The sequence below is a fragment of the Anabrus simplex genome, chromosome 5, assembly GCF_040414725.1.
Source record: "Anabrus simplex isolate iqAnaSimp1 chromosome 5, ASM4041472v1, whole genome shotgun sequence".
Lineage (NCBI taxonomy): Eukaryota > Metazoa > Arthropoda > Insecta > Orthoptera > Tettigoniidae > Anabrus > Anabrus simplex.
In genome coordinates this window covers 434,841,256-434,913,344 of record NC_090269.1, presented here as the reverse complement: position 1 = coordinate 434,913,344, position 72,089 = coordinate 434,841,256, and the positions used below count along the sequence as shown (strand labels likewise).

Below are 72,089 nucleotides of genomic sequence, written 5' to 3'. Positions count from 1 at the left end.
CCACTTTTGCTGGCAACAGATGCCAGCAAAACCGGTCTTGGCGCAGTGCTGTAACACCGGCTCAGCAACGGACACGAACGACCTATCGCATAAGCTAGTCGGTCAATGTCCGCAACGGAACAGAGGTACCTCCAGATTGATAAGGAAGCGCTCACCATCGTATGGGTAGTAGAGAAGTTTTTCAACTATCTGTATGCCCGCCACTTCACGCTGATCCCATATCACAAACCCGTGACACAGATCAAGCACCCAGAGAAGTCACTACCAGTCCTGTCCATTAGTCGCATGGTCAACTACCTCGCACACAAAAACTAGACTGTGTCTTTTAAAACGTCGAAGCGAAACACTAGCGCTGACTACTGCTCCAGAGCGCCGTTACCATCGACTGTCAACAAGATCCAAAACTCAATCCCGCACCAGAAGGAAGAGACAGAGGATTACGAGGATTTTGATGTTTTTACAGTTCACAAGACGCAGCACTTACCCGTCAAAGCCGAAGCTATCGTACGAGAGACGATGAAGGACCCTCATCTTGGCAGAATTGTCAAACATCTGGAAGGAGGCCAAGATCTAACTCGCTATGACTTCAAGGCACCCGAGCTGAAATACACACTCGCCGCCAACTGCTTGATGATTGAGCACGGAGTAGTAGTCCGACCTTACCGAGCTCGATAGCTGCAGCCGCTTAAGTGCTACTAGTATCCAGTATTCGGGAGATAGTGGATTTGAATCCAAATGTCGGCAGCCCTGAAGATGGTTTTCCGTGGTTTCCCATTTTCACACCTGGCAAATGCTGGTGCTGTACCTTAATTAAGGCCACGGCTGCTTCCTTCTGTGCCGAACCAAGCCTGCCTTGGTGGTGCACTTCCTTTATTCCTACTTCTCCCTGACTGTCGTTGTCGCCATTAGCGATAACATTACCCGAATGTGACGTGAAACTTATAGTTTCTCATTGAAGATGGCGCTCTTGCCATCTGTGTTTATACACAGTCTCTTTGACACAGTATGTCTCTCGCTCTCCGAGTGTTAAGTTGGTCTGCTCGCGATGCCAACAATGGTCGGATCAAACGTGATAAGCAGACTGGGTTTTAATATGTGCTTCTTGATCTGCGAATTGCTATTATCGTGGATTTACTTGTTTCAAGGCTCGGTTCTCTGCTTGAAGTTATTATTTTGATTGAGGTATATATTTCGAACTCCTGATTGCTGCTCCCAGGTATTCATTCATTTTATTTCATTTTCATGCCAGTTACAAAAACTGTTCTGTGTGATTGTATTTCGGTAGTCTTTTATCACCTGTCTTTGCAGGCTCTTAATTACTTCATTTTATGTGTGTGTTTTAATTTTTTCTTTCTTTGTGTGCACACGCGTGGGAACGGAGAGTGGTATTTACTTATCTGTTTGTTTGGGCCTGCGTGTGTTTGTGGGTTTTGAGACTATGTATTTTTATTTACTCATCATTTGAAATCATGGCTGAGTATTGGTGTATTGTGTGATTTGATGCTACGGGGTTTAATCCATGTTTGTCCACGTGAGGCAATTTGGATGTCCCGTGTAGCGGGTCGACGAGTGTTGTGATTGCTACGATTATATTTGGATCAGCCTTGCCTATATTTCGGTGTTCGAACCATGCTCGTGAGCCCATGATATCCTTCGCTATCCTGTGCGATAGTATACGTCGCGTGCCTTTACACTCCGGCTTGATCTGGGTCGATTTTATATTGGGTCTCTCTTCTTGTTCATACGTGTGTGAGTGTGTGTGCGAGCCTGTGCTGTCTGCTTGTGTACGGTCTATAGTACTGTCCGTATCTCTTAATTTCAGTTTTAATTTTTCTTTATTTTATTTTACTTTTTGTTTCAGTTGGCCGATTTGGACCATGTGTAGTGTGCTATTTTATATTTCTAGGCCGTTATTTGGTCCATTGTCGGCGATTAGTTTTTGTTTCTGTAACTGTGGCAACATCTTCTTCTCCTTCGCTTCTGCTCCTTTTTGGGAGGCTGTGCTTTGCTTTTGTTGGGACGCGATGGCATCGAATGGACGCTCGCTTGGAGCGCGGTTGCGAACTATGATATGTGCACGGCCCGGATTACCGCAACTGTATTATTCCTTTAGTGGTTCCATTTTCTGATTTCTTCGATAATGTGTTTCACGTCACATTATTTTTCTCAAACGATGTTGTAAATTCTATGTAGTCATACGTAGGTGAGTTGTGCGATCGTGTGTACTGTCGGCGTGTTACACGAAACTTACTGTCATTGAACGGGATACTACTTGATGTTTCAATTTCCTACAGTTATGTAAGTAACTTTTAATGCAGCCTCACATTTCTGTTTTCATTCTAATATTATGTGTGTTTATAATAAACCCCACTTTCCTTGATCCATTCTTTTATTCATGGGGGTTACGGGTTCATGCCTTTTTGTCCTTTCGCTTCCCTCTGTCTACGCACGGATCCAGCTCCGAGCTGTTTTAGCTCGTTCCAGTCCATCCACGGCAATTTACGAAGAGAGGTAAGCGAGGTAAGTATCTGCGCGTATATGTCGTGTACTGCGTTGATGTGTAATGGTAGCAGGGTATGGGGGTGGTGGACTTCCCAGTCCTAGCCCTTTCCTCTCCCATCGTCTCCGTAAGACGTATCTGTGTCGGTGCGACGTAAAGCCAATAGCACAAAAGTAGTCCCACCTGCACTACGAGATGTCATCCTCAATGACCTGCACGCAGCTCACCTCAGAATCGTCAAAATGAAGAAAATGCCACGTTCATTCGAGTTTTGGCTACGCAACGACTCCGATATTGAGAATATCGTGAAATCCTGCAACAGATGCGCAACACATGCACACGCTCTACCCACGTTCCGTGAGCATCACTGGGAGTACCCGAAGGCACCGCGGAAAACCATCCACATCGACTAAGCAGGCCCTGTAGCCGACACCATGCATCTGATTGCCGTAGACGCCTACAGCAAATGGCTCGAGGTCAAACCGAGTCCCCCACGACAGCAGCAGCAACAATTGCCCGGATGGACGACTTGTTTACAGCACACGGCACTCCGGTCACCGTCGTCTCGGACAACGGTAGGCAGTTCATCGCAGAAGAATTCAAGGCCTTCCTGCACAAGAGTGGTGTGACGTACAGCGCCGTAGCATCCATCAACTATTGGCCAAGCAGAACGGTATGTCCAAACAGTGAAGGGCGCCCTCTACGCGATGAAGACCACCAAGAGAACTCTGCAGACCAATCTGAACGAGTTCCTTCGGCAATTCCGAAAAGCGCTGCACTCTACCACGGGACGATCTCCATCTCAACTATTTCTGGAACGAGAAATTCGGACACGTCTCAACCTGGCAAGACACGAAGATGTTCGCATTAGAGCCTGCGAAAAACAGAAGGCAGAAATGGACTCGACGTTCCGCACACTCGAAGGGGGACAGTCTGTTTACTTCCTCTCCGGCAAGCCGAACCTGGACAAGTGGCTTTCCGGTACCATTGCAGCTCGCATTGGAGATCTATATTGTGAGGTCAATCACCAGGGAAAACAAATAAAGCGCCACATCGACCAAATTAGGCAATTTCCAGGAACACAGAGGAACAGAGAGAACCCGAAACTGACCTGTGACGGACCTGTCAAAATTCTTATTGGGCCACGTCGTGTTCGGTTCTTCCAAGCACCAGCTACTGCAGCACCAGTCGAGAGGATGCCACAAGTGATCCGTGGAAACCACACACCAACACCAGCTACACGAGCTACTCGAGTTATACCGCGCAGATCTATACGCACACGTCGCAGACCAGTGACATTCTCACCATAGACATAACTAGTACAATTTAAAAGAGGGAGGGAATGATGTGTATTCAAACTTTGTGTAACAAATGTGATTTGACACTCGACAGTTGGTAGTATGGTGGAAACAGAGAAACTTGCAACTACTAACTATGAGTTTTTTTTTTTTGCAACTTGCTTTACGTCGCACCGACACAGGTAGGTCTTATGGTGACGATGGGATATGAAGTGGCTAGGAGTGTTAAGGAAGTGCCTGTGGCATTAATTAAAGTACAGCCCCAGCATTTGCCTAGTGTGAAAATGAGAAACAACGGAAACCATCTACAGGCCTGCCGACAGTGGGATTCGAACCCACTATCTCCCGATTACTGAATATTGGTCGCACATGCAATAATAATAATAATAATAATAATAATAATAATAATAATAATAATAATAATAATAATAATAATAATAATAATAACTGTACCAATTAATTTCTCTTATACAAAGAATTGGATAGTAAAATTCAGTTAGCTCATCTCTTCTTGCATATCTACCCAAATACATCATGACTTTTGAACCTGCAGTAGTTTTCTTTTTTGTCCCCTGATGCAACTGTTGTCCAATTTGTTTATTCCCATCTGTTCATCATCGGAGTGGTTCCTTCTCTCTTGTAAATCCTCTTTGAGCCAGACATATTGGGACATTGTACCTACCTACGCACTTTTAATAAGTGTCCGCATTCCCTCAGTGCCCTTTCCCCTTTACTTCATGTTGAAAAGCTTACCAACTGGTATATTCAAAATATTCGAAAAATAATTTTCGATTTAGAAATGAGTGATGTCAAAGTAATAATATTTTTGTGGGTTCCAAGTCATATAGAAAATATGGGCAATATACAAGCTGATCAACTTGTCAATGAAGCTGCTAATGGATTTGGCTTAGCCTATCATTTAGCAGTACCAGTACCTTATTTAGATTTATGCGGAGAAGTGGTGGAACAGTTATGGAAGCTCTGGATTGAAAACTGGAAACGTGACTCTCATTATAAAGGCAAACGTCTATTATTGATATTTTGCAGACTATCCTCAAACAGCCATGGTTTTCCAGAGGCTCCTACCCAAGACGATATGTAACCTCGATAGTAAGATAAAGACCCAATCACGGCTGTGCCCCTGAACATTTATTTAGGATAAAGGTGACCGATACGAATATCTGCGAGTGTGGTAAAAAAAGGTCACTAGGGTACACCAATCATATTTTGTTCTAATGTGAGATATTCAAGCATCAACGGAACAATTTTCTTCAGGAAATAACGAAATTGGGTTTTCATTTGCCTTTTCAATTTCACTTGTAGTGTACTGCAGTATACGATTAATATATACTAGAAATTAGCGTGCTAAATCTATTATTGTACAATTTTTGTGTAGTAGGCCTATTGTAGAGGTTATTCTTATAAATTCTCTCTTTGGAATTCTGTTGTTGTAATTACTATAGGCTTAACTGCAGTTTATAATTGTGTAATTCTTGTGTATTCATTTCGGTATTCAGTAATTAACGGCAGATTTTATCCTGTTGTGGTGTTGCAGGATAAAAATATGGTACGACTAAGTATTATTATAGTGTGGTTTTTATACCCAAACTATATTAATTACCGTATTGCCGTGTGATCTTTGTGTACTAACCTAGACAAAATTTCCTTCCTGTCATCTTACTGAACATAATAATTATTATATTTTTCGTTTTTATTTCATTTTCCCGTAATGAATGGGTAAGGAGTACAACTGTAAGAACTGCGGGCGTGGCCAGGCATTAAGGAGTATGAGGGAGGAGGTGGAGAGTTTGAGGGAGATAATTAGAATTCTCTCAGAAGACAGGAAGGAAGGTAGGCCCCTCAAACAATGTACACGATACAGTAGGTGTTAAGATGGATGGGAAGGAAAGGGGGAAATTCAGAAGACCGGTGGTCTAATGTTCTAACGGGGAGGAAATTTCTGGCTAAGGGCTATATTCAGAATCAGAATTCTTGACAGGTGTCTGTGAAAAATCGGTACGAGTCACTGCATGTAGAAGAGACGGAAGATTAGGAACAGGGAAATATTGTCAGAAGTGTGGAAGTTGCAGGAAGAGAAAAGGTAGGAAAGGGAAAAATAGAGCAGAGGATATAAAAGGCCAGGTGGAACAGGGTCATGGGAGGGAGGAAAGGGAGGACGAAGTAGATTCTGCGGCTGTCAGTAAAGATAGGGTTGACCAGAAAGGGAGGGGATCAGATGAGGTGGGTAGGGATGAGGCTCTCGTCATGGGAGATTCCATTGTTAGATATGTGGGGGAAGTGTGTCAGGAAAAGGAACCAGGGTGGAGCGTTATCCAGGAATTTTGTTGAGGCAGATGTTAAAGAAAGAAGAAGAAAAGGAGGAGGCGAAGGAGAAGGTTATAGTGCGTCACACTGGTACCGACAACGTAAGGCGAGCTGGTACAAATACTGGTACCAAAATAGTTGGGGATGTGTGGGATCTGGTAAATGCATCATGGGTGAAGTTTACGGAAGCGGAGATTTTTATCAGTGGAATACTCTGTAGGAGGGATACTGACCGGAGGGTAACTGAGGATCTAAATGATAATATAGAGTTGGTGTATGGGATATTGGGAGTGAGATTTCTGGATCCTAATGGGTGGATAGGAGATAGGAATCTGCGCTCAGATGGTCTTCACTTAAAGCGCAGTGGTACGTAAAAGTTAGGAAAATTGTTTGGAAGTGTTATAAGGAGGCACACTCAGGGAAATTGGGTGGTCTAGTGAGCGGTGGTAAGGGTACAGTGACCTGGAAGTTAAGTAGGGATGACATGAAAATGTTGGTGTTGAGCTGTAGAATCATTGTGAAGGAAGGAATAGAATTAAGGAGTTTAATAGATATATACTTACTATATATTGTAATAGGAGTTGAATCATGGCTGAGAAATGATATAATGGATCCAGAAATCTTCCCACAGAACTGGAGTGTGTATCGTAGAGGTAGGATATGAATGGTAGGAGGGGGAGTATTCAATCTGGTGAAGGAAGAATTTGTAAGCTATGAAAAAGTTAAAGATGAGAAACATGAAATTCTATTTGTAAGGCTGGTTTCTAAAGATAATAGGCAACTTGATGTCTTTGGAGTGTACAGACCGGGAAAGTGTAGCACCAATGCTGATTCAGAATTATTTGATACGGTAATCAGCTATGTTGGAAAGGGCATGGAAAGGAATGTGGTTGTAGCGGGAGACCTGAATTTAACAAATTTCAACTGGGAAGGTAATACAAATGACAGGAAGTATGACCAAGAAATGGCAAATAAGTTAATATGGGAAGAAAAGCTGATTCAGAAAGTGTTGGAACCAACATGAGGGAAGAATATCCTGGACCTGGTGGTGGTAAAAGCAGATGAGCTCTATAAAGGAAATGAAGTAATATGTGGTATCAATGATCACAAAGCTGTTTTTGTCGTAGTTAAAATAAATGTGATAGAATTGTAGGTTTTGAAAGTAGGACTATTAGGCAGTACCATATGGCTGATAAATCAGGCATGAGGTTTTTTTTTACAAAAGTAGCTATGATCGGAAGAAAACGGTAAATAAAAATGTGAGGAGACTCTGGGATGTGTTCAAAGCAATTGTTGAGGAATGTGAAAACAGGTTTGTACCTTTAAAAGTGGTAAATAATGGTAAAGACCCACATTATTATCCCTTTCCACCCTGAGATATTTTCTTTGAAATTAGATTTTTTCTTAATTCAATGTACATAATTTTGAGCCTAGATTTCAGGAAAAATAGTAAAAAAATGTCTTTGCCATTCTCGTTGAAAACCACCCTCACGATCGTGCTAGTTAGGGTTTATTTGAGCACATTTCTTTGCTGAATGACACATTTTGAGCGTACGGAATTCTGGAAGTGGATGATTTTATTTTCAGTGAATCAAATATATGAAGTAATAGGTTATAAGACATCAAGATAGGATTTACATAAAAATATTCTTTGAAAAGTAGTCTTCAGTTCGATGATCGTTGGGGACTCGGTGATTGACCCGTGAGTAAATGATTAGTTGTAGTATGGGAATTATTATCAGTAGAATCATTATCTCCTGTGTATTCTTGCTCTTCATCAATATCGTCACCGTGATGAGAATCATTAGAAACATTGCCTACGTGTGAAGATATAGGTCCAGGTACCCACACATCATCATCATGTCCGACTCGTTGGCTGAATGGTCAGCGTACTGGCCTTCGGTTCAGAGGGTCCCAGGTTCGATTCCCGGGCGGGTCGGGGATTTTAACCTTCATTGGTTAATTCCAATGGCCCGGGGGCTGGGTGCTTGTGCTGTCCACAACATCCCTGCAACTCACACACCACACATAACACTATCCTCCACCACAATAACACGCAGTTACCTACACGAGGCAGATGCCGCACACCCTCATCGGAGGGTCTGCCTTACAAGGACTGCACTCGGCTAGAAATAGCCACACGAAATTATTATTATCATCATCATCATCATCACCATCTTCATTGAGTAGGTCCTCATAATCAGATGCATAGGTTAAGCTCGCTAATTCTTCAACTGATATCCCTAAAATTGATATCAATACATGTATTTTGTATTCAAGCAAGTACTAAGGCAAAATTAGAGAAATATTCCCAGAATACTAATGATCACTTTTCATGTTAGAAACACATCATTAACTTAAATTAAACCCTCACCCGCAACAGACTGACAGTTTATTATAACCGCTAGGTTCAAAAAGTAGCATTGTTAAGGATATGTGTATCTTCTATGATGAATCTAGGATGTTTTAAAAAGTTTCATAACGAAATCGATATGTAGAAGATCGAAAAAGTAACAACTTACGTTGAGGCTGCATGGTACGTTTTGTTTACAAAATTTTAAACACAAATGCTGCCTCCTTGCGCCCGACCATCGAAATAAAAACAACCGCAATACGAAGCACAGAACCCGCACGATCATTGCAGTCCGGAAAGGGAATAGTTTTCTTCAAATAAAATAAAAACACAACCCGCACGATCGTGTTGTCGAAAGGAATGTGATTGTAGCGGGAGATCTGAATTTACCAAATTTCAACCGGGAAGGTAATCAAAATTACAGGAAGCATGGGCAACAAATGGCAAATAAGTTAATATGGGAAGGAGAGCTGATTCTGAAAGTAATGGAACCAACTTGAGAGAAGAATATCCTGGACATGGTGATGGAAAAATCAGAAGAGCTCTGCAAAGAAACTGAAGTAATATATTCTATTAGTGATCAGGAAGCTGTTTGTGTTGTAGTTAAAGATAAATGTGACAGAATTGAAGGTTTTAAAAATAGGACTGTTATACAGTACCATATGGCAGATAAAGCAAGCATGAGGGAGTTTTGAAAAGAAGCAGTGATCGGAGGAAAACGGCAAATAAAAATGTAAACAGACACTGGGATGCGTTTAATGCAATTGTTGGGGAATGTGAAAACAGGTTTGTACCTTTAAAAGTGGTAACTAATGGCAAAGACCCACATTATTATAATAGAGAAGTAAAGAGGAAGGAGGTGAAGACTAGAAGGAAATGGATTTAGAAATGGCTGTTGAAGTCAGGAGAAACTGAAGAAATTTACTAGATAAACTGAATTTAGCAAAGATGTAGCTGAGGATAACATGATGACAAGAATAATTGACGGTCACACAAATTATAATAAAAATGGAAGGGTATGTACAGGTACTTTAAGGTAGAAACAGGTTCCAAGAAGGACATTCCAGGAATAATTTTGAACAAGGGGAGTGTGTATGCGAGGATCTTCAAAAGGCAGAATTATTCAGTCAGCAGTATGTAAAGATTGCTGGTTACAGGGATAATGTCCAGATAGAGGAGGTGGATAAAGCTAAAGAAGTATTAAAATTTACATACGATAACAATGACATTTACAGTAAGATACAAAAGTGGAAACTAGAAAAGCAGCCGGAATTGATCAGGTTTCGGGGGAAATACTAAAGCTAATGAGTTGTGATATAATACCATAAGTGGTTACTTATTTTATTATTGTTTGCATGTTGGAGCTATATCAAATGAGGGGAGAGTTGCTATAGTAGCCCCTGTGTATAAAGGGAGGGGTGATAGACATAAACCTGAATATTACAGGACAGTAAGTTTGTCATGCATTGCATGTAAGCTTTGGGAACGCATTCTTTCTGATCATATTAGACATGTTTGCGAAATTCATGACTTGTTCGATAGAAGGCAGTTCGAGTTTAGGAAAGGTTACTCCTCTGAAGCTCAACTTGTAGGATTCCAGCAAGGTATAGCAGATATCTTGGATTCAGGAGATCAACTGGACTGCATTGCGATGGACCTGCCTAAAGCCTTTGATAGGGTTGATCATGGGAGACTTCTGGCAAAAATGAGTGCAGTTGGACTAAAGAAAGAAGTGACTGAATGAGTTGCTATATTTCTAGATAATAGCTCGCAGAAAATTAGAGTAGTCGAGGCTCTATCTGACCTTGTAATAATAAAGAGGGGAATTTCTCATGGGAGTATTATTGGACCTTTATATTTTCTTATATATGTATAAATGATATGAGTAAAAGAATGGAATCACAGAGATAAGGCTTTCTGCAGATGATGTTATTCTGTATAGAGTAATAAAGAAATTAGAAGACTGTGAGCATCTACCAAATGACATCGATAATGTTGTGAGATGGACAGCAGGCAATGCTATGATGATAAACGGGGTTAAAAGTCAGGTTGTGAGTTTCACAAATATGAAAAGTCCTCTCGGTGTTAATTACTGCGTTCGTGTGATGAAAGTTCCTTATGGGGATCACTGTAAGTACCCAGGTGTTAACATAACGAAAGAGCTTCATTGGGGTAATCACATGAATGAGATTGTAAATGAAGGGTACAGATCTCTGCCCTTGTTATTAGGGTGTTTAGTGGTTGTAGTCAGGCTGTAAAGGAGAGGGCATATAAGTCTCTGGTAAGACCCCAACTGGAGTATATTTCTAGTGTATTGGACCTTCGCCAGGATTGAGGTACTTGATTCAAGAAGTGGAAAAAATCCAAAGAAAAGCAGCTCGATTTGTTCTTGGTGATTTCCGATAAAAGAGTAGTGTTACAAAAATGTTTCAAAGTTTAGGCTGTGAAGACTTGGAAGAAAGAAGACGAGCTGCTCAACTAAGTGGTATGTTCCGTGCTGTCAACGGAGATGGCGTGGAATGACATTAGTAGACGAAAATTTTGGGCTGTGTCTTCAAAAGTAGGATAAATCATAACATGAAGATAAAATGGAATTCGAGAGGACCAATTGGGGCAAATTTTCTTTCATAGGAAGGGAATTTCTTTGAAATCATTTAAGAAAATGCTAGGAAAATAACAGATAGGGAATCTCTCACCTGGGCGACTGACATAATGCAGATCATGATTGATTGATTGATTGATTGATTGATTGATTGATTGATTGATTGATTGATTGATTGATTGATTGATTGTATTTTGCCTATTACATAGCCCTACAGTTCAACTTGCAGAGTCACTAGCCCATTTCTTTCATGAATGTAAACTAACAGTATAATTTAACCACTATGACTAACACCCTCCTTTGAATGTATTTCGATCTTGTCTGTTTGGTAGTTAAATGCAGTGATGAATCACACTGGCATTGTGATCCTACGTTAATGTTTTACTATCTAGACAGTCAACTTAGACCCGACTTTAATGGTTGTGTCTGTCCCTATTGAGTAGTTTATTCCGTAAGGCCTTAAACATTATATTCATCAAAGTGGTTCATTTGCTGTACGGAGACTATTTATGCGGTCTGTCCACGGTCAAGAAGAAGTGTCCGTATACTCTGGAGTTGTCAGTTTCTAGACCCAGCCTGTTCTACTGGCTGACAGAAATCAAATTTATTTTTCAAGCGTTTGTTTTAAGAGATACGAGGTCACTGGGGTAGCCAAGGGGGGCCAGGGGGGCCACCCCAAAATGTTTCCTGAATCTAGATAGAGGATCAGCCGTTATTTTATGTACGGTACGAACAACTTCAAAACTTGCGCCGAAATGTTAAATTAACGTAGCGACAAAAATGTACTAGCAGGCCTCAGTAGGGCCATACAGAATTCTCCATATTTGTACTGCTTGAATGAAAGGGAAAAAGTTAGGATTGTGATGCGCGGGGATATTTCCATGTAGAGGCCTCAGTATTGGGAATGTAAGCATGTGTTTACAAATGTCAGGACATGAGGAAAGGGGCAATTAGCAAGGGATTACTCAGTAGAGGTCTGAAACGTGACCACCGAGATAACGGAGGCCACGGCCAGAAACAGTTGCAGGCTTACAACACCGTGTCAGCTTTTGCACATCGGTTCCCGGAAACAACAATGTCCTAGGGATTATCGCGTTGTACCATGGTTGAGAGATGTGTTTAAGTTGCAGCGTTGGGAAGAATGTGACAGGATTGTGAGCTGCACGTTAGTTCCTCATTTTGTGCCATGTAAGTAACGTTTTTTGATGAGGGACCGTTTTGTCACAGAGAAGCCAAAATGATGTGCATCCTCGAAAAGTTATGAAAAAGATTTTAAATTCTCACAGTAGCAAAACAATCGCGGATGCGTGCATAATTTCGATAGGTAAGCCTATATATTTTGTCAAATGCATGGGGACTGACTGGAACCTCAAATGGCACCATCAAAAGTGCGCGTAACTACTTTGTGATTGGTGGGCGTGATAACTCAGTTCCAATGGCTCTACTTTTCATCAGGACGGCCCAGGCTTGAATCGCAGTCGATGCATGAAACATTTTTAAAATGGAAGTCAAGTTCTATTGATACGGATTCTACATAAAACACTAGATCCCGTCCCTTTCCTTTCTTGATAATTTTGAGCCATAACCGCATCATCTATGGTGATGTGTTTTGAGTGTCCAACCATTCTTCGAGCTTACCTTGTACCTTAAATGGTGAGTGGATGCAGTGGCGTACCCACAAAGTAACTTCAGTGGGTGGGGAGTAAGTCCTTTGCTTTACGTCGCACCGTAGGTTTTATGGCGACGATGAGAAAGGAAAGGGCTGAGAGTGGGAAGGAAGCGGCCGTGCCCCTAAGTAAGGTACATCCCCAGCATTTTCCTGGTATGAATGTGGGAAACCACCGAAAACCATCTTTAGGGCTGCCGACAATGGGATTTGAACCCACTATCTCCCCGATCCGATCCTGTCTTCATCTTCAGTAGATATTGATGGTTTTGATTGTTACCATGTACAATCATAGCTTCTGTGCTCTTAACATAAACCGGCTGCATTAATGAAACTGTTCTCAAAATTGGTAGTATCGTTCTTCGTGTAAGAGGAAATAGAACGTTCATTTAATTTGTCTTCTTAAAAAAAGGAATCACTTTGGTATTTCATTGCGTGAAGGTGAGTACCTTTCAGGTCGTAGATATTTCGATTACGGGAGACTCAAGGCCAACTCTGCTGCACCAAAAAACAAGGCTGTATCTTTCCCATCTCATGTCTTTCTTAACTCTGCCAGGACCGTGAATTGAGTGCAAGATGTCTTAGGTCAAATTCTAAAATAAGGAGACCTAAAAGTAATCAGCAGGCCCCGCGGTGCAGGAGTAGCGTGGCTGCCTCCTACCGGCAGGTCAGGGGTTCTTACCTGGATCTGAGGGCTGTTTCGAGGTACACTCAGCCCACGTGTTTATAATTGAAGAGCTATCCGACGGTGAGATGGCGGCCCCGGCCTAGTTAGCCAAGAATAACAGCGGAGAGGTTTCGTCGTGCTGACCACAGGAGACCTCATAATCTGTGGGCCTCCGGGCTGAACAGCAGGCGCTTGGTAGGCGATGGCCCTTCGGGGCTGTTACGGCATGGCGTTTGGTTTGGAAAAGTGAGCAGAGAAGGAAGCGACACCCTTGCAAGGCTCTTTAACTTCCAGCTAGTTCTTCTCTCCGGCCTTGTGCATTTAGGACAGTTGGAAAACGTACGCCTTAATAAATGCTCCTCATAAAACATTTGTAAGAATACTAACTGCATCTATTTATAACAATAATCACAAATGCCTCCTTTTTATGTGGCTCAGTTGGTTGAGTCGCTGTTCTTCTGAGTCCGAGTTCGCAGATTCAAATTCCGGCTTAGGTCGGTGGCTCTTAAAACGGTGTTGAAATGGCAACAGCTCTGTGTCGTTGGTTTCCAGCGCGTTAAAAAAAATATACATACAAATATTAACGTCACAAAACTATAACTTTATACTACTGTATTTTGTACCCCAGGCTTGCGAGGGAAAGTAATTAGCAATTTGCTTTACGTCGCACCGACACAGATAGGTATTATTTCGATGGTAGGATAGGAAAGGCCTAGGCGTGCGAAGGAAGCGGCCGTGGCCTAAATTAAGGTACAGCCCCAACATTTGCTTGGTGTGAAAATGGAATTCCACGGGAAACCATTTTTAGGGCTGCCGACAGTGGGGTTCGAATCCACTATCTCCCGGACTCAAGCTCACAGCTGCGTGCCCCAAACCGCGAGGGAAACTGATAGGACAAGCATATGTTCTGACGTGCATTTTTCTTTACCAACTAACAAAATATCTATATCATTACGCTTTATATTCTATTATTTTTTTTTTGCTACTTGCTTTACGTCGCACCGACACAGATAGGTCTTATGGCGACGATGGGACAGGGAAGGGCTAGGAGTGGGAAGGAAGCGGCCGTGGCCTTAATTAAGGTACAGCCCCAGCATTTGCCTGGTGTGAAAATGTGAAACCACGGAAAACCATTTTCAGGGCTGCCGACAGTGGGGTTCGAACCTACTATCTCCCGAATACTGGATACTGGCCGCACTTAAGCGACTGCAGCTATCGAGCTCGGTATATTTATTTATTTATTTATTTATTTATTTATTTATTTATTTATTTATTTATTTATTTATTTATTTATTTATTTATTTATTTATTTATTTATTTATTAGTGCCTTCTGTGCTGTGGCGAAGTTAGGGCTCCAGACCCTCTTGTACATTTATTCACATACTAATCAGAATCCTAAATAAAATAATGAGATACTTAAAATAGTTAAGGCTACATCAATTAATAGAAATGAAAATAAATTTAAATACATCACTAAGCTAATGAAACTAATTAATGTTAACAAGTCTTAAAAATGACTAATCCTCAGGCACGCACACATTCATACATCAACCATTCAGTCAGCTGTCCTCAGCAGGTGACCTTAAATCGTGATTTTAAAAAGCTAGTTTCTTTGACCTGAGCTGGCAGGGAATTCCATAATCGGGCGATAGGCACCACAAATAATCTATTAATTTTATTTGTGCGGTGCAGTGGAATAGAAAGAATGAATCTCGAACGTGTATTTAAGTTGTGAAATGATGACAAAAAGATGAATTTAGAAGAAATATACAGTGGCTGGCTTTCAGCTACCACTCTAAAAACCGTCGTTAAAGTGTGTAGCTGCCGACCTTTATTATCAGGCATCAGACATGAGACAGCCTGATAGTATGGGGTGATACGAACATCGTACCCGATATTGTAAATAAATCGCAGACAGGAATTCAGTGCTCCTTGAAGTTTAAGTGTTTCTTCTCTCGTCATTTCAACTAAAACAACGTCACAATAATCAAGAATAGGGAGAATGAGTATCTGTATTAGTTTGGCCTGTAGCTCAAATGGAGATACATCCCTCTGCCGTTTAAGAGTGTGAAGAACTCCAAAAATATTTTTACGTATTTCTTTCATGTGATCAGACCAATCTACGGTTTCGTTCGTCATACGCCGAGATTTTTAACCGTTTTACTGTAGGGAATAACGTTACCATTCAGTAGTATAGGCCGGATTGCGACATTGTTTGAGCAGCTCAGTAATTTTCGTGATCCAATTATGATTGCATGATATTTTTTGCAGTTTAGTGCAAGGGAATTTCGTTGTGCATATACACTGAGTCGTCGGAGGTCATTGTTAATATCTTGTCTTACTTTGTCGATATATTTGAAGATCGTCAGTATAGAGGTGGTGTGTGTTATTTCGTGCCATAGACGGTACGTCATTGATATAAATGCAGAAAATTAGGAGCCCTGGATTACTGCCTTGTGGGGCAACACTAAGTTTCATTTTCCATTTAGAGGCCTTGTCGTTTATTGTTACACGCTGTCAACGGTTACTCAAATAAGAACTAACAACCTTAAGCGCAGCCAGATCAAAATTTAGCAGTTCCATTTTCTTTATCATAGTCGAAAGTACTATAGTGTCAAAGCCGCTACTGATGTCAAGAAGGATAAGTATAGTGAGCAGTCGTTTGTACATATCGTTTCTAAGGTCTTCAGTAAGCTTCAAATTGCTGTCGCGGTACTGTGGCCCTTCTTAAATCCAGACTGCAAAGGGCCCAAAGGAGCCTTTTTATTTAAGTATTCCAGAACTTGCTCGTATACTAAAAGTTCAAAGGCTTTAGAAAGCGCAGGGAGTATGGGCATAGGACGATAGTCAGAGGGTGATTGTGGGTCCAGACTCTTAGGTACGTTAGCGGTATAATATTGGCTATTCTCCAGACAGTAGGGACAGTTCCGTTTAGTAAACAGGAGTTCAATATGAGCGTCAGTATAGGCAGGGCAGCACCCATAATGTTATGTATAAAAGTAATAGGAATATCATCTACACCTGTAGTCTTTGATTTAATCGAGTACAAAGCCTTTTTAACCTGATTTTCTGTTACACTGTGAAATGTGAATGGTAGATTGGTTGGAGGGGAGGGCGGTGAGTCGGTGCAGTTATTTAGGGTAGATTGAATATTTATTCTACAAAAGTAATTATTCAGTTTGTCAAGTGGAATGTCAAGAGTTGTCTGTCTCTGTTGATCTTTTCCTATTCCCAGAGCTCTAAGTTGGTCCCATGCGCGATTAGATTTTAAGTTGTTAGCTAAATTCCGTAAATATATATATTTTTAAATTTCTGATTAATTGCTTTGTGCGATTTCTAAAGATGCGGTAAGATTTGAAGTCTATGTCATCTAGGGTTTGTTTATATTGTCGAAATAACGTGTCACGTTGAGCCATCATTCACTTGACTTCATCATCTAGCCATTGGCAAGAAGGGCAAGAAACCTGTATTCTTTGCCGCATTATTTGTATAAAATGTCACTTCTTTATTACTTATCACATGGCCATTATTATAATAAAATTACCGTTTCTTTTTCTAATCCAGAATATTGCATCTTTACTCAAAATGTTTATTCTTGCATACACTTCACTTGTACTCGGAATATATGAAATGCTGCAGTTACGTTGCGATGGGAATAACTGATGTAGCGGAGGGGGGGGGGTCGTCCAAGGAGTACAGACACTCCAGGAGTTTTACCGAATGTACTTTTATTAAGCATTTTATATATAATGAATATTAAGATTAGCCTCCGGAGTCCGACTCATTGGCTGAATGATCAGTGTTGAAACCTTCGGTGCAGAGGGTCCCGGGTTCGATTCCCGGTTGGGTCGGGGATCTTAATCGCGTCTGGTTAATTCTTGTGGCTCGGGGACTGGGTTTTGTCCCAGCACTGTCCTCTTCATATTCAGACAACATATTACACTACCAACCACCAAAGAAAAACACAACAGTGTTTACATCCCTCCATATAAGGTTGGCGTCCGAAAGGACATCCGGCCGTAAAATAGGGCCAAATCCACATGTGTGACACAGTTCGCACCCGCGACCCCACAGATGTGGGAAAAGCGTGATTGAAGAAGAAGAAGTAGTATAAGAAGAAGATTACTATTAGCTTACGGAATCCACACGAATCCACCACTCTGAAGGCCTGCACACACCAACGCGGTATGCGGGAGCGGGAACAATCCCGTCACTAACTATTATGAGTACAGCGGGATATGGATCCATTAAGACCGGTGCGTCACTCTCCCGCCTACACGCCTACACCATTTTCAGTTCGCAGCATGCAGCTTTTTTCCGCGTCCCGCATTCATTGTGACAGTAGCAATGGCGACTGAACTGTTGATAGAGTGCTTTAAGAAACACCCAACGCTTTACGACATCAGTAATGTACGGAAGAAATATATGTTGTGGAATGAAATAAGAAAAGAATTGCGTATACCTAGTATCAATTCTTTAATTATATCACAAATGCTTTTTTCACGCATTTCTCCGTTCGTGAACTTCCAGATACATGTAGGATGTAAACTAAAACTATCTATACACTGTTGGTATGCATTCATCTTCTTCTATTATTATTATTATTATTATTATTATTATTATTATTATTATTATTAGGGCTAAATGGTGTGCAGTATAGATGTAAGAAGCGTAGTCTAATTACCGAGTACGCCGTAGGTCGTCATTATTATTATTATTATTATTATTATTATTATTATTATTATTATCAAATAAATTTGAATTGTGAGATATTCCGATGCATATACAGTATATTCTTACAATACTATGAGAACGACGTTAAATGAAAACAAAAATTTCCTAACGACAAGCATATAAAAGCAAGACATTGGAAGAAATTATAACAAAACTAGGAATTTCATAATAACGAAAGGAGAAATATAAAAAAAGCAATAAATGAAAACAATTTTTATTTTCGTAAATGTAAATTGATTTTTCTACAGCATTTCATTATCTGGGTATTTTCGCCATGTCATCGTACTGTGGGTCCCCTCTACTGAGACCACGCCTGCCTATTAAAGTAGTTTTATTGCTGGACAAAGCGGGGCCACATCCAGATGTACATGAACTCGTATGTGATCTAATGGAATTCGTGCTTTATTTTTGCCCCCTAACGTAACAATTTTAATATAACCTATTTATCAGGCCGTTTTAGAATGTTTAAAAATAAAGTATCGGCACCGCCTGTTACATTCACTCCTGGAAACAACACAACATGAGGAAACCATCACGAACTTCCTCAAACAGATAGCCATGAAGGACGTAATGTATTGAACGAACTGGTGTGTGCAGAAAGACGAACTTCGCAGCGACCGCGGGATTGTAGGTTTCGCTCCCGCTCCCGCTGGTGTGTGCAGACCTCTCTACTAGGATCCAAGGATACTCATATCTTTTTTTTTTTTTTGCTATTCTACTCCACCTGAATTCTGGAAGTTTGGACACCTATCGAAATAAAATTCTGGATGAAAGCCCCTCTCCCCCAAATTGAAATCCTGGCTACGCTCCTGTATGAGGTTATAATTTACTACTGTTATGCTACATCGCAACATCTGGATTGGTTTCGAAGTGACAGGTATGTTGTTTTATAAGATGCGTATTCGCCAGAAGTACCGTACGGCTTATTCCGTTATTTGCTCAAAGATTTTCTTCATTGATGCATTGTGATTTCTACCATTTTACGCTGTCTCCACAAGCTCTAATACATTGTCGGTAATGTTCAAGTCTCAGTCATTTACTTTTGCCGAACTTATAGATCTCAGTTGAGAACTGTAAGAAGTAAAATACTAATCTTTCTCTGTTTCAGTTTTCTACATGTTTCAAGCTACAGTACCGGTATCTCTTTTACTTTTTTTAAATGCTATTTCTACTTACGAATTAATAATTTATACCTATACTTGTATATGGACAGGAGAAAGTGGAAGAGACTTATAACAGTACCCGGGAAACTGGAAATGTATAATGTTTGATGTTGATGATGATCTAAATACGTAACTAGCTTTCTTTTTGAAAAATCTTAGCCTCTGCGTTACAATTGCCGGCAAGTCTTTCCCTCTTGTGTTGTAACAGTGTATGTATCTCAGTTTCACTGAATCGGATATCTGAATTTAATGGTATGGATAATTTCCCTGAAGTGCTACGCACCTGAAGAATTAAGGATAGTGATCTTAGAATGAAATTATAAGATTTAGTGTTTAAGTAATTGTAATTATTGTATTGATGTGTCATTTACGTATGTGTGCAATCTGTAAGTGACGCCGTGAATGTTAACTTTTTTTTTTTTTTTTTTTTACACTGTAGGCTCCGAGAGATGATAGTAGGCTCCGGAATCTTGCGAGTTGTTACGTTTAGGATATCTGTTAGATTATCTAAATGTGTTGAATTCTTGGTATATCACTGTTGTTATAGAGATTCTTCTGCATCACATCATTACCCCACAACTACTATATCCAGTGTATATTTCTCATGTTTTACGTTAACAGTAGCCTGCCTCTCTTTTGTAAGATATTTCCTGATACCGGTATTTATCGGTGTGTTAAATAACTTCTTGAGGACCGAGTGAGATGGCTACGTGGTTAGGGGCGAGTTGCTGTGAGTTTGCATGATTCGAATGCCACCACTGGCAGCCGTGAAGATCGTTTTCCGTGGTTTCCCATTTTCTAATAATTAAGCAAATGCTGGGGCAAGTAAAACCAATAATATATTAACAGAATAACCATTGCTCGCCAGAACGAGTAAACACGTCACACTTAGGAGCGTCCTCGATATATGTTTACACAGAAATTTGTTCCTTGGCAGTAAGTAAGAATCAACTTCTTACATATGTGGGAAATTGTAGTTTGTATGCTTTTACAATAACATATCATTGAATAACAAACACTGCTATGAAATGAATTAGGTGAGGCACCACTCGAGGTTTTCAACACAGACAAGTTTCGTACCACCAAGGGAACAATAAAAACTGCTAATCATCTAAAGCAATTGTCCGACGTGGAACTGTCATTAGACATGACATGCACAGACAAATAAAGAGAGCTTGGTAGCATTGTTCAGTGAAATGATTCGATAGCAGTGTTGTATAAATTTTTGTCTTCCGTTGAACAGATTCTTCTTGTTCGTTTTCTGTTTCCAGTTTTGTGGGTTGAGTTGTGAATCAAGGACCTTCTCAGTTTTCTATCTCTCCACCACCCCCTTCCTACCTCCAATATTTCTACTACTTTTACTCCTCTCTTCTCTGTACTCTCCTTCGCGGTATCCATCCTCCTCTTACTGGGCATTCCCATTGTCTTTCTTCTATTATTTTCTCTCTACTCTCTTTGGAACCCTATCCTGTTCCATTCTCATTATGTGTCAGTACCATTTCAGGTTACCTATCTCTATCTTGGCCTGCAGTTTAGGAATTCCAATTCTCTCCCTAATTTCTATGTTTTTGCTTTGATCCCTTCATGTCTTTGCAATTATTCCTCTAAGCAATTTCACTGTGGATGCTTGGCTTCTGCTTTCATCATGTTTTGTTGCTGTCCATGTGCTGTCACATATATCAAAATTGGAGTGTAGCTCATTGGGTACAGAATTTTCTTGCATTTCTTTAAGAATGTCCCAGTTCCACACTATAAATCTCATACATTGGTAAAACTTGTTCAGTTATCTTTCCAATTTCTCTATTTATTTTCTCATCATCACTGGGCTGAGTGGATCAGATGGTTGAGGCGCTCGCCTTTTGACCCCAACTTGGCAAGTTTGAATGTGGCTCAGTCTGTACGTATTTTAAGGTGCAAATATACATCAACCTCCTTTAAGGAGATTTATTGGCACATAAGAATTCCTGCAGAACTAAATTCCGTAACCTTGGTGTCTCCAAAATCCATAAAATACAGTAGTTCGTGGGCTCTAAAGCAAATAACTATTATATATTATTTTCTCATCTTCTGCAAGTATACTCCACAAATACTTGAATCTTTCCACAACTTCTAATGGTCTCCCTTTTTTTCAGTATTCTCTCATCCTTCTCTATTACCTCTCATCACCACTACTGTCGTACCCTTCTCCACACTTATTTTATTCCATATTCCTCTACTTCTGATTCAATACAGTAACTTGTTCTTGTACTTCCATTTCATCTTCTCCACATATAACAATGTAATCTGCAAAGAGTAAGGCCTTTGTCTATTTTGCTTCCCATTTTTTGTTGTATACTCTTGTGGATTTCATCCATGACTGTAATGAAGAGTAGATTGTTTATCCTATCATAATTTTCATACTACTTGCTTACTTTTCAAATATGGCTTTGACAATTTGTTCTGCTCTGCTTGCCTTAATTTTTTATCAATGCATCCAAGACCAGTTGCCGTGGTACACTGTCATATGCCTTCTCAATATCTATATATATCATCACTAAATCCTGCCTGAACTCCAATCATTTCTTCAACACATTCCTTAGATTCAGAAGATTAAAAAATATTTAGTGTGGAGTATGGCACTGTATGGGAGTGAATCATGGATAATAACTGGTGCTGGGAAGAACAGAGCTGAAACCTTTGAAATGTGGTGTTATTGGAAGTTGTCGAAGGTCAAATGGACAGAACATGTCTCAGATAAAGATATAGTTAAACGGCTTGATGAGAGATGAACTGTTTGTGAGAATTCAATCCTAAGAAGGAAAAGTTTGATAGAACAAATCTCAAGGCACTGGGAATTGTTCAGTTAGTTTCAGTTAGTTACCTTAATTTTTAAATTGAAAACTCATCTTGCTGTGGTTTCATTTCTATGTAAAACTGTATGATCACAATATCATCAGTCAAGTTAAATTAGATAGCCTGTGGAAGTGATCACTGTATTGACAGTCATTTAAAACTGGAAGTCCTTGGCTATGATCGTAGTAACAGTCATAGAGAATTTGTGACTCTATAGGTATGATTACAATGTCAACATTCATATGAAATTTGAGGGTTTTTACTACAATCATAATATTGACAATCATGTAATAATAAAGGCTTGTTGCTTAGTCTGTTGACAAATAACCTAGATAATAATTACAGCAAAACAATAATATATTTTCCTGGCCTGTTTTTCAGTGTAAGGTCATTGGAAGTAATCAACAATCCCAGTACATTCTAACTACTTCACTTGCAGTGTGAAATGGACCTGGAAACAAAGACCAAAGAGGAACCAGCCTGGCTTGAAGGAACAGCAAATGCTTCACTTGTAAGTCTCATTCCAGACAACTTTACAGGGATCAGAATTTAACCCTTAGTAGCTGAATAAATTTGGCAGGAGAAAAATGTACTATGTGCTTACCCAGTATTAACACCAGCAGACGCCACTTGCAGCATGAGATAGGCGTGGTATGTTTCTTTATCTGGATATATGTGACAGCACACTACACAAGGCTGCCAGCACTTAGGAAGTACAAACAGCAGTTTTGATGTACACATTTGTGCCTGGCTAGTGAGAAAATCATTCTTCATAGGTAAGAAAAAGAGTTCTGGTGGCATATGCCCCCAGTTTAGGGCCACAAAGGGGTCAAATGGCCTCTAGCATTTACTAGGGAGACAGCAGTGCATTCTATGCCTGTGTGGCTCAAGCGGAAGTGTGTCGGCCTCTCACTGCTGAGTTGCGTGGTTCAAATACCAGTCACTCCATGTGAGATTTGTGCTGGACAAGGCTGAAGCGGGATAGGTATATCTCCTGGTATTATGGTTTTTCTGTCCGACTTGTTAGCTGAACGGTCAGCGTACTGGCCTTCGGTTCAGATGCCGGGTCGGGGATTTTAACCTTAAGTGGTTAATTCCAATGGCACGGGGGCTGGGTGTATGTGTTGTCTTCATCATCATTTCATCCCCATCATAACGCGCAGGTCGCCTACGGGAGTCAAATAGAAAGACCTGCACCTGGCGAGCTGAACCCGTTCTGGGATATCGCGGCACTAAAAGCCATACGACATTTCACTTCATTTCATGGTTTTTCTGTCATCTTTCATTCCAGCAAACCTGGTGAGTTGGCTGTGCGGTTAGGAGCATGCAGCTGTGAGATAGTGGATTCGAACCCCACTGTCGGCAGCCCCGAAGATGGATTTCCGTGGTTTCCCATTTTCACACCATACAACTGCTGGGTCTGTACCTTAATTAAGGCTACAGCCACTTCCTTCCCATTCCTAGGCCTTTCCTCTTCCATCATCACCATACAACCTATCTGTGTCGGTGTTACATAAAGCAACTCGCAGAAAAGAAAAAGCATTCCAGCAATATCATTTCGTCTGTCAGTCTTTAATCATAGCCCTAGAGGATTGTGACAAGCATCGGCAGTGGGCACAATTCCTGTCCTTCCACAAGATGGGGGGCTTCATTCATTCCATCCCTGAGCTGGTCACTGACTGGAAAACAGGTTGTAGGTTTTCATTTTCACAGTAGTGCATATTATGTTTCATAGTGGTACAAAGCTGAATGAATATTTTGTGTTTTGATAGTGAAAGGAGCATTTGTTAGGTCCAGCTAGTGACAAAGTCATGATAGGCAGTGTCTCAAGATCGAGGCATCAGTGCCTTTTATGTGCTTAGCATACATTGATTGACTGTCTATTGTTTTTTTTGTTACTATTGTTGATTATTGAAATTGGCTTTTTGAGAAGGTTGTGTGTTTGTATTTATTCTGCATGGTTTGCTAATGGTATCTTTGTGGGATTGGCATCATTTCCTTTCATGTTAGCCAATTGCAATGCTACTAGCTGCTGAACTGATGGACAATGGTGGGTGCTAGATTTAATTAGGTTATGGCCGGTAGGTCCCTGGCTATCATAGTGAACATAATTTTCCTCCAAATGACATTCCAGGAAAGATTTTCATCGTTTAAACTTCTATACAATGTTACTAATTTTGGGTGAGCACATAGTAAAATACTGTCACAGTATAGCATGTCTAAAGCAAACACTATATTGAAGGTGGAGATGCAGTCAAAGATTTTGGAGAAGTGATATATTTTCTTCGTCTTTCCGTGCTCTGTTTGTTACTACTCTAAACTCAGTCCATTGCGATCTTCTGAGTGTGCGGCTTTCAGTTCAGTGCCCCTTCATCGGATAGCTCAGAGGGTAAAGTGATGACATGCTAATTTCATGTTGGCAAGTGTGACTTGGGTTCTGTCTAGAGGTATTTGAAGAAGCTGAATTATCCAAGCACATGTCTGTAGCTATACTGAATTCCTGCACATTATTCTGCCACCGCTTGTAAAAATATCAAAATTATGTTAGAGAAATGTGTGCCAATATCAGAAATAACTTTGTTCTTCATAAATGTGCAGAGTTATTCTACATGATACATTGAATGTCAAAAGACCCGTACCTTTTAAAGACTTTCATATAATAAGAAATGAATGCTCTCTAAATGTTCATTGCACTTTCCTTTCATCACATCCTAGTAGATCATGAAGGAGGCTCTGAAACAGCAGATGTACTTGCCAACATTGCTGGCTAAGCACTGATGGTGTTCTCATCCCCACAGTTCTTCACAGAACACTGCATAACATCCTTATAGTCAAAACATTTCATTTTTAGTTGCTTTGAGTGTGGCCCACATCACATTTTTCTCTGGAATATGACTGATCATCCTGCTTCTTTCATGTTTTTTTATTCTTTTTTATACTTGGAAGCATTGAATTATGTTGATTGAAATTGAACTGTTTCAGGGCAGTATGTAGCACTTTTGAGCTTGGCAAACTAGGGTAGAGAATGTGCTTCAGATATTTTAAGGTATTTTAATCTGTCTGTAAACAAACTGTATGCTGAGTATGTGAGATTCATATCTCCCACTATATGTCAACAGATTTAGAACAGTTTTAATCCTTTTAAGTGGTTCAAACATCCTCTAACATTATTTTGATATAATTGGATTTGTAAAAAGAGTTCATATGATTTAGTGTTTATGTCTGTGACAGCTTACCTCCAAAATTCTATGCATGTTGGCTCCAATTCCATCTGTGGTAGGATGCAATATATCTTCTGCTATGCCTTTTCTCAGTTTATATTCAGATATCAGTTTTGTTCTTTCCATGACATTAGGAGTGAGCAAGGATAGTAACACCAATCTCAATACAGCCTTGTGTTTTAAGAATTGTCTCCTGGTAGAAACCTTCCATAAACATTAGTGAAATTTTAAAATTAACTGTAAAACTGGCAGGTAATGAATTAACATGCTCTTTTTTTGTGTGACTGTTTTTGTAGAAGTGTGTTATGTGCTTATCTAATATATCTTCTTCTCCACAGGTAACTATTGAACATGAAACACAAATTATAACTCTCAAGAAAGAAGCCAAATCAGAGTTAACAGAGCCAGGGCCCCCAGAGGAGTGTTCATTTAAGGTAAAATGTGGCTCAACAGATATCAATGGTTGACCCTTAATTTTGATGTGTATCATTGATAGTACTATGGAAAATATACTTTTTCTTATGAGATGGAATGTTTACTTGCCTAATTTTCATATTTCATTGAAGTTGTTCCATGATCTTGCATTAGGTATGATGTAGCAGATGAGATGGCTCCAAAGACCTCTGATATATAATATTAGGGAACTGGCATTATTGCTACTAATACTTTTGATTGTGTAAATATCTTCAAACACAAATTTGCTGTATGATACATTCTTTTATTATTGTCAAGTGAAAATATTTGGATGCGTAAATTTTGCAATGACGTTAATTATGCGAGAAAATATGGTAGTTAGATTAGAATTGTCGGAAGGGTTAACCATGTTGAGAGGACGTATGTTTTGCAAGAGAGTTCTGTTCATTGTAGGTGAATCAATAAGTACCCACCACACTTCTGAGGTGATATATCAGACTCTTGACAGTTGTTTCCCAGATTCCACCAAAGTGTGTCGCTCCAGGAGAGATGAAATGCCATGTTAGTCTCAAGCCTGCAGTTGGAATGAATTATTGCTTTTTTTAAAAAGGAATATCTGGCAGAATTGCTTTGATTTCTTTAGCTGCTCCGAAGAAGTTCTTACCGTTATCGCTGTATATGTTCAGGGGTTGACTTCTGTGAGAATGAAGTCGACGAAGAGCAGTGAGAAATTTTGTTGTGGTCAGATCAGGTGTCATGTCTATGTAGACAGCCTTGGTAACTAGGCAGTATGGTCTTTTTTGACCTCACTACATTTTTTATGAGCATTGGTCCAGAATAGTCTATTCCAGAGTTATTAATGGGTGCGCCGGGGTTACATGCACCATTGTTGTATTTTACAGTGATTATACAGCATTCAACTTGCAACACTTGTGATGTGCATGAGTGTGGCTTCTTTACCGTCCCTTTTGCTGATGGGATGCAAATATTTTCTCTGAATTAGAGATGTGTTTAAGAGTGGAGATTCAGGATGAAGTATTCGAAGCTGTTCTGCCATGAACATTAACTTATATTAGCTTTGTTAGATGATGGTATGGGGTATGGATGTAGATAGATGTGGTGTTTTGACTCCATTAGAATTTGGGCAATGTTTAGTCCTCTGCTGACATAATGAGTGCCTTGGTCTGTGAATGGGTTTATAGTTTTAATATAAGTTGATAGCTTCCTACACAACATTAATGCAAAATTTGAGTGCGGTGTTCAAATACAATACAAATTCTGAACTTTAATTTCATTCCATTGGTTGTTTACAACAATGTGGGGCAAGTCACACACAATTAGCAACAACTCTTTGTCTTTGCTTAATCTCGAAACATTTGTTATGACTAGATCATGGTGCATGGCTCTAAGAAGCATTGGTGGCACTCCTTATTCTGTGAGATAATTTGATCATCATGTTTTGATTTTGGCTAACCCAAGGCATCTTAGTTCAACCATTTGGAACCATGCTAACAAAGTGAATTGTTGAAGATTATGTTCGTTTATAGTCGTTTGGACACTAACAGTCAGAGGGTTTGTCCTCGGACAGCATATGATACCACTCATTTTGTGACGTACCAACAATCGAACACCATGACAGCAAAACAAGTGAGAGCACAACACAGCAAGCATCAGTGTCAATTGTGGGCAGAACAACAAGAATGTTCGGCGGTTATCCCAATGCGTACATCACACCAACTTCTGAGGGATGCTACAAAGCACAAGACAGTTCTAGCAGCAATGGAATATCTGGGCTGGTACCAAGCTCAAATGAGTGCAGCTGAGGAGTGTATCTTACACAGTACAAGAAATAGAACAATTACCAGGAATAACAATATATGCCATAGATTAAAGACCAAAACTGAAAGTAATAATAAGAACGGTGGGTGGATTTATAAAAGATATCAAATTAAATTTCTAGAATTGTGAAATAAATCATATCCAGAAAAATTTTAAATTAAGAGGATATCATCTTGGATATCCAACTTTTAAAATGGTGTACTGCAGACATAATTTATGTATCAGTTATGGTAAGAGAAATTTAGGTGTGTTGTAAACCATAGAAATGACGATTAATATATGTTTATAATTTTAGTATCTTCCAGGCTTGGTATTGAAATTTGTAGAATTATGAGTAGTCTTCATATTTATAGGAGCTATATTTGTGTCATGTACACAATGTATGATACTGCCTATGTATACAATTTCCGGGTACCCGGCGAGTTGGCCATGCTGTTAGGAGCGTGCAGCTGTGAGCTTGCATCTGGGACATAGAGGGTTCGAGCCCCACTGTCGGCAGTCCTGAAGATGGTATTCCGTGGTTTCCCATTTTCACACATGGCCAATGCTGGGGCTGTTCCTTAATTAAAGCCATTGCCGATTCCTTCCCACTCCTAGGCCTTTCCTATCCCATTGTTGCCGTAAGACCTATTTGTGTCGGTGCGAAGTAAAGCAAGTTGCAAAGAAAAATTTCCGGGTAGGGGTGTCCCTCTATTTTACCCTATTAAATTACATTGCTTTAGATAATAATTTATTTAGACCAAACCTTATCACATACTTTTTTTTTTTACAAGAAAGGAACTTGAGTGAATACATAAGGGTATCTGCAAGCCAATAAAGTTATGAAACACACACAAGCGGAGAACCGAGAAAAAAATAATATAACGCAGATAGATAAATTAAGGATAAACAAGGTGAAAATAAGAATTGATGCAATGAAATTTTAAATAACAGAAGCAAAATTAATTTTAACGAGAAAGCAGAAAATTAAATACCGTACCTAAAATCCAACAAAATGAAGTAAAATCATAACCATGACAAAGTTTTAATGCATTAGGTACACCAACACAAGCATACATCATCGTCGCCATAAGACCTATCTGTGTCGCTGCGACGTAATGCTAACAGCGAAAAAAAAAAATCATACATCATAACAAAGGTTGCAGGCCACAAATTTCAGTAATCACCACCACCAACGAAAATACGATGGTAAGGAATGCATTATCTAATTGTGAGGCAAAAAGGCAACATCTCAACAATAATGAAAATTGTGGTGTCAGTCAAAGAAAAGAATGAGGTAAAACCGGACTGTAAATAACCCAAGAGAAATTAAATAAAATCATATTTAGAATAAATGGCAAGGCAAATTACCAAATAAATGTATAAAAATTAACTCACTTCCATATCCACTTCGGAGCAGAATTACAATGATCCAAGTATTACATTTGCAGACAACTAGTAGGAACATCCTGTATAACCCTAGGTGGTCAACCTCATGAATACACCACTCAGTTTCAAAAAATCTATTAAGCTTTGAATATTACACTGCTGAAAACTTCAAATGAACAGTATCCAATTTTTCAAAATAAGTCTTATTCTGCCACATAAGAACAGTCTTGTGCCAATTATTATGACAGTATATCATGTGATTCATGGATTACTTGGTCTTAATAATGAATTTCACATAATTAAGTTGGAGATACCTCCAGTTGACACATTGCATTTAACGCTAGTTAATTATTTCTGGCGCAAAACATTCACATCTTGAAGTAAGGTAATGGCACTATATATCGAACGCCCTTTAAAAATCAAACATTTCACACATCTCATTGCAAAATAAAGATATCCGTAAGTTAACGCAATATCAGAGATTTCTTAATTAATGCCACTAAACTTAGCTTTATGTCAATCGATAAGTCGAAATCGTTACCATGTTGGCGAGTGTGGGGAAGTTTCAGAAATTTGGTGTTGGCAGGATTTTAATGAGATCATTTTATTGTTACTAAGGTGCAGAGTACCTCTGATTATCTGTTGTTGCTGGTAAAATAGTGTCTTCAGAATGTATCCTTTAAATAACAGGTTGTACTACCATACATAAATGTTCATTAATTTCTTGTGTTGTGAGTTTTCACACATCTTCATTTTTATTTCTAAACTAAAATACAGTTCTATATTTGACTTCCATTTTATAATATCGTAAGGTTGTTTGATAACTGAGGTTCATTAAATAAAAAAACTACCCTTCAATATTGAACACCACTGAAAACTATTTTAATTTGTAGTACTATTTTCTCTAGTACTGAAGTCCGCATTTCTGTGCTCGTGACTGCTGAGCTGTCTATATCTAAATTGAGAAGGCCTGAATTTGAACCCTGTTTGGGTATGTTTTGATTTTTGTAATGATGTCTTTTGTCTGTTTATTTCGTACGTTGTTCTAATTACCATTTAACAATACTGTCTTTTTCCAAGGGTTCTCGTCATCGGCAAATGAAGTGGTGGCAAACAAGACGGGATGTGTGAAGGCAGTTGCCCCCCCCCACTCTTTGGGAAAAATACATTTTTGTTACATTTTATCCATTTAAAACTAGAAAACAGAAAATTATCATTTTTGCAGTTCTTGCGTATTTTTGCTTATTTTCCTTAAGTAGTGTTCAGAGCTTTGACAGTGGTTAAATTAAGATGCCAAAGAAGGGAAATGTCCCAAAAGCCAAGGTATAGAAATGTTGGAAACATGAAACTGTGTCAGTATATATTATCTGCCTTGACTGAAACTGTTCAGCATGTTAAATCTGATATGATGACCAAAAAGGCAAGTATCTATAACATACCAGGTCCCTTTAACAACGTTAAATGACAGTCTATCTGAGTGTCAGAAGATTCAGACTGCTGTTCACCGGAAGCCGTCTGAATCCACGAGAAAGAGTGCATTAGTGAATTAATAAGCAACATGTCTAACAGAGGATTTCCGTTGAAGAAAATGAATTTACTTGACACTGTTCAGCAAATTGTGCAGTCATCAGGAAGGAGTACACCATTTAGGCATGGGGGACCTGGTAAAACCTGGTTCAGATGTTTTAAGGGATGGCTGAATCCTTTTGCAAGGACAGAGCTGCTATCCCGGAAGAGAGATTACGTGGTTGTTTCTGGGACTGTCATGCTATCTTGAATCTGAAGGTGTAAGATTAATTATGGAAGATCCAAGCAGGATCTTCAACGCAGACGAGGCAAGTTTTCTGTTTCATATGTTTTCGGGAAAGTACCTTCGAGTCAGGGGGAACAGCTTCAATGTACGGCAACCTCTAAAGAGAAGGTAGGCATAACAGTGCTCAGAAATTTGTGTGCCAACAGGCGTTGTGTCCCAACAATGATCATCTGTAGAACATACAACTTTCAGCAAATTATCAAAGATAAGTGTACCGGAGCCATGGATCTACAAGAAAACTGAAGGTGACTGGATGAAGGCCTCAACATTTCTGTACTCCCTTCAACACTTTAGGTCATGGCTAGAGGTAGAGAAAATTACACTTCCTGTTCTATTTCATGAAGGACACAGGAGTTATTTATCCTTCATGTCAGTGAATATTATCATGACCATGGAATAATATTGTACTCTGTATTCCCTAATGCCACCCATCTTCTGCAACCAGCAGTTGTTGGTGTATTTACAACTCTAAACAGAGTGTGGGGAAATCCTTTCTAAGAAGAGAAAATACAAACTCTCGGTCCATCAGAAACTGAGGTAAATTTTGCATCCATGTTATAAAGACAGTTTCTGATGATGCTGTTAGCCCAGATGTTGTGAAAATTGCCTTTCTTAAGTGTGGTCTCTATCCAATATATCCCGATGCTGTGGACTACACAAAATGTGTTGCATATTTTTTGCAAACCCCAGTGGGAAAGCAACGGCAAGAGAGTGACGAAGGCATCCCTTCATCCCCTTTCACTTCCAATAAGAAGTTAAAGATGAACTGGAAGAATTCTTGCCTCCTCCTTTTCTTGATAAGTTCAGTGACATGATGAAGGAAAGCAGAATATTGGTGAATCAGATTTGTATGCTTATTGGAAAAGAATGTATTACAGAACTACTAAAATTGTTATATTTGAATCTGCCTTGTCAATACACTTAATGATGAAAGAAAACTATTTATTTAACCATACATCTTTTGGGAAGTTAACCATTCCCTTCATCAGTGAACATGTATGATTAAATAAATAGTTTTCTTTCATCAATAAGTGTATTGACATGGCAGATTCAAGTATAACTATTTTAAATAGTTCTGTAATACATTTCAGACTAGTCAATACAGATCCATCATCCATATTAACCTATCATGGTTAAGTTTATCCACAGTATTGGAAAACAGTTACATCTCGGTGCAATGCAAAATGCAAAATAATATTGGCTAATGAAATTGAAATGATGACAGATAGTTCATCAGTACAAGATGATAATGATGATTGGGGCAGAGATGATGTTATGTGGAATGATGAACGTTTAGAGGTATCTTATCCTAAGAAGGATCTTCCTGGAGCTGTCATTTTGAAGAGCGGAATAAAAGTTCAGAAGCCAAAATTATTGAATGAGCATGAAATTGCTTTGTAACTTGCTTGCTCACCCATCTCAATTAATAGCATGGATTCTAACAAAAGATTTTCTTAAAGTTCCTCAAAAACCTCATCAGTTTATTTTAAGGAAAATATATGTGATATCTTCAAAGGAGTACCAGGAAGAATTGAAGAGAAAGAAAAGAATCAAAGATGATTAAGGACATGAAAAGAAAGATAAGAAAGTGATTTTTGTGTTTTTTAGGATATTTTGGTAGGTATTAATATAGCCATCTCTAATTTTATGATTTATATCTAAGAATTATTCTGTTTTATTCAGAGAGCCTTGTTGACTCAGGCGACAGTGTGTCGGCCTCTTACCGCTGGGTTCCGTGATTCAAATCCTGGTCACTCCATGTGCAGTTTTTGTTGCACAAAGTGGAGGCAGAACGGGTTATTTTCTGGGTACTCTAGATTTCCCTGTCATCTGTCATTCCAGAAACACTCTCCGCTATCATTTCATTTCATCTGTCAGTCATTAATTGTTGCCCCAGAAGAGTGCGACAGACTCCAGCAGCCAGCACAATTCCCGTCCTCGCTGCAAGATGGGGGCTTCGTTCATTCCATCCCTGACCCACTGACTGACTGGAAAACAGGTTGTAGGTTTTCTTTCTATTTTGTTCATGTCATTACTCCCATATAATGTATAAATGTAAAGTGATTTATAATAATTATTTCTGTTCGATATTTGAAACCTTACCATTCAATATATAAAAATCATGCTTGATAAATAAGACCTCACTCTTTATTTATTTATTTATTTATTTATTTATTTATTTAGCAAATGGCTAACACATCACATTACATATAAATACAGTAGTAATACATAATATTTACAGTTTGAAGTATTTACAGGTTCAAATTCTTTTCATAGTCAACACACAAGGGTGAGAGCAGAAGAAAGTCTCTTGGGTTTCCCTGGTGGGCAGGGAGAGGACACTGCTCCACAATGTGCCGAACTGTTTGCTTCACAGCACCACAACTGCACGCCGCCGAACTAAGTATTCCCCATTTATGGAGGGAGTCGGCACATCTGCCATGGCCAGTGCGAATCCTCTTGATAGTTGTCCACGTCTTCCGTGGAAGATCAAAACCCTCTGGTTTGTTTTTCAGCCATGGTATATTGTGATATTCTGATGGAGCACTGGATATCCATACTTGCTTCCAGGCCTGAAGCAGATTAAAGTTAGCATCTGCTAGGTTTCTGGCTGTTCTAACAGGTGGGTGTTTACATTTTAGCCTGTTAATAAGAGCATCATTTCACAATGGATTGGAAAGTGACTGTTGTTAGTTATGTTCTTGTAATCTCGTAGGAGAGCATTTTCTTCACGGAGGTGCGGTGGTGGAACAGGGGTTTGAACAGGTAGCCAGAATGTGGGAGTAGATATAATTGTCCCTGATATCATACACATAGTGTGATTCAGCTGAGTGTCAATTAATTTGGTGTGACTGCTGTTCAGAGATATGGACATGAAGTAACAGTATACCCCCAAGACCTCACTGATCGGTATATATAATGAAGGCTGCTCAATATATGGAGGAATACAACTGTTGCATTCAAAGGTGCCTTGAGCCTAGAAATTATACATTTTAAAATTCTGAACAAGCTAGTTGCAACCGATGGATGTTCCGTTAAGGTTTTATAATTCCTTCAGGAGTCTGTTAGTCACTGACAAAAATTACTGATCAGTAATTCATGGAGATAACCTGAAAGTGTTCGATATATAGTGCCACAATCCTTTTACAATTGTTGAAGACTAATGGCACTTCCAAGTGAATTACAGCAATAACATCATGCTCCAATCTGCTGTGTTTGATAAGATTTCTTGGGATATACTAAAGTCAGAGTACATATCTGTACTGCTTAATTGATTACTGTTTTATGAAGCAAGTATACTGAACACATCAGGAGTTGTAAAAATAAAGGATGATAAACATAATGTCAATAATTACAGTCTACTCATATTGAATGTTGTTGCATGGAAGCTCTTGGAAAGCATCCTTTATGATTATATTATACACATTTACAAAATTACCAACTGGTTCGAAAGAAAGTAATTCAGGTTTAGGAGATGTTATTTTATTGTGCTTCAACTTATAGGATTCAAGCAAGCTGTAGCAGATATTTTAGATTTAGGAGGTTAAATAGACTGTATCAAAATTGACCTACCTAAGGCTTTTGATGGGGCCAATCATGGAAGAATCCTGACAAAAATAAATGCAATTCAGTTGGATAAATTAGTGACTACAGGGGTAGTTATTTTTCTAGAAAATAGAATTAAGAGCATTAGATTCGGTGATGATTTATTTGATCCTGTAATGATTATGTGAGGAGAGGGCATTTATATCTCCAGCATGGCCACACTTAGAGTAGGATTACTTGGTTAGAGATCAGGAAATAATGCACAGAATGCAGCTCCATTTCTTGCGGTTAACTTCTGCCAAAAATGTTGTGTTACAGAGATTTTGCAGAGTTTGGGCTGGGAAGACTTGCAGACACGACTAACTGGTATATTGTGAGATGTCATTGGAGAGATTGCTTGGAATGACATTAGTAGATGAGAAAATTTAAGTTAGTTTTCTTTAAAAGTAGGAAAGATGACAACATGAAAATATTTGAAATTCAAATATTCATTTATAGGAAGGGGAGTTAGCAACAGAAATAATTTACCCAGAGAGTTGTTTCTTAAATTTCCAAATTTGTTTTCTTCGTAAACAATTGATAAACGTTCTGCCATCTGTGTGACAGCTCTAAATGCTGATCAGTGTTGATTTATATATTATTTATGTATTAATAAATTTATTTATTTATTTATTTATTTATTTATTTATTTATTTATTTATTTATTTATTTATTTATTTATTGTGAATGTAAGAGGATAAAGAAAATAGCTAGCCAGTGTGTAAATAGTAATCAAAAGAAAGAGAAGGATTTGGAGACAGTCTTTGTCTTTTCATGTTTCTCCTATTCCATTGCTGCCTTGTTGAGTGCTATCCTATCATGTGTTTCTTTTCATGTCCTTATCTCTCTTATCACTTGTCTGTTCCTTTCCTTTCTTATATTTGTACAATGGGAGATAAATTACTTTCTTTTTGTGCCAATATGAACATTATTTTCTCACCTTTTTTCTTGTTTATATTTATTTCCTCACTTCCTTAATCTACTTTTCTTATTTCTTACTTACAGCCTTCTGAAGACACAAACGAGGAAGTTTTCATAGAACAACACACTGTTGATCAGCCCAGCCTGTACATCAAAGAAGAAACAAAGTATGTACACCACAAACCCTATACAAAAATGAATATGTTGTACCTTTTCAATGTTGTGTTCAGTTGTGGCTAATTTATCCCCAAAAACATGCCATTTTCATCAGTTTTATCATTTCTTTACCAGGTTACATTTATACTCTGATATATTAAAAAAACAGTTGTCAAAATTATCCAAAATATTCAGGAAATTTAAGATCATATCAATGTTCACCACTGTAGTTTTATTGAATATATATATATATATATATATATATATATATATATGTGCAAAAAAATATCTGGTAGAGCTAGATATTTCTGAAGTGTACTTGCTTATATTACAATAAGCAACAATGAAAAATGTATTCTTTTATTCACTGTCACTGCATCATATTTTTGTCATGTGAAATGTCATCTGCAACCTTTACCATCAGATATTCTCAGAAATTTTGTGTGTGTGTGTGTGTGTGTGTGTGTGTGTGTGTGTGTGTGTGTGTGTGTGTGTGTGTGTGTGTGTGTGTGTGTGTGTGTGTGTGTGTGTGTGTGTGTGTCAACAGTGACACACAAAGGAAGCCATGTTTGTAGATTATAAACAAAATCTACAAATTCAAAATTTTAAATTTTTTATGAAAATTGAAAACAGTATAATTATTTCAAGTTACAGTATATTGATGGCTCCAATCAGTAGTACAATAATACAAAGTATATTGTCATCCTTTAAATTATTTATGTGGTTAGATTTCATTTCTTATGATCTGTCTAGTTCGGTTGCATGTTAAGTCAAATTCCAACACTTTTGGATGCCGAAGCAGAAGGTTTGTAGAAATGAAATGTTCTGGTCAGTAGATCTACATCGTAAATATCATAGTTTTGAACTAAAATTTCCACATTGTTGTAAGCGTATCAAGGTATCGTGCTGTTGATTTGAAGTTTGCTCCAGTGTTATGGTCATACCAGTTGATTGTTGCCATTTCCTAATTGCCTAATATTTGACTTCAAACCATATTTGTGATGGAAATTTTGAATTCCAAAAGGTTTATTTGTTTTTTGCATCTTCTCGTCTGTTGTGTGGTGCATTGACTTGTTTCTACTGTACATTTACGAATAGTGGCAAGAAATATTCTCTTCAGTCCTCAGAACTGTCTAGTACCAGCTTATATTCTCTCATTAGTCATAGAGGAGCTGTGCACACAACAGGAGAATGCTGTAATATATCAACTCTTCGAGGTTTAAATTCTCCTGTTTTTTCTTTGTAATTCCTGTGTAAGAGGACACAGTAGGCTAATGTAGAAAACAATCTTGTGATATGACCACCAATTAATATGTTGCTTATGAAAATCATTATTCCACGCTGTATATTTCTGTTATCAGATGGGATTTTTTGCTTTCTTCTTCCTATAATATATTGTGGAGAGGCACTCTCTAACCAGGAAAGCAACAAGACTTTTGCATATAATCATTTTTCTTTGTAAAGAAGGCAGAGGACAGTCCAAATCACAGTAGCCTAGTCCGCTGAATATTATAGGACTTAGATGCTTCTGAAGGATCCAGTCGACAGGCTCTTACAGTATCTACCGCTTCCCATGGTTTTTATACATCTCAACTCTGGTGCTCTATTTTTCTGACTCTGATTTCAGCACTGTACAAGTATCATGGTCATGGAGCAACTTAAATTACTTCTTTCAAAGATTTTCCATTTCAATTTGTCACCGAATTACATAAGAGGTTACATACAAGATTAATAAATTTCTTAATTGACTCGTGGAAAGACACATTTCCCTGAGCTAACCACTTAGTACTCAGGTTACCTTCCATTTCTGTAGAAAGACATGACCCTGATCTAACCACTTTGTAGGCTGAAATTACCTCCTACTTGTGCAGACACACATGGCACTGAGCTAATATTTAGTACTCAGGTTGTGAAGAGAGACATGTGCCAAAGTTAGCTTCCACTTGTGAACAGTCGCATGGCCGAGCCTGGTAGTTCCAAAGACCATGTAAAGAAGAAAACTATTGTGTCATCAGAATTGGTTGCTCCTAAAAATTTTCATGTGTCTCAAAATCTGACACTGTAAAGAAGATACTATTGTGTCATCAGAATTGGTTGCTTCTAAAAATTTGTATGTGTCTCAGAATCTGACACTCTTTGCTAAAGAATAAGAACATTATTCAAAATTGTGAAGAAAACTTTTTATGGTTCTGTCATCAGGCCTAAATAAGGCATACTTTGCCTTCCTGTATGCTGTCATTCCTGTATTTGAGAATCTCAGTTCTACACTTCCGAGTGCTTCCCCTCACATTCTTAAACTACTAGAAGTAATGACGAACCTGTTAAAGCAGCTGCTTTCCAGATGTTTTAAACCAAAAGTGATCACAAATTCCCTTTTATGGAAAGTTCCATTGTATAGAAAATTAGAGAGACAGCGATGAGCTAGTCATTGGCATTGATAGAAGGGACTTGGTGAAGAAAATGACAGAGATAAGTCAGCATTCTTTTCATCTGCCAGGAATCACTTCAGCACAGCGTGTGAGTGTATTATTAACATGTTTCCCCCAATGATGAAGTACTGAAACACACAAAGGGTGCAGATGTTTCAAAAACTGAAGATGCTCAGTTTTCTTCTTTACAATTCTTTTTAGAAAGATTTCCATCATTGTTACCGAGGAAGGACAGTGAGTATGTTGAGAATGCAATAAATGTACTTCAGAACCAATTTGTATCAGATTGATGACTGTTCTACTGTTGAGAGTGAGAATCTGATAGATGACATCAAATGGGCTCACTTGATGAATATTTGTGGAACGGATGGTGTTCTGAAGTATGATAAGGATATCCAGGGTAGTGCACTCTGTTCTGACTACTGCACAGCAATGCTGAGTGTGCACATGTTTTTACCCTCTTGAAAAAGAACAAATTTTAGTTTAGGTACTCAGTGTCAATTGAAATTGTGGATGTTATTTCTGTTTTGAAAACCAGAATTACTGGTCCATGTTACTCAAGTAGTTTTCCTCCAGAATTTTTGAAGAAAGCAAGAAAAGCAACTTGTCTCCATTTGCCTCTCCAACTTGTGACGAATAATAGCCTGCATATTGTGAACTCGAGAGAATTTTGTAAATCATTATAGGCCATTATGCCTTTCAGCATTCAGTCTGCAGTCTGCCAGCCTGACATTCAATTCTGTTGAATTGTTTTACCTACTGACATCAATTAAGTCTTCGAAAGTCTAATTCTCATAACATACTCATTGCACCTATGTTCAAGTTCCATGATAATAGACTGCAGGGTTTGGGGACAGTCTGCCATAAATCCAAATGCTTACTACATTTCCACCTAACTGAATCTCTCTCTGTCACTTTATACCTTTCAGCAGATGATCCATGTAAACTACAAACAACAAACGTGAAAGATCACAGCCTTGACTAACCCCTGTAAGTACTCTGAATCAAGGACTCATTCTACAGTAAATTCTCACTGCAGCCCAGTTGTCAACAAAAGCCTTTGATTGATTTAATAATCTACAATTAATCCCGTAGACCCCTAGTATTCTGAACGCATTTCTTTCTCATGGTACACAGTCATATGCTTTCTCTAGATCTACGGAACATGAACACATTTGTCTATTCCTCTTGTAGCATTTTTCAATTATCTAGCGCATACTGAATATCTGATCCTGATAGGCCCTCTGTGGTCTGAAACCACATTGGATTTCATCTAACTTCCTCTTAACCACTGATCGCACCCTCCCTTCCAGTATGCCAGTTTTGCACCCGGCCTTGCAGTCTGCCAGTGAATACTATGCCTGGTATATTAATGAATGAGATGCCGGGCTGAGTGGCTCAGACGGTTAAGGCGCTGGCCTTCTAACCCCAACTTGGCAAGTTCGATCCTGGCTCAGTCCGGTGGTATTTGAAGGTGCTCAAATACGACAGCCTCATGTCGGTAGATTTACTGGCACGTAAAAGAACTCCTGCGGGACTAAATTCCGGCACCTCGGCGTCTCCGAAGACCGTAAAAGTAGTTAGTGGGACGTAAAGCAAAATATCATTAAAAAAATTATTAAAATGAATGAGATACTGAACCCTTGAACTTACCTTTCCATTGTTGGTCATCTGCCTTGACTGCTTCAGTAGAGCAATATCGTACTCTTGGATCTAGGGGTCATAGTGATTTTTTTTCTGTCACTTCATTGACCAAACAATAGGGTACAGAGGAGAGCATAACTACTTCAAACGAGGAGTAAAAATGTGCTTACTGAAATATTTATTCAATGTAAATCATGATAATTTATTTATTAAAAGCAAGAAAAGTCACTAAAACTGTTCAAAACATGTTTTAACACAGTCACAATGCATAATGTGAGTGGTAAAATTTTATAGAAATTGTTTATTATTTTCCTTCAAGGAATGAAAACGTAGTGTAAAATTCATGGGTGGCAAAAGTCAGAAAGCGAGAATAAAAACTGAAAATCGGGCACCATTGATCCAAATGATAACTGAGAGTTAATCCACACTATCCGTGGAAAATCTGTCCTTCAACATGCAGAAGTCTAGATTAACATTTCATTAAGGTTATCCACCAGTCAACTATCCTATCAGATATTGGAACACCCCTTAATCGAACCAAACTGACTTTCAGTTGCTTTGGATAGGTTGCAAAATATTACTTGAAAGCTTGTTGTTCATTATAAGTTAACAGCAATTGTCAAAATAAAAAAAAATTCCACCTAGTATTGTCATCTCGTGACACCCTTATGTTACAGAGGAATCACCCCAAACAGATGTTCAGAAGGAACCATCTACACTTGATCTGATGTGATCGTACATTACATCATTCTGAAGGAACAAAACAGTGAAATGCAGGAAAACATTAATTCATTATGCATTTAGAAGAAAATGTTCTCACTAAACCAACTTTCAGGTTATGAAACAGTTAGATCCTTAAATTCATTATGTACAGGTCCACAATATAAAACAAAGGGAAATCTTTCCAATTTTCTACAAGTATGACTACAATTACAAATCTGTCTACCTACACTTCTCCTTAAACCAAACTACAAGTGATCGGTAGATCAAAGTCTCAAGTACATAATGTCAATTACAAATAATGAAAATCCTACATAAATTAACTAAGTGTCAACACATGACACTCTCATGCTATACTGGACACCCAACAATAAATCTTAAAGTAAAGACAAGCAAATACGAAATGAAAGTTAATCGAACTTGAACAAATGCGGCTAAGCATTAAGGATCAGTCTTAATTAGCCAGGTGTCCAGTTGGGACAATCTTTACATTCATGTTGCTACTGATGCAACAATATTATGGGAACACCTCCTTGCTAGTAAGAACAATGCTGAAACATGACCTGAATACTGCCTGCTAATATCTTTCATATTCATATCCACTACTGCAAACACTAACATTGTTCAAATTGGTTTGCAAAAATGCCTAACAGCTTGGTTAAATCAAGAAGGTAGATTAGGTAATAATTTAATTACAACTTAACATTTAATAATCAGTTGGAAAAATAAGGGATTGACTAGCATAAAATAGGTCACTTTATAGGATCCACGACTAAATGACAAGCTTGAAGAATTAATCTGATGGTCATCAGTTAACAATTCTACCAATCAATAACATCTGAAATCTGTCATTCTTATTGAAACGAGAGAGAGACAAAGCAAATTATCATCAAATAAATGCCATAACCCTGCAAGAAAGCATTACAATAGACAAGGCAAAAATAGCATAGAGAAATTTAGCCTCAAGGCCACTAAAAATATTGAGGTTTCGTATATATTAGAAAATAAATGACGATAAATTATTATAATATTTTAGGCCTAACCTCACAAATAAAAGGAGCTCAATATACCTTGAAGAAACTTTAACCAAGAAGTAGATGATGTTTACAGAAGGGAAGTTTTCGTTTTAGCAGTTATTAAGGATTCCGAACTGAATAATTTATAAATTACAAGTGTGTACCTGCCAATAAAATTGACACTGGAACCACTCATACATACAGTTTTGATTTACAGCATGTTAATAACTTTACATGATTAATTTTAAGGTTCCGAAACCAACACTTACTTAGTTAAACTGAATTACATAATTATATCAACTACTACATGAGCATAAGAAAAATAATTTGCCCTTAATTGAATAAAGTTTGAATATAAAATTTCGGCGGCTAGCGGCGATGAAAAGGGTTTTCAACCCTGAAGCGAATTGTGTGTTCTATCCAGGATCATAGTTGACTATTCCAGACATTATTTTTTGCATAGAACACGACTTCCATCAGACTCCATGTTGGTCCAGACTACAAAAGTCGTTCGTCTCTTTCCTGCTTCAATTATTTGTTTCATTGTCGCAGTTCAGGCTGGCAGCCGGCAGGAGTGACACCAACTGGATGAGGCTTAGTAATTAGTTTCGCCAACAGGCAGCGTTGCAATGCACATCAGCTACTTTCCTTCGTAACTTAAGAAATTATGTGACCCTAATTTCAAAATATTTCCTAAAGGTTTTAAATTCGTTATTAGTCACAAGGTGTAACAGTTCATCCCATTTAAGGTGCTCTCGGGCGCAGTAAATCCTGCAGAATTTTGCAATTACGTGCAATACCCTATCGCTAGGATTTCCCTCAGGATGGCTAACACTACTGAGAATATGATGAATTTCCAAGTCCTGAATGATCATCTTAAACTGTGCTGAAGTAAACTGGGATCCATATTCTGTAAGGAGGAATTTCGGCTTGCCCATATCTGGAATAATGTTACGGGAAATACGTCTCAAAGAAGCTTGGATTTATTTTTCTGCATAGGAAACAGTGGCGTAGGTTTGGAGAAGACGTCACTAGTTACTAAGACAAACTTGCTGCCACGCTTTCCTCTCACGAGGGTCCCATAAATGTCCATAGTAAATAGCTCCTTTTACGTGAAGGCAAGAGAGGGATAGCTGCCTGTCGAATTATGTAAGGGTTTGCCTTAACCCGCTGGCGTATGTCGCATGTAATGATGATTTCCCTTACATTCTCCTGCAAATTCACCCAGGAAAAAGTCTCCTAAATGGTTGAAACAACCTTATCGATCCCTCTATGATCGCTGTACCTGATCTCATGCGATCTTAGTTTCCGAATGTAGAAGGATAAATAATTGCTATCGGTGGGCTGGGCTGAACTTTCCTGATATAAAAGTGCCTCCGTTCCTATGGGGGACGCATCCGTTTGTAAGATGAAGGATTTCTCAGAATCGGGATAACGTAGCTCGACACTGTTTAGCAGTAGCTCCTTGGTCTTCCTGAATGCTTTCTCACATTCTGGACTCCAAATCCACTTATTGTTTTATGAAAGTCTCCGAAGTGGGACCACAACTTCGCTATAATTTCAGCAGTGGTCCGCGAAAAATTGGCACATTCCAAGGCATTGCCTGATATTTTTAATTTTGAGTGGCCTTGGAGACTTGTCTATTGCGTGGAGTTTCACCGGATTCGGGTGAACCCCACGCTATCAATAACATGACCAAGAAACTAAACATCCCTCTGACAAAAGTGGGACTTCCTTAAATTTACTGAAGCCTGATGCCCTTAAATTTTCCAATAGTTTCTTAAATCTTGATCGAAAGTTTCTGAAGCTAACAAAATATCGGCCACATGACGCGTTGTCACAACCTTAATTTCTTCGGTGCGATATCGATCTAGGGCGCATATGAGGACTGCACCGGCGTTTTTAAGTCCAACGGTGAGTGATTGAAAACATACGTTTTCTGATCAAAAATGAAGCCAGTAAACGGTTTTGAATTATGGTCCAGCGCGATTTGGTGGTATGACCATGTCAGATCTACGCTGATGTAACGCGATTTTCCTCTGAAACGTCTAATGACATCTTTAATGGGGGAGTTTGATTGTGCTCGGGGATAGACTTGTCATTGAGGGCACGAGCGTCCAGACACACTAGCAGTGACGCATCAGGTTTCTGAACTCCCACTAACGGATTTAAATACGGTGTGGAGTGCTTGCAAATTAACACATTCTCCTCCATTTCCTTTATAATTTTGGCAGCTTGGGTGTAGTATTTATCAGGAACAGGATACGGCTTCCTCTTGAAACATGTCCAATCAGTAACAGCTAAGGCATAAGTGAAGTTAGGGATTAGACCTTGTCTGCAATCGAACACTGATATATACTCCATCAAACGATTTCTAAGTTGCTCCTTTTCTTCTACGGTCCCCGGACATTCAGCTACCTTCAGTCCTATTTCGGCTTCATAATCGGTGTAAACATCAACTTCCATATCGTCATGTATTTCCTCGCGATGAATTCCTTAATACTCTATAACTTCACTTTCACCAGAATTTGCCTCTACTGAATTTAGAGGATTTGAACCTTAGTCATCCTCTTCGACATATTCAAATGTTCTGTCTTCTACCGATTCCTCATTTAATTGGACAAATTCATCTCCCTCATCTTTCCTGAAGGTAATATGATGTGTACTTAAGTCAATCACAGCATTAGTTTCTCAAATGAAATCGGCTCCTAAAATCACATTGTAGTGCATCTTGGACATGATCACATATGGATGAACGAACGTGGAAATTCCAGTCTGGAGGTCTAAAAAGGTTTGTACCTTACAAGCAGCAATTTTTTCAGATATGACCCCTCGTATTTTTATATTTGACACTGGAATTACTTTCATCTTTTTTCGATGTCTAAAATTATCAAAATTAACTTGAGAGATGATTCTGATAATGGCACCAGTATCCACGAAAGATTTGACCTGAAAGTTACATATGCAGATATTGATTGGGGGTAGTTTCTTTACTATGGTACTTTCTTGTTTCAAGTGGTCTTCAGCCAGGTCATCGGATATAATGATCCAAGAGTCAATTTGTGCAACCACACAGTCATCTGACGCATCGCATTTAAAAACTGGGGTTAATTAAAATTTTGTCTATTGGGATTTTGAAGTTTTTCTATCAGGTGACGATTGTGAATCACGTTCGAAACTCGGTGCAAGAGGATTTAAGTTGGAATCCTGCTGATCCTGGTGATGTGCTCCCTGGTACTGTAACACTTCATTCCGAAAACAATCTGTGTTTACTTCCTGGTGTTGAAAGGTACCCGTCCACTTTTCTTTCTCCTGAGCTCTTCTCAACCCATCAGTATATCGAACCCGCTTTCGATACCTCTCATCATCGTTATGTCGAGAATTCTGGGCGCTGTAATTTCCCCAGTCCCTTCGGTTATTTTAATCATTCCTAAAATGCCTGCATTTACCTGCGTTTCCATAATAGCATCTCCCGTTAAGGTTCCTCTTCTTGTGATAATTCCAGTTCTCTCTGCGCCTATTACAGTCCTCATTTCTAGGATGTGGTTGTTTCCAGTTGTTTCCAAACTCATCTTTGGTCGATTGTGGTTTTCCCTTGTTCGATCTTTCCTGACCTCCTTCGGGAAACCGACAGATAATATTCATGTGGTGTTCGTAGGATTGTCCTCCTCTTGGTGGTTATGGGTGTGTTCTAACTGTCGGAGGATCATCACCGCTTGTTTTTCGACTCTACCTTTGGAGCATCGAGCATCTTTTGAACCTCCGGAGGCAATTGCTTTTCGATAGCTTGAACTGATTCTTGCTCCGACGGTGGTGCTTCAAGTTCGTTAAATTTAACAAGCTGAGCTGTAAAATATTCTGAGTACTTGGTAGGGCCTATAGTTTCGTACCTACGTGAGTACAGTTCAGGTCTCAGGCTCTGCTGGACCCCTGTGCTCCAAAATTTGCTTAGGAACGCCCGTTGGAACTCGTTAAAAGTGTCGAAATGGTAACAAAAGCCTTTGAACCATAATTGTGGCGCTCCCTCAAAGTTTCTTTCGGCCTCCCTTAACTATCGCTCGTCACGAATCTTAGCATCGCGAATATATTCCATAAGATCCTTACAGAATCCTTTCGGAGTTAGAAGTGGGCCTCCAGTAAATGTCATAGGCTGGTCCTCATGTAGCCTAATCATGTTTATAATATTCATAACCCCCTGAGCCTTGAGATCGACTGGTCTCAACATTCTGACTCTGACCACTAACGTTGGTGTGACTACCATTTGTCAGTTGAGAACCAAAATCTGGAATAGGATCTGTTGTGCGTTGATTTAAAACGTTATCTACCTTGGATTGCATGTGAACCACACTACTGATCCAACTATCGACTTCATTCTTAATGAATCCGACCTTCTAATCCATTTCTCTCAAATCCTGCTCAACACTACTGTTCCTATCATCGGACTCTGGTGTGCACGGTCATGTTCTGCCTAGTGTCGCGCAAATCATTTCTCATTTCCACAGATTCCTTTTGAATTTCTTTAATCGTGGTTTCAGAATCCTCACTAGACACTTGGAGTTTACCAGTTGCTTCCTCCTGGAGTGTCATTAGTCTTTTCTTCGCTGTTTTGGTTTCCAGCGTTAACGCACTGTCCAGCTCTCTACTATTTCGCTCTATCTTATAATCTAATAACTTAATATCACCTGATAAAACTTCATGCTGCTCGTCCACGATCCTTAAAGTTTTCTCCTTCTCATGATCTGTGGACTTCCGTATCTCTATAATCTGTAGATTAATGTCGGCTTAAGTTCCACGTGGGTATGGGTCGGCAGTTTATGTGCTACCTTGCTATCAACTAAATGTTTGTCAACTTCCTTCTTTATCTCCTCCTGACTATCACGTAATTTACCATACATGCCATAGCTTTCATCAAACCTTTATCAATGTCTGTTTTCAAACTATCATGAATTTCGGCAAACTGTTTTTCAAAATCATCTTTGAGACTGACCTGCACTTCCAGAAATTGTTCGTACATTTCTTTCTTAATTTCAACCAGGCTATCATCAAAACTCTTATTTAGTTTTCCTATCTCACCCTTATCTTCCTCTGAGTTGTAGACAACTAGCCTGTGTTTCTTGAATCTTAATATCAACCTTCACTAGGTGATCTACAATGTCCTTTAAAACAACCTTTATATCATCTCTATTATCTTGAAACCCAGACTTTAAACCATCACTGTTATCATGAATTGAATGGGTGAAAACCATAACGGTATAAGTGACATTTAAAAAAATGAGTTAAGTGCAGTATGTAACTCCGCGAGGATGTATCCTTTCACCACCAAAGAGATACAAGTGATAGCAGTAATATTCAGCGCCCTAGTGATGGGTGGTATAACTACAAATAGCATGCTTTATATGAGTGTTGAAGATGTTTAAATGCCTTTTTCTCTGAATGACCAAAATGCTATTTATACCGTTATGGTTTTCACCCATTCAATTCTAGACTTTCAATCATCACTATTATCTTGAATCCTGGATTTAAATCATCCCCCGACTCCTTACAACTAACTTGTGTATCATTAATCCTACTATTTAAATCATCACTGTGAATTTTCATGTCCTCCCTTACACTCTCTACCTTCTGAACTTTAATATCTTCCAACTGCTTCAGCGGATCCATCTTCACCTGACATTCCATCACAACAACAACAAATACAGGAACGAGTATCCCGGCTGTTCATTGCAGCCAAGATACCCCACACCACGGTGGAAAGAATTCACTACTGCGTTTTCACATACAAACGCTATTAACTTTTAATAAGATGAAACTCACAACTTGGCAACAGTTGCCTTATTTAATTTTAATGTTTGTGATTTTTATCACAAAGTATTTAATAAAATACGTTATAGCAAAGTAATATGGATAAATATCCAAAAATTGTTTTATATCCATGTACCGGTACTTAATTATTCAACATGCTAAAGAATTAATCCTGAATGTAATTCAAGAGAATCTCTTCCAAAATTTAAAGCTGTGACAGGGATGAAAATTTGTAAAGCCTTAAGTATCGGCTTCCTTAAATGCACTGTGGCTGTTGTTACTATGAACTAAGTAGTTATGCTCCTCGTTAAACGTAATAAATTTTAGTACTCTCATTCGTCATATTCTGTTTAACTGTGGCTCAGCGCTAGCCTTCATCTTGCATGCGTTATTATGATGTGGCTTAGGCCTCAACATTATTTCGTATTATCGCTTTTTCTTGACGTACACTCCTTCATCATTATCGTGACATAGGTTCCTTCATCGGTATCGTGACATAGGCCTCAAAGTTAGCACGCCATTTTACTGGCGAAAAACTTGTCAAAATCTCTTCGTCGAGTGACGTAAGCCCCGCGTTTATGCCACATTTTACTGAATCCGTGCACTTGCCGTTCCATCGTCAGTCGTCTGCCTCGGTTACTTCAGTAGAGGAATATCGTACTTTTGGATCTTGGGGCCATTGCGAGGATTTTTCTGTCATTTCATTAACCAAACGACGGGGTTTATAGGAGAGCATAACTACTTTATATGAGGAGCAAAAATATGCTTGCTAAATATTTATTTAATGTAAATCACGATAATTTACTACTGAAAATATAGGAAAAGTCACTGAAATGTTCGCATGTTCTGACGCAGTCACAGTGCATAACGTGAGTTGTAAAGTTTTATTGAAATTTTGTATATCGCCTTTCAAAGAATGGAAACGTGTAAAATTAGTGGACTGCGAAAACCAGAAAACGAGAATAAAAGCTGAAAGTCAGGCACCATTGATCCAAACTGGATCCGTGGAAAATCGGACGTTCAACACGTAGAATTCCAGATTTACAATTAAGTATGTCCACCAGTTGACTATCCTATCGGATATTGGAACACCCCCCGCCGACATGGATCTTAATGGAACCAAATCGACTATTAATTGCTTTGGATATGTTGCGAAATATTACTTGAAAGCTTGTTGTTCATTAAAAGTTAACAGCAATTGTCACAATCAAAAATAAAATTCCACCCTGTATTGTCATATCGTGACACCCTTAAGTTACAGAGGAATCCTGATGCTGAATATGCATCACCCCAAGCAGATGTTCCGAAGGAACCAACAACACTTGATCCCATGCGATCTTACGTTACATCATTCTGAAGGAACAAAACAGTGAAATACAAGAAAACATTAATTCATTATGCATTTAGAAGTAATGCCAAACACTGAAGTTAAATAGAAATTATAAATCACTTGAAAATGTTTATACTAAACCAACTTTCGGGTTATGAACCAGTTGCTTCATTAAATTCGTTGAACAAAAGTCCACAATATAAAACAAAGAAAGGTAAATTCGTCCATTTTTCTATAACTACGACTACAATTAAAGATCTGTCTACCTATGTTTGTCCCATTAAACCATATTACAAGTGATTGGTAGATCAACGTCTCACATACATAATGTGAATAATGAAAAATGAAAATAAGATAACATTAACAGCTGACGAATTGACACCGCATTCGTAGTGTAAATCCTACATAAACGAACTAAGTGTCAACACACGACACTATCCTAATAATGTACCAGACACCCGAACAATAATTCTTAAAGTAAAGACAACCAAATAGAGAACGAAAGTTCATCGAACTTTAACACATGCGGCTAAGGAGTAAGGACCAGTCTCTGTCAGCCAGGTTTCCATGCGGGACAACCTTTAATTTCATGCTGCTACTTATGCAACGCTATTCGAGCTCCTTCTGGTTAGTAAGTATTATACCGATACATAGCCTCAGTTGTACCTGCTAATATCTTTCACATTCGTATCCACGACTGCAGACACTAACATCGTTCAAGTCGATTCGCAAAAATGCCTATCCTATAACTTTACTATGTACACACGACGGCCTAATCCTGTCGCTGAGCTAACGTTAAATTGTATAATACACACGGTAACATAAATCTATCGTTGAGCCAATGTATTGGTATCTACACTTCATTCATACTGCCAGGCGAAATGGAAACTTTTAACACAATGTCTGGATATTTAAGTCTGATCCTCGTTGAAACTCTAACACATGAAGTAAAAATCGCTAGAAAAATGAACTCGAACCTGGAAATATTACTGTGTCTATTTCCGACAATAAAGCGTGAAATTGAAATAGTTCAATCTAATCCTCAACACAACCTCAACATTGATAAATCGCATCGAATTCTATTTCGTTCGCCAAGTTGTTTCCAAGGAGTCCCACGCCTGCTTGGAGTAATATTCCCTTACTCCCCGAGGTCCGAGGCTGGCTGAAAGTTTTCTGAGCTCGGTAAATTCATGAAGCAGAATGCTACCCTACTTACACATAGTCCAAGTGAGGATCTCCCCTCTAACGCGTTAACGGACCACCGGTGTATTGTATAACCTTAGCGGCCTGAGCACAAGGAAGGACATGGCTCAGAATATGTCCGAGATTCCCACTTCCGTTCCGTAGCAACTGATATCCTGACTCTCAGGATCACTTACTAGGGCACTCTGCCGCTGCTCATGGTTCACGAACTAGGACGTGACTACAGTAACCCACACCATGAACCATATAAGTGTACATGTTTAATTTAATTTTGATGGTGATATTCGTATTGTGACCCGCAAGATTAAAATGCAGAAACACTGCTTGTGTTTTGTGTTCTGTTGTCAGTGATAAGTGAAAACTGATGAGCACTCATCTAGATGTAAATTTGTGTAAGTAATTAATTTCAGGGGTGATCATAACATGTATTCGAATTGTATTAGCATTATTTGTAATCTCCCCGTTGTCGTCCTTTTTCACTATGTCTCACTACTTTGCGACACTTGCGCGTGTTGTTAAACATTTTGCACCTTAGGATCTTCTCGATTTCTGTTTTTGAAAGTTGGCAGATATTCACTAAATGATAATCACTTGGTCCTTGCAGTTTTTGAAATAAAATGAACTTCTTTCCTTCCTTTATATTGCAGCAGTGTCCACTATGGTGTATTTCAATGTACTGTTGTCTCGAATTGTGGATTAAGCTTTAATATTCATGCCCCGTTTAACTGTAGTGTCAAAGGAACACTTGTAAAAATATTAAAGGATATTTTAGCTTGCACTTTGTTTAAATATTTCGGGATATCAGAACATTCTAATAAATCACTACAACCTAAGCCATATTCTTTGTCGCAATCATGACGTCTTGGGCAGCATTATTTTGAGGTGAAATGAAAGCGTCAAAGTTAGGGAAAGAGCCGTCATCTGCTTGTTACCTTACAGCATCTCCAAGATTTCGTCAGGGAGGAAAAGGTGGACCAGTTTGGAAATAGAAAGAAAAGATGGCACATTGATTTATAAACTTGAAGGAGTAAGGGAAAGGTGGAAATAGTATGTAGAGTGTCTATATGAGTATGATCAAAAAGCAAATGATATAGAAATTGAAGATGAGATAAGAGCAATAGAAAATAAAAAATTATACAGCATTTTGGAAGGGGAGGTAGAAATTATCTCTGAACGAAATGAAGAATCGCAAAGCAAGTAGGATTGATGGATTACTAAAGCTTTTGAACGGCCTTGGAAATAAAGCTGTGAAAGAGCTAACATATGTCTGTAATTAGATACGAAAGCGGCGAATGTCTTTCAGTAGTAATGGTACCGATTGACAAGAAAAGAATTCAAAGAAATTTAAAGATTATAGAACCATCAGTGTGAATACAATTGGAGCCAATGCATTACTGAGAGTACTGAATGGAAGACTGCATAGAAATCTAGACAACTGTATCTCTGAGGAACAGTATGTCTTCATGGGTGGTAAAAGGACAATAGTTGCAGTAGGACTATTGAGAACAGTAGGTGGGAGATACATTGAAAGAGGAAGAGAGAGATATATGCTCTGTTCATTGACATGGAAAAGCTTTTGATTGAGTAGGGTGGAAAAATTTAATGGACATTCTAAGCAGGAACGTAGTCGACTGGAATGAGAGAAGGCTGATTACGAAACTGTATCTACAGAAGAAGATAAGAGTGCAGATAGAGAATGAGATGACAGAGGGAACCACAATTGGAAGGGGCGTAAGACAAGGCTACACTCTCTCCCCATACTTTTTAACATGTATTTGGAGGAGATTACCCAGATATGCATAAATGGAAAAAGAGGAGTGGAAGTTGGTGGTGGGAGAATAGAATGTATTCGATTTGCTGATGACGTGGTCCTTCTGGCAAAGTGTGAACGAGCTGTGATGGAGATCCTAACATCTAAATGTTGTTTGTGAAGGATTTGGAATGAGATTAAAAGAAAATGACAAAATGTATGGCGAGAAGTCCAAGAAGAGTGAAAACAACCATGAAGTTAGGGCAGGAAATAGTAGAACATGAAGGTGTAATAACAGAAGACATGAGGTGCACTCGTATTGCGATTGCGAAGGAAGCTTGAGGAAGCGAATCGCGGAGTGTGGCACTGTATGGAGGAGACATGGACATTGAGAAGGAAGACCGGAAGCATTTGAGATGAGGATTTGGAGGAGATTCGAAAGTATACAATGGATAGAAAAAGTAAAGAAGAAGTATTTGGAAGAGTTGGAGAAGAGAGAGACATATCAAAAGTAATCGACCGGGCGAGTTGGCCGTGCGCGTAGAGGCGCGCGGCTGTGAGCTTGCATCCGGGAGATAGTAGGTTCGAACCCCACTATCGGCAGCCCTGAAAATGGTTTTCCATTTTCACACCAGGCAAATGCTGGGGCTGTACCTTAATTAAGGCCACGGCCGCTTCCTTCCAACTCCTAGGCCTTTCCTATCCCATCGTCGCCATAAGACCTATCTGTGTCGGTGCGACGTAAAGCCCCTAGCAAAAAAAAAGTAATCGAGAAGAGAGAGCACAGTTGGTTTGATCATTGGATGAGGAGAGTTGTTTGCTTGTAAATGCTATAGAAGGAATGGTAAATGGAAAAAGACTAAGAGGACGGAGAAGTAATCAGATGCTGGACAGTAAACAAAGAGGGTGGCAAGAGACAAGGATAGCGTGGAGAGCTGTCATGCGAAGACCTGCCATATGGCAGATCACTGGTGTTAATTAGTGTTTCCCATGTTGCATACTGCCTCTGTTAAAGAAAGCAATTAAGACTTATGTAATACATGGTAAGTATGAACTTCTATGTATAATCTTACTGTCCTATATTTAGGGCGTCTTTATTTGTTTCCGTATGTAAGCTATGTAATTAGATGTGAGCAAATTGTGACATAATGGAATGCTACACTGGTATGATAACAATGTGCAAATACAATACGTATTTTTACATTCATGGAAATCGGTAACGTAGGTCAGTTTCCTCTTTGGTTTCGCCAGACAAAGGGCTCGTTGGAATTCTGTCGGATATACACATCACGCGAGACTCTACGTATAGCTGTTCAATGTAATCGTTTGTAGCTGAATGATAAGCCATGCAAGCAAGAAGCGCGATGTCTGCCTCAAATCCTTGTAGTGTCCCGCCACGTTTATGGTGCCTGCTACGAAGTTGACTATGGTAAATTTCTTTAAGGTCTTTATCATCGTACCTCATCTCTAATTGAGATTTGAAATTAGATTGCTCACTGTCTGCAATCGCTTGGAGTTTCTCTCACGCATCACCTCGCTGTGCAGTAACCGAGGCAGTGACTTTTTTCTTCTGTAGTCCATCCATTGGCGGCAGCTGCGGCCTCAAATTGCCTCCGATACGTAGACTACGGAGTATTGCAAACATAAGTAGCTGATTGCACACATTCTCGGATTTTGTCCTGAATTCAGCGGTAGGCCTGTTCATTCCTATGGACTTATTTTTCAGTAATGGTCATCGGTCCTTTGTAGCAGTTGTTATACTTAGTAGATTAGTTTCTATTTGTTCTAGTCCTTGATCAATTTCAATTATCTTACATTCCACTAATCTTAATTTTGAACGTGCTTCTGAGACTATTTCTCTAGCTTTTTCTCGAATAAAGTAAAATTTTCGGCTTGACGTTTTAGAACTTTCTACGAACTTCCAACATTTGTGCAAATATGTTAACAACACCCGCTATTTCAAAAATATCTCCATCTATATCCATACCTTCTGCTTCCAACCGTAATACGACCTTGGTTCCGGAAATACCTTCATCACGTTCGTCCAGCTCGCACTTGAGATCGGTAACTTTTAAATCGTTCAAACTCATTTTCATCGAAGCCATCATTCCTTGTATTGTCTTCCTTATATCGTACACTCTGTTAACAGTCACGAATTATCCAAGGACTATCCCACATCTGACTCCAGTTGTATACGTGGGTACCGGTAACGTACGTCAATTTCCTATCCGTAGGATTATCTTTTACAGTAAATCTCATTACAACTTACCAATAAAACTGTACACCGGGATTTTGTCGTTCCGTTAGGGGTGCGGAGCTGTCAGTTTGCATTCGGTAATTAGTTGGTTCGAGCCCCACTGTCGGCAGCTAATGCTTGGGCTGTGCATTATTTAAGATGACGGCCGATTCCTTACCAGTCCTAGGCCATTCCTATCGCATTTTTGCCATAAGACCTGTCTGTGTTGGTGCGATATAAGGAAAAATGTACACACACACACTTTCATGCTAATACTAATAATTTTTTATAAAAATGACGTACAATAGTTCCGAAATATTCATTCGTTCATATGTACGTAAATTGCCTTGGCATACAGCGTTAGATTCAAAACAACAGAAAAATTATTATTCTCACTACCGCTCTGCGCAATCTGACTCTTCGTACTTTTTGTGTAGTGATCGCTACTTTTTCCCGGTCCAGCTGAGACTCGTAATAGTATAGTATGTTTGTGTCACACGAAATAATATTTATAAACTATTAGCCATGGTTGTTTGTCGGCAAACAACGTTCTCAACTTTATTAGTACCTTCAACACTGGGATTCTCTCAAACGACAACAAGGACTTTTACAAAAATTAATTACACACTCGCCATAAACTACAGCTTGGTTGAACAAGATAAAAACTCCGAAACTTATACCGTCCCTTTTGCGGATATCAATAGATAAATGTTTGCCGGGGATAAGAGCTTATAATTCTCCTTTCGGCTAGACTTCTCCTCGTTCGTTATTTAAATGCAGTAGTCCATGTGCTCCTACATTACTAAATTGTCTGAAGATTATTTCGCGTTATATCGTTGCATCAGACATTCGAGAGATATTACGCAACTCTTCCTCGTAAGAAGCAAGAGCTTTTGATATTCACGACTACACTCTGAATTTGATTAGTGATGATCTTCACCTTGAGGAATGTGACGGTCATTAGTAACGAGCTCCCTGCAAGGGATATCAGTGACTGAACTGTTTAGTAGGAGTTCCTCTATGTGAGACTTGTAGAGGATTTGATTGTTGAACTGTTGGTTACATGGTTTCAATTTGTCACTGCAGATCGAGCCCAGAGGTAAGCAACGCAGATCTTCCACCTCAGGATGGCGGACGACAACTCAAGAGACACAAAGAGGATCGTTCCTTCATGTGCGATCACTGCGGTGAGCTGTTCAGGAGTGGAATCAGCCTGTCGAAGCACATCATAATCCACGAGTCCCGGGCGCTCCACCAATGCAGAATTTGCCAGAAATGCTTTACAGAGGAGAGCACCCTGAGAGCGCACGTGCGGGTGCACATGGGTAACAAAAGATTTCAGTGCTCAGTATGCAATAAGATGTCAAGGAGTACTTATCAATTGACAATTCATATGCGGACACATACTGGAGAGAAGCCATTCGGCTGTAATTTTTGTGACAAGGCGTTTGGCGATAAAACCTATCTAACCAAACATTTACGGACACACATAGGGGCAAACAAGTACTGCTGCAATATCTGCGGTATGTGCTTTAGACTGACAACTAAACTAACCAAACACTTACAGCTGCATTTAGGAGAGAAGGTGTTTTGTTGCAAAATATGTGGCAAGGCCTTTAGCCGGAAAGCCGACGTAAACACTCACATCCAAACACACACGGGCGAGAAGGCGTACTGTTGCAATATCTGCGCCCAGGCCTTTAGCCGTAAGCGTCAATTAACCTGTCACTCCCGGACACATACAGACGCGAAGCCGTACATTTGTAATATCTGTGGCAAGTCCTTTAGTCTGAAAAGTAAACTAAGCACTCACCTGCGTAAACACACAGCCGAGAAGCCGCACTGCGGAGCAAGTCCTTCACCCAGAAACGCAGGCTGTTGAAACATATTCGGGGACGTGAGGGTTGGAAAGCAAACGGGTGCTGAATAATGCTATAAGATATCCAGTCGTGTAACATGAAAGTGCCCATGTAGACTCAAACAGCCGAGAGGTCTCACTGACTTACCTTTTGCGACAAAGCTTTCGAATACAGGATCATGCTGTCCAAAACAATAATCTAACCAAACATCTGGTCACGGATTTGATGAAATATATAAGTATGTAAGACTCACACATTACAAAAATTACATACATACACTATCATCATAGAGTGTTATGCCTTTCAGCGTTCAGTCTGCAAGCCCCTGTGAATTTTCTAAACGTTGCCACAATCCTCGATTTGCAACTAGTGCTGTGGCCTCATTAAGTCCTATACCTCTTATCATTAAAATGTTAGTAACCAAGTCTAACCTTTGTCGTCTTGGTCTCCCTCTACTTCTCTTACTCTCCTTAGCAGTGTCCATTATTCTCCTAGGTAACCTATCCTCCTCCATTCGCCTCACATGACCCCACCACCGAAGCCGGTTTATGCGTACATCTTCATCCATCGAGTTCATTCCGAAATTAGTTTTTATCTCCTCATTCCAAGTACCATCCTGCCATTGTTCCCACCTGTTTGTACCAACAATAATTCTTGCTACTTTCATGTCTGTTACTTCTAACTTATGAATAAGTTATCCTGTGTCCACCCAGCTTCGCTCCCGTAAAGCAAAGTTGGTCTGAAAACAGACCGATGTAAAGATAGCTTCGTCTGGAAGCTCACTTCCTCCTTGCAGAATACTGTTGATCACAAATGTGAGCCCACTACATTAGCTTTATGACACCTTGATTCAATCTCACTTACTATATTACCATCCTGGGAGAACACACAACCTAAATACTTGAAATTATCGACCTGTTATAGCTTTGTATCACCTATCTGACATTCAATTCTGTTGAATTTCTTATCTGCTGACATCAATTTTGTCTTCGAGGGGCTTATTTTCATACCATACTCATTGAACCTGTTTTCAAGTTCCAAGATATTGCACAGCAGGCTTTCGGCACAATCTGCCATTAAGACCAAGTCGTCAGCATAGGCCAGACTGCTTATTACATTTCCACTGAACTGAATCCCTCCTTGCCATTTTATACCTTTAAGCAGATGATCCATGTAAGCTACGAACAGCAAAGATGAAATATTACAGCCTTGTCTAACCCCCATAAGTACCCTGAACCAAGAACTCATTCTACCATCAATTCTCACTGAAGCCCAATTGTCAACATAAATACCTCTGATTGATTTTAATAGTCTACCTTTAATTCCATAGTCCCCCAGTTTGGCCAACATCTTTTCCCTCGGTACTGTGTCATTTGCTTTCTCTAGATCTACGAAACATAAACACAACTACCTATTCCTCTCATAGCATTTTTCAGTTACCTGGCGCGTACTGAAAATCTGATCCCGACAGCCTCCCTGTGGTCTAAAACCACACTGGGTTTCATCCAACTTCGTCTCAACGATTGATCGCGCCCTCCCTTCCAAGATGCCAGTGCATACATTGCCTGGTACACTAATCAATGAGATACCTCGATAGTTGTTTCAATCCTTCCTGTTCCCTTGCTTATAGATAGGTGCAATTACTGCTTTTGTCCAATCTGAAGGTACCTTACCAACACTCCATGCTAATTTTACTACTCTATGAAGCCATTTCATCCCTGCCTTCCCACTATACTTCACCATTTCAGGTCTAATTTCATCTGTTCCTTCTGCTTTATAACAATTGAGTTTATTTACCATCCTTTTCACTTCCTCAAGCATGATTTCACCAACATCATGTTCCTCCTCCCCATGAGCTTGGCTGTTCGCAACACCACGAGGATTTCCTTTTACATTGAGAAGATGTTCAAAATATTCCCTCCACCTCTCCAGTGATTCCCAGGGATCTATTATGAGTTCACCTGAATTACTCAAAACACTGTTCATTTCCTTTTTCCCTCCCTTCCTAAGATTCTTTATTACGGTCCAGAAAGGTTTCCCTCCTGCTTGACCCAGCCTTTCCAGGTTGTTACCGAAATCTCCCCATGACTTCTTTTTGGATTCAACAACTATTTGTTTCGCTCTGTTTCTTTCATCTACGTACAAATCCCTGTCTGCCTCGGCCCTTGTTTGGAGCCATTTCTGATAAGCCTTGTTTTTATGTTCACAAGCTGCTCTCACTTCATCATTCCACCAAGATGTTTGCCTTTTTCCTTCTTTACACACGGTTGTTCCTAGGCATTCCAATTGCAAGACATTCATAATTCATTTGTTCATTATTTACGGCACAGCGTTGTTGGGATTAAAGTTACTTTGTGGGCAAATTGGGTTTCCCACTGTCGTCCTTGTGAAACTGTGTCATAGTGGGTAGTTTATGGCATTGCAATGAAGTGAATCTTAAGGAAGCGGTTCTGTTTGGTGGAATAAATATGCGGCTGTATTTTGCTCCGTGAGTAGAGAGGGCTTTATACCTGGCGCTAGCCCCCCCCCCCCTACAGTGAGAGGTTTGTGGAGGATTTCCCTTTGGCGCAACTACTTACATGTTGAATAGCTCTCTTTCTGAACCTTTCTTCTCTCTCTCTTCACTAATTAAGGACACGAGTCAGTTAGGCCTAGATCTCATTTATGGCTTACTCAAAGCTCTTTGTGTATTTGGAGGTACGGATATAATAAATTTCCTGACTTTCAGTACAGTATTTTAAGAGAAAAGTAAGAATATTTATTGAAATGCAAAAGTGTTGTTTTCAAATATTAAGTAAATTTGGAAATTAATTGCGAAGGGCACCTCGGGCACCACGTTGGACAGGGCTGATTAAGAGTAATAACAATATGGATAATACTGATATCTGTGATATTCATATGTATGATTGATGCATGTAATATGGGATTTGTTGCAGACATGTGACTGTGTTCTTACCATTGTCCTTTGCTGTAGTGGTTGTTGTTAATTAATGCCATTAGTATGTCCACAAGTAGTAACGGAGTGTTTCATTAGATTGCTTGTGTTTTAGTGCAAGCAGGACTGTGCCATCTGCTTCCATGTTCCTTTCAGTTGGTAAATAAACATTTGTAAGACTACTTTCTACTAGGATTCAGTCTGACTTGGATGTTTCAACAACTTTCTTGCCATGTTCAAACTGTAATTAAATGTAATAGGTTATAAAGTGGATGATATTTCATGGTGTTAATTAGGCCATCAGCCTCTGTTTAAATAAGTTATATTTCTTGTAATAATGGAATAAACTGATTGAATATAAATCATTATTTTTGTATTTCCAGTTAGCTTCACAAAGAAATCAGTGCCAAAAATATGAAGCACTGAGATGTGTTCAATGATTAAAATAATAGCAAACTTATATTTGATGATGAGATTAGCAATAACAATAACAATTTTTACTATGATTAAATTTGTGCCTTGAAAACACTTTTAACTATTATCTCTTTTATTTCTAAACTTGAATTTATTTTGTACCCATTCCTTCACCCCTATTAAACTTCACCACTTCGACATGGGTGTATGTCATGCTACCCGGTAAGTATAGTCACAAGTGCGACCATTTTGAATTTGAGTACTCGGCAATAATACAGCATCATATTTTCTATGTCATACGGCATTTTTTTGCATTCATTTCTACCGACATTGTATATTACTTTTTGGTATTTTGGTTTCAGCCGTCAACTCCTGGAAAACTGAAGTGTGAATGCAAAAATATAGAGATCCGCTACTACTCTATAGGTAGTTATGTTCAAAATGTTGGACAGATCTTGAATTTGTGTTCTTTATTTCAGTGACAATAGCGTCAGAATCTTCGTCACTGCTTTTGTAAGAATATATACATTTCCGTTTATACCTTTGCTTGTATTAAAATAACAATCACTCAAACAATCAATCACCACTGACCTGCATTTAGAGCAGTCGCCCAGATGGCAGATACCATATCTGTTGTTTACCTAGGCTCTCCTTTACATCCTCACTACAACCTCTAAGTACCCTCATAACCATGTGCAGAGATCTGTAGGCTTGGTTTCTCAGAACCGACGCATGCGAGGTGCGAGGCCCACCTCGCACAAATCCAGACTACACGAGCTTATGCAAGTGGTTTCTCAAGCTGCGCGGTGCTCAGTGTGCGTAACCTCGCAGCGTCACCGCGCACTGATTCGTCCGGCCAGATTTGTGCGAGGCGACATTGTTTCTGTTCTTGTTTTTACTGTTTTAAGCAACACGATGAGCTTTACGGACGAAGTGGACGAGGAACTGATTTAAGAAGTTCGAATACACCCATTGTTGTATAACTTACAACACAAGAGCTACAAAAACAACGTTGTGAAAGACAACTTATATCACTGAAGTTGGATAGAACAGCTAATAAATGTTGATAGTTTTAGGTATTATACGATGGTCTTGAGAAGGAAAGAGTTCGTAAAAATAGAAACTCCAAAAACGGAGGTACCAGACGATTAATGTTAATTTACTGTCATTTGGAACCTCCGTTTTTGGGATTCTTTGCTTTTTCATTGATGTGGTGGCTGCCTCTGTAGATCGGTGGTAGGGTGTCTATTATTATTATTATTATTATTATTGTACCGGGCGGTACACCTCTACTCTGTTTATTTAAAAGTTGCGCCAGTTGAAACTCCTCTTCTGGAGGAAGGTTGAACTTTATCTATTCTATTAATTCTCTACTTTCTCAGAAGATGTCACCACGTGGAAAATTTTGAGTTTTTGAACTGTGTCACTTTTGATGTGTTTTTGTTTCGCTTGAAGTAAGAAGTGTGAACTTTCTCTTCTAGAGGACACTACTGAAGATCAACAATAGTGCGACCTAGTGCGGAGTTAAAGAACTATTTTGTTGGAGAAATTTTTATTTCAAGAGTTGGTTCTTTGTTAAATTTCCTTCTGTCATTGTTTAAGTTGGCTGTATACCCCTCTTTTTCCCTTAGTTTGGATCTAGCCAATCCCGAATTTCTTTAATTAATTTTCCACCAATAATGTGTTTCTTTTTCCTCTATGTAGGGGCTTCTTTTCCCGAACCAATAAAAACTTTGAGGGAGGGTGTTTTATTTCCCCTAACGCCTAGAATCTTCCGCGAGAGGATATAAACTGCTGATTTTAGGGTCTCCGGGCCACTTCTGTTCCATCTTTCAGTGTATTAAGTACATAGCAGGAGGCGGGAAGCGCCTCTTTCTTCTTCAGCCGTTCAACACCAGGTAATGGCCTATTAATAACTTCTTTTCTTGCTAGGTCGGCAGTTTAACACTCGCGGCGGGTTCGAAGCATTTCCATCATGTAACCTTTTCCTAAAATGTAATTACTCGTTTCATCTTTTTCTTGTAAAGCTACATATTGGGATAGAGAGTGCTAACCCTCTCGAGCTCCCACTCACATTTGTTTGAGGTGAACTTATTTTCTCAAACTATTCTTCGTTTATGTAATGTAAAGTGTTCTTCTCTAAGTCACCTCTGTAGTATGGGATTAGCCCTTGCGTTAGTGGCCCAGAGCCAGATTAGGTTTTAAAAAAAACCAAGTGTATTAGGAGTGCAAGATCGCCTCCTCTCAAATTGTTATTTTAGAGGTCATGTAATCAACCTTCTTTTCATGTAATAGACCTCTGTAGGTTGGGTATTTTACCCCTGTGAATACGTCCTTAAAGGACAGCTTGAAGGTAGAGTTTGGTTTGGCCTTTGAGAGGCTTAAATTTTGAGAGCGGATCGCTCTTTTGAAATTGGAGTGTCATATGCCTCGTGGAGGCTTTTCTGTGTAATTCGGAGCCAGGGGCTCCTAGGGATGAATGGGGTTTTCTGCCCCTCTGTTAAAACTTGTGTTTGTGGTAAAACTGAGCTGATCGCAGAAGTCAGGGCGTGAAGCCCAAAACCTGTAAATATTGTATCTCCCCTTGTTTTGCTACATTGTACCTGCCATGTCTGTTATTGCTTTGTTTTTGAAAAGAAAATATAACCTAGTTAAATTTTAAATTACTTTTACATTAACTTTGATTCCGTAGTTTGAAACCCATTCACGCCCGCACCTTCTTACGCCTCGACCTACCGCTAAAACACGGTAACAAGTGGTAGCAGAGCGTGGTTGAATGGGTCTCAATTTAGCCCCTTTTGACGGCTAAACATTTCTTTGACTCGAACTCTAACAATTTTCTCAGTTGCTGGAATTTTTTGAGTTTTTCAAAATTGTTCTGTCATCATGCCCGGCCCTCGCGATGTTCTCCTCCTTAACTACTTGCGCAAAGAGGAGTTGATATACGAGTTAACTATCAGAAACGTTCAATCTGGAGGCACGGTTGCAATAGACACTAACAAGCTTAGAGAGTCCCTTGATTTGCCCATTTCCATCCCCAATTTGGGAGAGAAAGAAATTGATGACTCTCTTTCCACGATTGTCGAGAATATTACTGGGCTTGCATCGGTAGTCAGCTTTTTTGATGAAAACGATCCATCTCCTAATCAAATTAAGCGTGTGCAAGGCAGGCTGTATCACTTTGCAAATAGAGTTAATGATCTGTTGTCTCTAAAGGTGAATGACGTTCAGAGGAAGCAAGCTAATACGCTCCTTGAAACTATTTCTGAATTGTCTAATAAGGTCACTCAATTGCTAACCGGCGAAGCTCCTCCCAAAACTGATCAACCCGCCACGGTGAATGTAGGTAACGAGGAAGAGCCTCCTCAGGGAGAAGTCAATAGGATAACCGTTGCTGCTCAAACTATCTCTGCCCCATTGGACAACGAGTCTGAACGCCGCACATCGTTGAACAATGTACGTGCTGAATTAACTTCTTTGCCATTGAAACCTTTAACGACTATGTCACCTGGGTTCAGCAGCTTGCCTCATCCATTGGCAATGTTGCTTAGAGGTATCTCTAAGTTTTCCGTCAACACCACCAGTGACGTAATTTCATTTTTAAGATTTCTAGTGGAATTTCAGGATCATGCCCTTGTGTTTTCTCTTTCCCCATGTCAAATTTTGCAAATTATCTATCCTTATGCTATTGGTGTTCTATCTGACAAAATAGTTAGAGCCATCGCTGAGCAATCTTCTATTGAGGATTTCCATGCCCATTTGCTAGCTAACTTCATCCCGGCTAGGGCCAGGTCCTCCCTTATTCAGAAATACTATTATCGGGTACAGCGCTTGGATGAAAACCTGGCAGACTTCATCCAAGATATTAAGTTTTATACTAGGGTGTTTGCTCTTCACTTCCCTGAGGATCAAATTGTACAAGCTATTGTGGAAGGTATTTCACCATCTTATAGGTCATATTTGTGTTTCGCGGCGTGCCCGCAAACCTTCTCTGAACTGGAAGCATTAGCCGTCTCTGCGGAAGGAGTTAGGTATGCCGATTCCTTGCGTGTGGCGAAAGAACCCCCGCCTTCCTTTAGTAACACTCGGCCTCCACCTCGCCGACCAGTCAATCCCCGTAAATGTTATGCTTGCGGGTCGCCTGACCATCTGCGGAATAAGTGTCCTCTGAGCAAGTCAAGTGGGACAAGGAATGGAGCAGGGTCATCACAAGGCTGTTTTAAGTGTGGGGCCTTCTCACATATCGCCAAGAATTGCCCAAACTCAAATAGCACCCCCTCCTGCTCAACTTCTGGTGCAAATTCCAGCTATGCCAATAATAAAAAGTGACTAGTGGCGTCGGCTGAGCCGACTAATCCATCTTCCCGAGACTCAGCCCCTAGTAAACAGGTTGTAAATGCAGAGAACGACCAGCCTTCAAATTCATCTTTTGAATGCCCTAAAGAGTGTCTTAGGATTGCGGCGGATACCCCCGCACCTGTTCCTTTTCTTAAGATTGAGTTAAATAACGAGCCTATAACAGCTCTCTTAGATTCAGGCAGTGTTTGTTCCATTATTTCGGCTGATTGGTATTCTAAATTGAAATCTGTTTGTAAACTCCCTGACTATGACTCATCTCCTGTTAAATATGTTTCGGCTAATTCATCTCCATTAGAAATTCTAGGTTCCTTACATGTCAAAATTCGGGTTTTTAAATTTACATGGAAGATCAAATTGTTTGTGGCCAAGCGTTTGTCTTGCCCCATCATATTGGGAGCGGACTTCATTTCTCACACTGGTCTTGTGCTCGATCTCCAGAGTAGGTCGTGCACATTCAAATTTGCGTCCAATTGTAGAATTCCCTTGTTAAAGTGTAATTCTGTATCATGTTCATCTATTTCGCCAACCCAGGATGAGATGTTGTTAGACCTTAGACATCTACCTGAGGAGCAGGCTGATAGTATTCGGAAACTGTGTCAGTCGTTTCCCGAGGTGTTCTCTGATACTCTTGGTGTTACTGACCTTATTGAATACAAAATTGAGGTCACGGATTCAATTCCTGTCCGTTTTCCACCGTATAGGCTATCTCCACCTAAAATGAAGGCTCTGAAAGAAATCATCGATCAGATGTTGAAGGATGGTATTATTAGGCCCTCTAAGTCAGCGTATTCTTCGCCTATTTTTCTAGTCCCGAAACCCCAAGGAGGCTTCAGGCCTGTCATTGATTACAGGGCTCTCAATCGGAAGGTGGTGTTGCAATCTGTGCCCCTTCCCGACCTTCATTCTTGCTTTTCATGGTTTCGAAAGGCCAAGTTCTTCACTATCTTGGACTTGAATCAGGCCTATAATCAAATTCCCCTTGCCGAGGAGTCTAAACATCTTACAGCGTTTGCCACGGACTGGAATTTATACGAATACAACCGCGTGCCTTTCGGGCTCCCCACGGGGGCAGCTGTGCTCACTAGGCTACTAGATAGGGTCTTCTCCGACATCAAATTTGAGTACTTATATCACTACTTGGATGATGTCGTCGTATTTTCCGAGACTTTTGAAGAACATCTAGATCATCTGCGAGAAGTTCTGAATCGCCTTCGTAAAGCTGGGTTAACTGTCAAGTTGTCCAAGGTTGCCTTTGCTAAGCCCTCTATGTCATTCCTAGGGCATATTGTGTCACCCGATGGGGTAGCTGTCGATCATTCTAGAACACAGGCCATCCGTGATTTTAAACCTCCTAAGGACATCAAAGGTATCGCTAGATTCATTGGTATGGTGAATTTCTTCAGGAAGTTTATTCCTAACTTCGCTAATAGAGCGGCGCCCTTAAACCTTCTTCGTAGGAAAGGCATCAAATTCGAGTGGGGACCTTCTCAACAAGCCGCTTTCGAAGATCTTAAATTAGCTCTCTGTAATGCCCCTGTACTTGCTATGCCTGATTTCTCGAAGAAATTCATCGTCCAAACGGACGCGTCGTCGTCAGCTGTAGCTGCAGTCCTTCTTCAAGAGACTGAACTAGGGAGGCGTCCCATCGCCTATGCATCTAGGACTCTAGCGGCTCAAGAAGCCAAGTATTCCATCTATGAGCTCGAAGGGTTGGCAGTCTTATTCGCCTTAGAAAAGTTCCGTCTCTATCTGGAACATGTCAAATTCGACCTGGAGACAGATAATCAAGCCTTAAGCTGGGTCTTAGGTAGGCCGCGTCGTACTGGTCGTATAGCCCGTTGGGCCATCCGTATTTCTGCCTTCCAGTTTGATGTACGACATATCAGAGGTACCGAAAATGTTGTTGCTGATGGACTCAGCCGTATGTTTCACAACGACGTCGAAACCCACGAACCGGTCGACAGTTCATCACCTTCCGAGTCCATACTATCCGAGGTTAATGCCATCCTAACAGATGCTCCCATGCTTTTTAGGGATATTGAGAAATACCAACGTGAAGATCCGACGCTGGCTCCTATAATGGAAACCCTTTCTTCTGGGGAACATGCTGTCCCTTATGTTCTGAGGAATGGTGTTCTATGTTGCCCTTCGAGGCATGATAAGTTGATGAAAGTTGTTGTTCCAGCGGTTCTTGTACCTATGATCTTCAAATACTATCATGAGACCCCATTGGGGGGGCATCTGGGTATCTTTAAAACTCGTGAAAAGATTCGTGAAATGTTCATCTGGAAAGGTATGGACGGTGAAATCCGTGAACTTGTAAAAGCTTGTAAATCTTGTTTGATCAGTAAACCCACCATGTCCACTAAAGTAGGCCTTTTGTCTTCTCATCAAGCGTCGCGCCCCATGGAACGCCTGTATATTGATTATGTGGGACCCTTCCCCCAGTCAAAGGGCAATGCCCACAAGTTCATCCTTGTGTGTGTAGATGGTTTTACAAGATTTTCCTGGTTATTTCCGACTAAGCTGGCTACCGCTCAGTCAACCATTACTTGCTTAAATTCTATTTTTGCTTCTTTTGGTCCGTGTCAATATATTGTATCTGATAATGCTAAGGCTTTTACATCTAATTTATTTCGTAAATTCTGTTTTGACTTGTCCATCTCTCATGTAACTACATCTGCTTATTATCCTCAACCATCTCTGGCTGAACGGTTTAACCGTAATCTCAGGTCCGCACTCATTGCCTATCATCATGAAGATCCTTCCAGGTGGGACACGTCCCTGCATTGGATAGCTTTTGCTTTGAATTCGGCGGTTCATGAATCTCACAAGTTTACTCCAGCTTCTTTGATGTTTAAGTTCGTTCCCAACACGCCGCTCTCTAACCTCTGGTCTCTGAATGACATTCTGCCCGAGACAATAGATCCGGATAACATTAAAGATCTTTGGAAGAAGGCTAAAGCCAATCTTAAAGTGTCTCATGAAAAGGTTAGGGAAAGGTATGATCGTGGACGGAGACCCACCACCTTGAAGGTAGGTGACCAGGTTATGGTCAAAAATTTTGTTCCCGCGGGCAAGCTTGCCCCCAGATTTCATGGGCCTTGTATCATTCTCGATTTTCTTACGCCGGTTACCTTATTGCTAAGTAATCCAGCCACCGAGAGGATATTTAGAGTTCACCTGTCCCAGGTGAAACCGGTGTAATTTCTGTGTTAACTTGCTTCATATTATTCTGAAAGGATATGAAGGTTATATTTTTTTTTTTTTTTTGAGTTTCACTTTTAAGGCATTCTGCCCCTTCTATAATATTTTGGTTTTAGATGTAAGCCTTTTGTAAAACCCACCCCGATCCGTTAAACTGCCATCCTGTTCTTGCCACGGCCATTACCACGCTCCCGTCTCCTGCTCCACCTTACACTGTGGCTTCATAATAGTAAATGCCATGGATATCTACACGCCGCTGGCCCCTCAACCTCTCCACAAGCCTGTACCCTCAAAGAAGATGATAGTCCAACACAATTCTGCCGCCTAGCTTTAATGTTTCAGCGCCCCCGCAGCCGCGCAGCGCCGTGCAGCGACTGGGGAGGGGGATGGGCCCCCTCCTCTCCAGCGAGGACGACATGTGCACGGCGAGCCGGAGCTCTCCCCCCGGCCAAGGCTGATGTGCGGCGTACGACCTGCTACATGCCCGCAGCCTGTATCTGTTCACCGCGGGCGCGGCGTACTTCAACACCTCTGCTCCCCTCATAGTGCGGGCGAGCGGTATCTCAGGGTACTTGAGGGGTCCGAGCGGCCTCCGTTGGACGCAAGCTGCAACGGCCGGTCCGGCCATCCAACTTCATCAACATCAACTACATGGACAGTCACCATAAGCAATAACTACACTTCGGAATTCCACAACAATATTTGGTGGACATTGCAAAATTTTTCTTCACCTTTAAGTATTAAAAGTTTATCTTCAGAAATTCAAATTCTACAAACATAAAGACTTTCATTCACCTGCAACAACAACATTTTGAAACTGAATTAAGAAATCTTGTAAATGCTTCTGCTATCTATCTTCGTATCAACATCATTACTTGGACTTTGTTTCAAACTGGTTTCATGTGTCACCCCTGGAAGAACTTTTGGGGGGGGAGGTCTGTACCGGGCGGTACACCTCTACTCTGTTTATTTAAAAGTTGCGCCAGTTGAAACTCCTCTTCTGGAGGAAGGTTGAACTTTATCTATTCTATTAATTCTCTACTTTCTCAGAAGATGTCACCACGTGGAAAATTTTGAGTTTTTGAACTGTGTCACTTTTGATGTGTTTTTGTTTCGCTTGAAGTAAGAAGTGTGAACTTTCTCTTCTAGAGGACACTACTGAAGATCAACAATAGTGCGACCTAGTGCGGAGTTAAAGAACTATTTTGTTGGAGAAATTTTTATTTCAAGAGTTGGTTCTTTGTTAAATTTCCTTCTGTCATTGTTTAAGTTGGCTGTATACCCCTCTTTTTCCCTTAGTTTGGATCTAGCCAATCCCGAATTTCTTTAATTAATTTTCCACCAATAATGTGTTTCTTTTTCCTCTATGTAGGGGCTTCTTTTCCCGAACCAATAAAAACTTTGAGGGAGGGTGTTTTATTTCCCCTAACGCCTAGAATCTTCCGCGAGAGGATATAAACTGCTGATTTTAGGGTCTCCGGGCCACTTCTGTTCCATCTTTCAGTGTATTAAGTACATAGCAGGAGGCGGGAAGCGCCTCTTTCTTCTTCAGCCGTTCAACACCAGGTAATGGCCTATTAATAACTTCTTTTCTTGCTAGGTCGGCAGTTTAACACTCGCGGCGGGTTCGAAGCATTTCCATCATGTAACCTTTTCCTAAAATGTAATTACTCGTTTCATCTTTTTCTTGTAAAGCTACATATTGGGATAGAGAGTGCTAACCCTCTCGAGCTCCCACTCACATTTGTTTGAGGTGAACTTATTTTCTCAAACTATTCTTCGTTTATGTAATGTAAAGTGTTCTTCTCTAAGTCACCTCTGTAGTATGGGATTAGCCCTTGCGTTAGTGGCCCAGAGCCAGATTAGGTTTAAAAAAAACCAAGTGTATTAGGAGTGCAAGATCGCCTCCTCTCAAATTGTTATTTTAGAGGTCATGTAATCAACCTTCTTTTCATGTAATAGACCTCTGTAGGTTGGGTATTTTACCCCTGTGAATACGTCCTTAAAGGACAGCTTGAAGGTAGAGTTTGGTTTGGCCTTTGAGAGGCTTAAATTTTGAGAGCGGATCGCTCTTTTGAAATTGGAGTGTCATATGCCTCGTGGAGGCTTTTCTGTGTAATTCGGAGCCAGGGGCTCCTAGGGATGAATGGGGTTTTCTGCCCCTCTGTTAAAACTTGTGTTTGTGGTAAAACTGAGCTGATCGCAGAAGTCAGGGCGTGAAGCCCAAAACCTGTAAATATTGTATCTCCCCTTGTTTTGCTACATTGTACCTGCCATGTCTGTTATTGCTTTGTTTTTGAAAAGAAAATATAACCTAGTTAAATTTTAAATTACTTTTACATTAACTTTGATTCCGTAGTTTGAAACCCATTCACGCCCGCACCTTCTTACGCCTCGACCTACCGCTAAAACACGGTAACAATTATTATTATTATTATTATTATTATTGATGTTACTTATAACAAATATAATGAGTTCAGTTTCAAACGATTAAATAATTAACAGATTTAGAAATGATATATCAACCAATAAATCCATTACTTTAATATCAAATATGCCAATATATATAATTTTACAAAATTTGAGTTCAGTATTGTTCATTTAATAAAATTACGTTTTTTATTTTAATAACGATGTTCATTCCGTTATTATGCTAAGTGGGTCACAGAAAAGTAAACTATAAGTAAACAAATACATGTTTGTCCGTTAGAAAAAAACTTTCACTCCACCCTACTAGCATATTCTCTTTGTGATACCGATTCTCTCTCCCTGCTACAAAAATATTTCTTGAAGCTGTCTCTTATCATGAAAGCATCATGTATAGAATTACCTCCGTTGTCAGCTGCCAGAGGAATCATGTTTTCTTCTGTTAATTCCAAATAGCCAATAAAGTGTTAATTTGGGCAAGGAAGTCGCTCATTCCGGAGAAGGTTGTGGACAATACAGGCTGACGTCACAAGATCATCAACAGTTTCCATTGATACTGCTATAGGGGTGAAGAAAACCCTCCATTACTGACACATAATCCGCTTCCTCTTCCAACAGTAGCGCACAGGCTGCGAGACATGTGCTCGGCAACTGATCCGCTTCGCAGCCTGGGAAACCACGAGCCTAGCAGAGTCATTGGGACGAAAGTACGCAACGTCGGCCTCGCACCTCGCATGCGTCAGTTCTGAGAAACCAAACCTTAAACCCTATATTTAAAATCGCTGCACATACCATTCTATTTTTCACCAAAATGGTATGACTGTCCGTTACGCTTGACGTCATGTCATCCTTTTGCCTTTTGCCCTAGATGCGATTTGCTAATGAATTACTTCAGTATCTCTATAATCCACGTACAAATCCATTTCTTTCTAACATGCACCTTTAGTCTTTTTACTTCTCTGTTACATTATAGCAGGTCCTACCATTCCTTACCACCTTTTAAAGTATATAGCTGTTTTCAGATTCCTTGGCAATTGCTTTAAACCCATCCCACAGACTGTTTTCATTTCTGTTTACCGTTTTCCGCTTATCCTACTTTTTAAAAACTCCTTCATGCCTGTCTCAACAGCCATATGGTACTGCCTAATAGTCCTTTCTATAACTTTATTTTTTTTTTTGCTAGGGGCTTTACGTCGCACCGACAGATAGGTCTTATGGCGACGATGGGATAGGAAAGGCCTAGGAGTTGGAAGGAAGCGGCCGTGGCCTTAATTAAGGTACAGCCCCAGCATTTGCCTGGTGTGAAAATGGAAAACCAAGGAAAACCATCTTCAGGGCTGCCGATAGTGGGATTCGAACCTACTATCTCCCGGATGCAAGCTCACAGCCGCGCGCCTCTACGCGCACGGCCAACTCGCCCGGTACTTTTAGTTTTGACAACGAGAAAAACAGTTCGTGTTCACTAGAGACGGGAATTTGCCTATTTTATTCCTGTGTCTAGAAACGTAGGCTTTTGAGATATTATTCCGTTTTAGGATCCTCTAAGCTAGATTTCGTTGGCTATATTGTACCTATAAATGCCTATATCAGGGGGTTGTGCCTATATGGATATAATTGCCTACTTGAAGCTTTCTGAATGTATTCTAAAGAAGCCGACTTTCTTCCAGTGATGTTCTCATTACTGAAGATCTATTTACCCCATGAACAAAGATGGGCATTATCGGAAGTCACCGGAAATAGTTCTTGGGAAATTTCCGCCAGGAGAAGCAAGGAACAATTTGACTTCGAAGCCATCAACACCTCCAATCTTCTAGACATACGCGGTAGCCAATCAACGTCGAACTACGTTGCACAACCCATATCACTTATACCTCCTTCTCGATGAGAACTGTTGTACGCGTACGCCTTACCTTCAGAACGTGTTGTGATTTATTGTGAAGAAGAATTGTGTGTGGTAATCCCCAAAGAAAAATCACCGGGCGAGTTGGCTATGTGCTTAGGGCAGCGCAGCTGTGAGCTTTATCCGGGAGATAGTGGGTTCGAGCCCACTGTCGGCAGCTCTGAAGACGCTTTTCAGTGGTTTCCCATTTTCACACCAGGCCAACACTGGGGTACTTTGAATAAGGCCACGGTCGCTTCCTTCCCACTCCTAGGCCCCTCCCATCCCATCGTCACCTTAAGATCTATCTGCGTCGGTAAGACGTAAAAAAAATTGCAATAGCGAAGAAAAATTGTCGTCCTATTGGCTAAAGCGGTGGATCACAGACGATCCCAATTTCACTACGGATGGAAGTGTAGTCTTCTGCGAAGGTAAGTTCGTTTGTTCTTTTACCCATTTTTTGTAAATGAACTACGATCGGATTTCATTGTAGCATTTATAGGCCTATTAATTTACGTATTGTGGAAAGGTGTTTTGTTGCAATGCTGTATTAGTCGTGAAATTTCAATAATTTATATTGTTAAAATGTAAATAATCATTTAATTACAGAGCGAGGAGTTAGAACGCCGGTGGTCTCTTGTCACAGAGTGGATGAAAATTGGTATGGTGAACTCTGATTCATTTCCTGTGAATATACAGATTTAAAACTGAAATATTTTCTTTCTTTGTCCTTACCATCCAGGGTAGGTTTTCCCTCGGACTCAGCGAAGGATCCCACCTCTACCGTCTCAAGGTCAGTGTCCTGGAGCATGGGACTTTGGGTCGGGGGATACACCTCGGGAGGAGGACTAGTACCTCACCTTCTATGCTTACCAGGGACAGGCAAAGAATAGGGAACGAAGTGGCCGCTTCCTTAAGTCAGGTACCATCCCCGCATTTTCGTGGAGGAGAAGTGGAAAACCACCTCGAGGATCTCAGAGGTGGGAATCGAACCCACATCTACTCAGTTGACCTCCCAAGGCTGAGTGGACCCCGTTCCAGCCCCGTGCCACTTTTCAAATTTCGTGGCAGAGCCGGGAATCGAACCTGGGCTTCCGTGTGTGGTGGCTAATCACGCTTAAATACTACACCACAGAAGCGGACTTCAACTGAAATGTAATTTTAAAAAATCGTGAATAACATTCAGCAGCGCTATGTGTAGGCTCTAGTGAACTCTATTACGCTTCCGCTAAGCCTTCGCGAAACATAGGTTGGAGATTGAATATTACGGAGGTTAGACACACAAGATAGCACGGCTTGGACGATGTCACAGAGCGTTTTACAAGGCTGCAAATGCTATCATTACAAGACCAGGCGAATGAAAATCTGTTGGTCTGGATTGGTGAGGTCCTGTTAGTAACCGTTGTGCTGGGGGGTGGGGG

The 72,089-nt window shown here is 39.8% G+C and overlaps 1 protein-coding gene across 1 annotated transcript; it reads left to right on the top strand.

Moving 5' to 3' along the window:
* The first annotated feature begins 19,099 nt into the window (after nucleotides 1-19,099).
* Nucleotides 19,100-38,352, top strand: LOC136874614 (uncharacterized). Its single transcript, XM_068227882.1, has 5 exons — nucleotides 19,100-19,160; nucleotides 22,523-22,652; nucleotides 25,701-25,796; nucleotides 35,387-35,469; nucleotides 38,157-38,352. The coding sequence occupies exons 2-5, from the start codon at nucleotides 22,587-22,589 to the stop codon at nucleotides 38,350-38,352; spliced, it is 441 nt and encodes a 146-aa protein (XP_068083983.1). The 5' UTR covers nucleotides 19,100-19,160; nucleotides 22,523-22,586.
* The last annotated feature ends 33,737 nt before the right edge of the window (nucleotides 38,353-72,089 follow it).

What these genes read in the sequence shown, in the direction of transcription:
- LOC136874614 (XM_068227882.1), top strand. Translation starts at nt 22,587, where the DNA reads ATGGACCTGGAAACAAAGACCAAAGAGGAACCAGCCTGGCTTGAAGGA. An exon ending in CAGAGGAGTGTTCATTTAAG is followed by an intron (nt 25,797 to 35,386) that starts GTAAAATGTGGC and finishes TCTTACTTACAG; the next exon opens with CCTTCTGAAGACACAAACGA. An exon ending in TACATCAAAGAAGAAACAAA is followed by an intron (nt 35,470 to 38,156) that starts GTATGTACACCA and finishes AATGTACTTCAG; the next exon opens with AACCAATTTGTATCAGATTG.